The following is a 72,089-nucleotide window of genomic DNA, read 5'->3' as shown; positions in this document are numbered from 1 at the left end:
GAAGAAGCAAGGGTATGACAAGTTCTTGTTTTTCCAGATAAGCAAATTACAGCAAAGGTTTTGGGGGGGGTTGTTTTATAGTAGGACTTTGTTTAGAGACCAGATGTTCTGAGAATAGGATACTGCCATTTCCAAACAACCAGTGAGCTAATAGACATGAAAACTTTGCAAAGTATAAAGTCACTAGGGCTCACATGAAAGGCTCACAACAGGTTTCAAGATATGTATCCAAATGAGATATAATCAGAAATAGGAGTCAGCTCTGCAGTGATGAGTCTCAGGTTCAAAGTCGGAAAGTGGGATGGCCATGGGCAGTTGAAGGTCCCTGAGGTTGGGGCCCCTGACATGGGGAGAGGGAGCAGAGGCTCTTTAAACACTAGGATGCCATCAGCAAAGACATGGGAAGGCTTTTCCCTGGTGCACCTAGGGTCAGCTGGCCAGCAGTAAAGCGCTCCTGAGCTGGTCCCTCTCTGAGCAGTTTCATTTCCTCCAGAAGCTTCTTCCATCATCAGGCTGATGTCAAGATTTCCAATGGCATCTTTGGGTCTAAAACAAAACCCTTCAAATGGCTGTAATCAGTCTCCTGCAAAATATGGACGACTTTTGAGGTGGTTAATGGACTTCAGAGTGAAAAAGAGGGAATCATGGTGTGTGAGACCAAGAAGGGAGGTTTTTCCAGGTGAAGGACCTGGGACGCAGAGAGGATCAGAGATTCACCAAGGACCTATACTTTCTTTCTGGATGCTGAGGTGATTGTTGGTTTATGAATTGCTTTCTTCTGCTTTAGTTTCATTTTTATGCTCATTCAAAATACTTTTACCTCCAGTGGGTTTTGTGGGCTTCCCTGGCAGCTCAGATGGTAAAGAATCTACCTGCAATGCAGCAGACCCAGGTTTGATCCCTGGGTTGGGAAGATCCCCTGGAGAAGGGAATGGCTACCCACTCCAGTATTCTTGCCTGGAGAATCCCATGGACAGAGGAGCCTGGCAGGGCTATAGTCCATAGGGTTGCAAAGAGTCAGGCATGGCTGAACAACTGACAATTTCACTTCCAGTGGGTAGTACATATTTAAAACTTGTGGTCTCAAATGTTGGAATGAATAAGAATTAAGTTTTGGTTTTTGCCTTTTCTGCTACATATTAGTTCAAATAACCAAGTTTTCTTTAAAGGTAGATTTCTTTCTTCCTCTCCTTCCGCTTCCTCCTGCTCCTCCTCCTCCTCCTCTTCTCTTTACGATAACACATGTTAACTGTCTCAATAAGTGTTCATAGTTACAGCATCGTGGAGAGAAAAGTCACAGTGGCTGTGCTTTGGTTTCTGCTGAAAGGACTGCTGAATAAGGCTGGGTTTTTGTTCTCAAATGCATTTCATGCCGCATTCCATCTCGACAATACATTTGATTTATCAACTCTAAAAATAAGACATGCTTTAGAGAAAAGATGTGGGCTTGGTCAGGGTGAAAGTAATGAGATAAACAATCTCTTGCAATCACGAACATTCCAAAATCATTTTCCATGGTGACCATCAAGCCAAGAGCTACCAAAACCATTTTCTTTCATTTGCACTGTACATAACAATGCAAAACAAAAAAGAAAAGAAAAACCCTACTATTGAGTCAAGGATGTATTTGTTTGTTTTTTAACTCCAAGATCAACTTTCTAATCATCCATTTCTTCTAGAAACAATGGGCTGATCATATATTTAGAACAACACCTTGCTTCTTTCTCTTCCTTCTCGCCTCTTCTTGACTAGATTTAATTTTTATTCGCTAATTTTTAAAAGTTTTTGGCTACACTGTATGACTTGCAGAATCTTAGTTCCCCAGCCAGGGATCGAACATAGGCCCTCCACAGTGAAAGTGCCAAGTCCTAACCACTGGGCCACCAGGGAATTCCTTTGACTGGATTTTAAATTAACTTTTACTTTAAAATAATACATAAGCATGTTCATTAAAATTTTTAAGTTTTTAAGGCAAGTATCATATGATATTTCTTATTTGCGGAATCTAACAAAACACACAAATGAACTTATTTACAAAACTGAAATAGACCCACAGACATAGAAAATAAACTCATGGTTACTAAAGGGGAAAAGGCAATTAAAATAAATTAGGAGGTTGGTATTAACATACACACACTACTGTCTATAGAATAGATAACCAACAAGGGCCTACCATATAGCACAGGGAACTATACTCAGTATCTTATAATAATCTATAATGGAAGAGAGTATAAAATATATATATATTTATATGTATATGTATAACTGAATCACTTTGCTGTGTACCTGAAACTAATGCTACATCATAAGTTAACTATATTTCAATAAAAATTGTAAAATAAATGTTTACTTAAAGCTGAAAAAATGTAAAAAATTTTTAAAGTGGTTAAGATATAGATTATTATTTTGAATGTTAAAAATAGGAGCATGTCAAAGGGCAGAGAAAATTGTCTCTCCATCAAGTTCTCTTCTGACAAATATCATGACTCTCTTCATCTGTTGGTGCCAGTCGCCAAGTACCATGCCTGAAGTAACCAAAACCTGATGTTTTGGCAGAGTGATGGCTTTGAAGAACTGTGCCAACCCTTTTGAGAAACAGAAGTGCTGAGTGGAAGCCCCCACCAGACCTTCTGAATCATCAAAACCTTGTGTTGCAAGCTGACTGGAGTAGTTGGAGTAGTCATTCAACAAACATTTGCTGGGTGTCAACCCGCGTGTCAGGAGTTGAATTTGAAAGACAAAGGCGATGCGGTCCCTGTCTTACAGGAGTTTGCAGTCTCGGCCTCTTCCTCCGTGAAAGTGAACTGCGAGTTCCTAACCAGCAAGGCTGCTGCTGGAATTAAATGAGAGAGGTGTCAAGACTGGCAACCAGCACGTGATACTCAAAATGGGAAGCTATTTTTTGTTGTCATTATTCAGTCACTCTCTGGCCTCCAGATGACAGCCCAACACCCTAACATCTGGGGCTCAGAGTGGATTCCTGAATTCAGTGTGTATATACGTGTGTGTGAGTGTGTGTGTGGGTGCATGCATGTGGAGCATTGGGAAGAAAAAGACACGTCAGTCTCTTCCAGAGATTCTCAGTCTTGGCCCTATTGGCATTTTAGACTGGATGAACCTTTGCTTGGGCGTCTTGAGCATTGGGGGGTGGTTAGTGGCAACCCTATCCTCTACTGACTAGACTCCAATAGCATTGCCCCCCACCACTCAATAGTTCCCAGCAGAACTATTCCCAGACATTGCCAAGTGTCCTCTGGGAGGGGCAGAACCCATGCCAAAGTTGAGAACCACTGCTCTACCCAGTGGTCTTTAACCCCTCTTGTTGCCAGCCAAATACATCACAGAGAAGGGGATGATAATTAACCTGTGTCGATTACTGTTGCACTGAAGTTTTCCAACATGTGCTGACTCAGAGACCTGTTTCAAAGGACAGACCTTGTCAAGTTTATCTGCAGGCTTTCACTCACACTCTTAGCAGCACAATGCTCTTGACTTTTTGAGTCCAAAATGCTGCTCCGGAATATCTCACTCTCCAGGCTTCCTGACCCGGGCACACCTCTCTTTTCCTGCTTTCTTCTCTGCATTTGTGCACGTGACATTGTGACTCTCTCATCAAGCTCCCTTTCTCATTTTTCCCAAGCAGACACACTCTTGACCTTCCCCTGGTTCCTCAGGATGTCTCTGTTCTTACCCCCACCACGGCTGGAAGAGCCTCCCACATCCTTCCTGCCTGATCACCCCTGTCTCTTCCTTACAGATCCTTTTCCAGACCATACTCCATAGGGACAGCTTTCCTAACTCTCTGTCTAGCAATCTCTCTTCCCTCCAGCAACTTTCCCATGGATCATATCTATCCACCTGTCGATGAAACAGGCTCTGAAAAGAGCATCATTTGACATGCCTAATGGAATAACAGGTGATTTCACTAAAGAAGAGGAAACTTTCACTGCTGTCTGCCCTTTTCCCTGAGTTGTATCTGCTTGGGTAGTTGTGAATTTCATAGTTGTCTCTAACATGTATCTTGGTCAAACATCCACTTGTTCTAGGCCTACTGATATTTCAAAAATGAGAGTCTATATGCTAGATGCCTGGTTGTTTACAAAGTCCAGTTAATATCAGGCGTGAACCACAAAAAAAAAATTCAAACTCAAACTCCAGAGCAATTTGCTCTCAACCTGCTCCTTGGCAGTTTTACTCTCTTCTTTGCTCCAAATCAGTATTGTTTTCCAAACTCCTTTCTGTCTCCTGGAATTTGGTTCTCCAGTTTATGACAGTTTCTTATAGACTTCAATTCTTGCTAAAAAGTTATAAGTAATTTTTAATGAGAGAAAAAACTTAAAAGAAAGGGATAGGGAGGAAGTAAAGGCATGGAAGTGGGTGGGGGAAAGACAGCTTTGGGGTGAATAAGGTATATCTCATGCTGATGACTCACTCATATTAAAACATATTAAAGTTTTTAGGTTTATTAATACATTTCATTGTCCCAATAATATCCTCAAAGGCTACTTAGCATACTTTTGGGAAGAAGTTTGGGCACATCCTGTGCTTAATGAACCTAGTTACAAAAAAACTTTTCTCCATGTAATTGGATTGACTTTTTGACTTTTTCTTCTGTGTTAAGTATAGAACAGATTGATGAGCTTTCTTTTTTAAAAAAAATCCCTGGTGAGCAAATTTAGTGCCCTGGTTTTCTTTAGGTTACACCTGATGACTTTTTATTTTTTTCTCACTTTATTTATTGTTACTTGAAGGAAAATTATTGTGTTGATTTCTGCCATATGTCAACATGGATCAGTCATAGGTATACATATGTCCCCTCTTCCTTGAGCCTCCCTCCCACCGCATCCCACCCCTCTAGGTTGTCACAGAGTCCCAGTTTGAGCTCCCCAAGTCAAACAGCAAATTCACACTGACTGTTTTACATATGGTGGCGTGTATGTTTCCACGCTGCTCTCTCCTTTCGTCTCACCCTCTCCTTCCTGGCCCGTGCCCTGGGCCCACAAGTCTGTTCGCTACGTCTGTGTCTCTACTGCTGCCCTGTAAACAGATTCATCAGTACCATCTTTCTACTGATAACCTTTGAAATATTTGTTTATCTCTTTGGCTGTGCTGGGTCTTAGTGTGGCATGTGCGATCTATTAATAGTTCACTGACCAGGGATGGAACCTGGGCCACCAGCATTGGGAGCACAGAGTCTTAGCTCCTGACCACCAGGGAAGTCCCTATACCCAGTGACTTTTTTACGAGGCATTCAGTCGGTTCACCTATTTTCCCGATGACAATGGAATGAACAGTCATAGTTCTCTTCATGGAGTAGCTGGTTTTAGTCCTCTTAAAGCTGCACCCTAATTCTTCATATGTCCTCTATCACTAATCCCATTCGTTACTGAAAATTCTCCGTTTTTCACTAAAATTTGTCCATTTTACCTGCAGGGGTGCTTATTTTTGCCCACACCTATTTTTGTAGATAAAATTTAAAGGCTCTCACATGCTGGCTGCTGTCTTGAGAAAGTTTAGTTCTGTTCAAAGTAGTTCATCTTCCTGTCCTCATAACCTTCAAAAATTCTGGAGTAAAAACCGACCTGGAAACCATCTTTTAGAAACAGGGCAAAGATTTGAGCTGAGGACAGACTCAGTCTAACATTGTCCCTCTCCTGATGCCTGTCATCTGAATTGGGTTTAAATCCCAGCTTCACCACTTTCTAGCTAGAGGATCTGAAGCAAAGTCACTTAATGCCTTTTAAATCTTGATTTTCTCCCCTATGAAATGTATTGCATTGAATTTTCATAATGCTTAGATGAGTTAATAAAGGTTGTTGTTGTTTAGTTGCTATGTTGTCTGACTCTGCAACCCCATGGACTATAGCCTGCCAGGCTCCTCTGCACATGGAATTTCCCAGGCAAGAATACTAGAGTGGGTTGCCATTTCCTCCTCCGGGGGATCTTCCTGATCCAGGGACTGAAAACTCATGTCTCTTGCATTGGCAGGTGGATTCTTTACCACTCAGCCACCAAGGAAGCCTGTTAATGAAGGTAAAAGCACTTAAAACAGTGTCTAGCAAATAGGAAACACACAGGGGGCTTCCTCATGGCTCAGATGGTTAAGAATATACCTGCAATGCAGGAGATCTGGGTTCAATCCCAGGGTTGGGGAGATACCCTGGAGAAGGAAATGGCAACCCATTCCAGTATTCTTGCCTGGGAAATCCCATGGACAGAGAAGCTTGGTGGGCTATAATTCATGGGGTCACAAAGAGTCGGACCATTTGAGCAACTAACACACACATACACACAGCACATAGTCAGTACTCAATGAATGTGAGCTTGGTTCTTCTATGGGATTGCGGTCAGAGGATGGCATCTCTTAGGATAGGGTCAAGGTGAGAGATAGAGTCAACATGCTGATCCTCACTGCTCTCCCAAAAGTAGAAGATACCAACTGTGAATAGTTTTGTGAAGCAATAAACATCACTATTTTCTCTTTTCTTTGGCCACACCATGTGGCATGTGGGATCTTAGTTCCCTGACCAGGAATCGAACTTGCACCCTCTGCACTGGAAACCCAGAATCATAACCACTGGATTGCCAGTGAAGTCCCCAACACCACTTTTAAAAAGTGAATTACAAACAATACCATTAAAATATAGGCAAACAACTTGAAGGCACTTCTTCAAAGAAGATATACAATCAGCCCTTGAAAAACATGGGTGTGAACTGTGGAGTCTACTTACAGATGGATTAAAAAAAAATAATAAATGCCTACTATAGTACTACATAACCTGAGGTTGGTTGAATCTGCATATGCAAAATCTCAGGGTCAACTGTACAAACGGCCAACCTACACACACAAAGACATTCAAAATCATTAGTCATCAGGGAAGGGCAAATCACAAACACAGTGAGACATCACTTCACATTCACTAGGATGGCTATAACCAAACCAAAAACAAAGAAGCAAACGAAAACCAACACTGACAAAAAGGGGAAATAACAGGTATCAGTGAGGCTGTGAAGGAAGTGAGACATGGTGGGACTGTAAAATGGTGCAGCTCCTGTGAAAAATGTTTTGGCAATTCCTCAACAAGTTAGTGGAGAAGGCAATGGCACCCCACTCTAGTACTCTTGCCTGGAGAATCCCATGGACAGAGAAGCCTGATAGGCTGCAGTCCATGGGGTCTCTAAGAGTCAGACACAGCTGAGCGACTTCACTTTCCCTTTTCACTTTCATGCGTTGGAGAAGGAAATGGCAACCCATTCCCGTATTCTTGCCTGGAGAATCCCATGGACGGAGGAGCCTGGTGGGCTGCCGTCTATGGGGTTACACAGGTCGGCCATGACTGAAACGACTTAGCAGCAACAAGTTAGTGTAGAACTACCATATGATTCTATAATTCCACTCCGAACGTATATACCCAAAAGAATTGAAAATAGACATTCAAACAAATACACGTGTACATGTGTGTTCACAGCAGTGTTACTCACAATGGCCCAAACAGCCTAAGTGTCCATCAACAGATGAATAGGCAAACAAAATACAGTGTCTCCATACAATGGAATATTATTCAATCATTAGAAAAGAATGAACTATGCATACATACTTTTATACAACCTGGATGAACCATGAAAATACTATGATACAGGAAAGAAACTAGACCCCTAAAAGTCTCACATAGTATGATTCCATTTATCTGAAATACTCAGAATAGGTAAATCCACTGAGACAGAACGCAGGCTGGTAGTGGCCAGGAGCTAGAGGTAGGAAGATTTAGGAGTAACTGCTTAATAGGTACAGGGTTTCCTTTTGGGATTATGAACATGTTTTGGAACTAGATAGAAGTGATGGTCTCACAATATCATGACTGTACTAAATACCACTACAGTCTAGCTTTTACTATCCCCATTACAGCATCAAATATTCTGGTGGTAACTAAATGTTGTTCTTTTTCTTCATCATCTGTCCAGCTGCAGAAAACCAAATTGCACTGAGTCTTGTGTTGAGTTAGCCAATAATTCAGTTGGCTGAATTGTTTGTATTAAAGTGGTTGATTTTATGTTATGTGATTTTCACCTAAATTTTAAAAAACTGGAGTGAGTTACTCACTTGCCAGTCAGGGTGATTTTTATAGGGGATTTAATACTTCATTGAGATGGAAGATGTATTTTCTAATGTATTTTAGTCAACATTAGAAAAGTTTGCAGAAATATTTTCTTTAAAAAGTGAAAATCCAAAATAAAACTGGTAGTAAACTGTGGACTCTAAGTGACTTCGCTGTTCTCTCTGCCATGGCACAGCAGTGTATGTGGCCTCCCTTGCTGTGAGAGTGGTCATAGCATTGAAATCTTCCAACATGTTCTTAAGGTATGCATTGTAATAGACACATTGAGTGCTCTGATCCAGAAGGGAAACTAACTAGTGGGGAGGATTTGGTTGTACATTTGTGAGGATGGGGCTTTCCATTCATGTCCCACTCATTTCATGATGCCCTATTGGAATAGATCTGATTTCAGAACAATCAGTAGCATCAATAGATGAAAGGATGAAGGAGACGTGGCACCTGTATACAATGGACCATTAATTAGCCGTGAAAGGAAACCCAGTCGTGTCATCCACAGAGATGTGGATGGACTGAAAGTCTGTCAAACAGAATGAAGGAAGTCAGAAAGAGAAAAACAAATGTCGCATATTAACGTGTTTATATGGAATCTAGAAAAATGGTACAGACGAACCTATTTGCAGGCAGGAGTAGAGATGCACAAGCAGAGAACGGATGTGTGGATGTGAGGAGGGAAGGGGGCGGGTTGGGAGACTGGGATTAACACATATACGCGCTATCACACACAAAATAGCTAGTGGGAACCTGCCGTAGAGCACAGGGGGCTCAGCTTGGCGCCTCGTGATGACCTAAGTGGGTGGGATGGGGACGGAGTGGGAGGGAGGCCCAAGAGGGAGGGGATATATGTTTAAATATAGCTGATTCACTTTGTTGTACAGGAGAAACTAACACAACATTGTAAACCAACTATACCCCAATTTAAAAAAAAAAAAAGAACAATTGTCAGCTAATCCAAATGCCCCTTTTGACTGCCAACATAGAATCTATGAAAGTTCAGTAAGATCTGTGGGTTTAACCACATAAAGCTTCCCACTGTCCGCAGGCCACACCGTATTTTCCACTATGTCCCACCTCCAATTCATGTGTTGCTTCAGCTTAGCTGTCCTTGTTCACGTTGAGACTTGCACTTTCCTATCTCCTATCTTTGGTTATTGTCCAGATTTTATGACTGCACTAAAGCCCAAATACTCCAGTGGTGACTAAATGTTCTTTTCTTTATTATTTGTCCAGCTCAATGAAACCAAATTACACTGAGTCTGGCTTTGATGCTAGTTGACTGGCTCCTTTCCAGGTGATAATTATTGAAGAATTTGTCTTACTATTCGATATTAATTACTCTGTGTGGGCTTCAGTGGAAAAAATAGTCCAGAGATGGAATGTGACATTGGAAACAGGCCCAAATCCTGAATATTCTTCCCACCAGACCAGGGTGTGCTGAGCTTTTTAACCCTAGGAGGAATGATGGAACGCTCACAGCTGCCTTTAGAAGACTTAAGAACCTAAAGAAAAAAATGGGAAGAGCAAACAGAGAAGGACCAAAGACAGTGAATGGGTGTGGAGGGCACAGGAAGGCAATGACTCTTGGAACATCACATGAGCAATAAATGGTCACTTTACATGTATTTGCTGTTAGGAGGCATAATGGTTAACATGAACTTGGGGATCAGAACATTATGGGTTATAACTGAAGCCCTACTAGATACTTGCATAAAGGCAGACTATCTAACCCCTTAGATCCCTAGTTTTCTCATATGTAGGATGAGAATAAAATTGACAATAGTGTATTTAAAAAATTTTTTGGCTGCACCCCATAGTATGTGGGATCTTAGTTCCCTGACCATGGATTGAACTCATACCCCTTGAACTGAAAGGTGGAGACTTAACCACTGAACTGCTGGGGAAGTCCCTAGCATATCTTTATTATGAGGAATGTTTCAGCTAATGTATGCAGGATCTCACCATACGGTAGGTAATCAATAACTGATGCCTCTTACTATAATTGTAGCAGTTGCTGTTTATGCAGCCATTTACCTTTTTTCTCCCGCTTTGTGGATAACTTAATAGAAAAGGACCTTGCTGAGGTACTTAAGATGACCTCTTTATTTAATTTTGAGCTATTAATACTGAGCTAAGCAACTATTCTTTTCCACATATTATTTATTTTTGGTTGCACTGTGTCTTTGTTGCTACCCACTGGCTTTCTCTAGTTGTGGTGGGTGGGGGCTACTCTTCATTACAGTCCATGGGCTTATTGCAGTAGCTTCTCTTGTGAAGCATGGGCTTTAGGCCCCCTAACTTCAGAAGCTGCAGCACCGAGGCTCAGTAGCTGAGGTTCCTGGGCTCTAGAACGCAGGCTCAGTAGTTGTGGCACATGGGCTTAGTTGTTCTGCAGCATGTGAAATCTTCCTGGAAGAGGGATCAAACCTGTGTCCCCTGCATTGGCAGCTGGATTCTTATCCACTGGACCACCAGGGGAATGCTATGCAAGTATTCTTAAAACAAATGTTTGTTTTTGGTGTGCTGATTCTTTTTTGGTTTTGCACTAAACTTAGTCTGAGTTCTAAGATGCTTGTCTGGAAAAGAGGGAAGGGATGAAACCAAACCTTGGAGAATCACTGTGGAGCCAAGAGGCCACACAGGAGACTGGACAGCAGACAGGTGCCCCAGAAGGTGCCATGGAGGAGAAACAAGAGGTAACGGGATGGAGAAGTGGGAGGAATGTTGGAGCCTGAAAGACCTCCTGGGCAGTGGTCTTCAGGCTGGAACACGGTAAAAGAAAAAGTCGTTTTTTCCTCTGTGTGTTTCTTCCCCATGTGTCTTCTTTCTTGCTCACACGCAGCATTTCATTTCTGACACTTTGGTCACCAAATGTGTGGAGGGTTTTCTCCACAAGAAGAAGCAAGTCTTCATGACGCCAGGTGAGTGTCCCACTATTTAATCAATTCTGACACTATCTGTCCAGAGATGGCATCAGATTCCACAGGGCAAGGGTTCAGTCCTACAAGACTGTCTGTCCCACCCCCTACCACACACACACACACACACACACACACACACACACACACACACTTCAGATGCCAGTTGAAAGCCAAAGTTGTCCTCTGGGCTTCTGACCATCCAGCTGTAGATTGGAGGTTCTAACAATCCCCTCCTTGGGTTCAATTACTTTGCTAGAGCAGCTCACAGAATCCAGAAAAAGAGTTTACTTGACTCTTACCAGTTTATTATCAAAGAATATGATAAAGGATATAGGTGAACATACAGATGGAAGAGGTACATGTGGCAAGCTAGGAGGGAAGTGTGTGTGCAGCATCTGTGTTCTGTCTGGGTACCAGTCTCCCAGCTCTAAAACCTGTTCACCAACCCAGAAACTTCCTGGAACCTGTGCTTTGGGGATTTTATGGAGGCTTCATCGCAGAGGCATGATCAGTCATCAACTTTATCTGCAGCCCTTCTCCTTTCTCAAGAGAAGGGGGAGTGGAGCGGCACTCCTCTCACCCAGGAAATGACAAGGGTTTCAAGGGCTCTGTGCCAGGAACTGGGGGCAGAGACAAATGTACATTTTTCCATTATTTCATAAACACATTACCCTGGAATATACAAAATCTTTCCAAGAGGCTCACAGATATCTCTTTTAAAAATATTTATTTTGGCTGTGTGGGGTCTTAGTTGTGGCATGTGCGTTCTTTTAGTTGGCACTCAAACTCAGTTGCAGCATGTGGGACCCAGTTCCCTGACCAGGGATAAAGCCCAGGACACTTGCATTGGGAGTACGGAGTCTTAGGCGCTAGACCATTAGGGAAGTCCTGCAAATAGCTAAAGCTATCAAGTTCAGTCATCAGCTTCTTCATATGTCTTTGTCGAGCAAGGGACCTGTAGGCCAGAAGATGCTCAGGCTACCTCCACATTTATCAGTGTCCTTCATCCATTTTACAAAATAAAGATATCTATCTCTAACCTAGCAACACTGCACTGTCCTGGGTCTGACAACCTCTAGAATACCTCACAAAGGACCTTTTGATGTATCGTATTGGCAATCATGGACTTCCCAGGTGGATCAGTTGTCAAGAACCCATTTGCCAATGCAGGAGACACAGGTTCGATCCCTGGGTTAGGAATTTCTGCTGGAGAAAGAAATGGCAGCCACTCCAGTGTTCTTGCCTGGGAAATCCCATGGACAGAGGAGCCTGGTGGGCTACAGTCCATGGAGTTGCAAAAGAGTCAAACATGACCTAGCGACTAAAGAACAATGATTGGCAATGATGTGGAGAAAGTGAGTGATTCTAACAATCAAGGGACACACATTTTTCCAACTCAGATGGTTTCCAAATACTTACTTTCAACAAAAGTGAAAGATGACCTTTTTCAGTTGTAAGCTGATTACAGAAGACTCTAAAGGAGTTCAAAGAGTTGAGGGACTTTGCTATAACAAAGTATCTTTCATTTTCATATACTTATTTATATGAACATTTTCCCAGTTCTCACATAAAAACAAGAATAAAATGAATATAAGCCCATCTTATTCTAGCAATATGGCTACATGAATGAATTTTTTAAACCCCCAGCTAAGTCATTATTAAGTGATGTATTTAGGCTGCCTTAATTTAAGGCAACCCACTCTGGTTCTCCTTAGATCTTTCACACAGCTCAGCTGAGTTGATTAAAGGAAGAGTTTTTTCAGTGGAGGTTTTCAGTCTTTCAGAAGAGTTTTTTCAGTTTTTTCCATGTTATGTAAGTGGTCTCTTGAACAGTCAGAACTCAGTTAATTACAAACACGAAATAGTTCAATTTTCTTACCTAAGTTTTGCCTTTAAAAATACTCTGTCAAATCCCCTACGCTCACAGCTTTTGGGTCATCTTGGGCTTTTAAAAAGTTGGATCAAGTTCAGTCCAAAATGAAGCCTTATATCCAAATTGGCTTTGTTCTGTGCTACTCCACTGAAAGTTTCTCTTTCCCATTGAATAATTCATTAAGAAACATACCCTTCACAGCTTCTTCCATTCTCAGATGAGGCCATGGGTACGCTGATGCATTGGTTTTCAAAATGTTTGTTTATGCACTGCCCTCCACCAAAGGATGTTTTAAACTTGGGGTAAACCCTCATGAGGGTTTATCTGTAAACCCTTGTATATGTGTCTTAGTCACTCAGTTGTGTCTGACTCTGTGACCCCGTGGACTGTAGCCCACGAGGCTCCTCTGTCCATGGAATTCTCCAGGCAAAAACACTGGAGTGGGTTGCATTTCTTTCTCCATTAAACCCTCGTGGTTCAAGATAATTTGACTTCTAAAATTTTTTCTCAGTGATATAATTTGTTGTAACTGATACAATTTCTATTGTAGTATAAATATTGGTACTCAAACATACACTATTGTATTACTCTCTTAAATATATTCATTGAACTATGAGTACCATAGTTATTTTATAACCACTGTCACTCATCTGTAAAACATGGAAAAACCCTTCTCTCATCGTGGGAAAGTTTGCAATGTTCCTTTGCTTCCGTGAACTTGTATTTCCATTCCGCTTCTCCCATAGAATTTTATCTTATTATCTTGTTATGCTTGAAAGTTTAGGAACCACCCTATCACAATGTTTTATAATAAAAATATGTGTATAAACTTAAATCTCTAGGTCTCTTATGTCTCTAAGACTGTATGTGTTTAACTTTTATTCGACAGTGAGTTTTCAAATATTATAAGGATTGCTCAAAATGACATACACATGTTAAAATATTTAAATAAATAATGTTGTTAAACATAAAACATACAATTTTATTGGAAATATATTTTGTTTATTTTTTCTCCTACTCCCCTAGCCCTATATTGCCCCACCCCCATCACTGATGACCACTAGTGTTTTCTTCACATCTGGAGTCTGCTTTTTTTTGTTATATTCACTAATTTGCTGTAATTTTTTAGATTTCACATACAAGTGATATCGTACAGTATTTGTCTTTGTCTGACTGGTTTTACTCAGCATAATGCCCTCCAAATCCCTCCATGGTTGTTGTAAATGGCAAAATTCCATTCGTTTATATATCCCCAGGTGGCACTAGTGGTAAAGAATCCGCCTGCCAATGCAGGAGACATGAGACTCAGGTTTGATCCATGGGTCAGGAAGATCCCCTGGAGGAGGGGATGGCAACCCACTCCAGTATTCTTGCCTGGAGAATCCCATGGACAGAGGAGCTTGGCAAGCTACATTCCATGGGGGTCACAAAAAGTTGGACATGACTGAAGCAAATTAGCACCCATGCACACAAATATATATCATATCTTAATCCATTCATCTGATGAACACTTAGGTTGGTTTCATATCTTGGCTATTATAAATAATACTGCTATGAACATTAGGATTCATGTATCTTTTTGAATTAGCGGTTGTTTTATTTTTTTTCTTTTAGATTCCTGGGAGTGGAACAGCTGGGTCTTATGGTGGTTCTAATTTAGTTTTTTGAGAACCCTCTGTAAGATTTTCCATGGTGGCTGCATCAATTTACATTCCCACCAATAGTGTACAAGGGTTCCCTTTTCTCCATGTCCTCACCAATATTTATTAGTTGTATTCTTTTTGATAAGCCATTCTGACAGGTGTGAGGTGATTTCTCATTGTGGTTTTTGATTTATATTTCCTTGATGTGATGTTGAGCATCTTTTCATGTGCCTGTTGGCCATCTGCATTTCCTCTTTGGAAAAAAACATGAAACACACAATTTTATTGGAAATATGTTTTAGAGAGCTTCCAGCTTCTTTCCAGCACCATACTGACCATGATGATCTGCAGACAGTGAAGCAAATTCCAGGAAAAGAGCTTCTTTCTCTCTAAGAACAGAGCTGAGTGGTGGTGGGCATGAAAAATTGTGCCCAGTCATGTCCCAGGAGCTACCTTCTTCCATGGGTCACTGAACTTCTTTTAATTTCTGTTTTCCATCTTTATAAACTGAAGGTAATATAATACATGCCCTGTTTCCTGCTCAGGATTGTAGAAGTGTTCACCTAAGATAATGTAGAAATGCCTTGTATGCAAACAAAACACAATTGCTAATGACTGTTATTAATAAAGGAGAGAAATGCCCATCTCTGAAATGTTGGCCTCTGAGGCCTGGAATTTAAATTGCAGTTTTGATCATTATATTGCTCACTTAAGCTTGAACTGTTTGAAGCTTATCAGTATACAATATATTAAAATAAATTAATTTTTCTAAAGAAAATGACAAGAGTCCTTTAGCGATCTTTGAAATAATCTTAAAAATAAAATTAAAAGGATTCCTGTAAGCAGAAGAAAAAAAAAAATAGGACCAGGAAGCCTAGTGAGCTGCAGTCCACAGAGTCGCAAAGAGTGGGTCATAACGTAGCAACTGAACAGCAACAAAAAGCCAAAACGACTCAGGGTTCATGCTAGTGAGAAGTTGGCTCTGGGTTAGCCCCCAGCGAGGGCCTGGGACCCAGAAAAGCCAGCCACCCACTCCTCAATCAGGAATGAACTGTGAGTCACAGACTCAACACCCTGTGTGCACACAGCCCCGCAGCTTCTGGTTTTAAGGACCTTTCATCCTAGGCTCTTGGACGTGAGAGAAAGAGAGGGATCTCTAAAGAATAAACAGACAAGGAAATAAGCAAGTGAGGGGAAAAAAAGGAAAAGAAAAATACAGACAGGCAGCATGTTTGAAGTCTCCCATCTTGATTCCATCAGTGAAATCCCCCAGAGAACCTACAAAGTGAGCGGGCGGGCTGGGAGAGGAGGTGGAGGTGAGGTGGGGCCAGCACTCCGCTGACAGATCCCCCATCTCAGCTCCGCTTTGAAGTTGACCTGAACGATCCTTTCATCGGGTTCTCAATATCGCCATGGCTATAATTTAAACTTGAAACAGGAACAAAGTGTTTGTACTATTGAGTAAATCCTCTGCTCCAAGAGCAGCTTCTCCGGTACACATGGCTTCTCTCTGCTCTTCTCGGGGGTGCATTTTGCCTCCACGCTTCACACACACAGCTCGAGGAAGCTTCACTCTGTAGAGCAAGTGGACACATTCGTCACGACTAAGCGTGGCGTACAAACACTGAATGATTAATAATAATTTTCTGAAGTATTTCTTCCTCCTCCTTCCTTCCTTTCTTCCTTCCTCCCTTCCTTTTTTTCTTGCCTCTCTTCCTTTTTTTCGTAGAAAAAAATTGTTTTCAGTCTTTCGTTTTCTTTCCATACTAGCACAATTCTATTACAAATGTAATGCTCATTACAAAATATTAAGAAAAATACAAACAAGCAAACACAAAAAGATCAAAACAAAACCATAGACTACCTCATGCTAAAGTAATCTCAATTAACATCCTGGTGAAAACTCTTCCATACCATCCATCTCCCCGTGTCTCTCTGTGTGTGTCTCTATGTATGCGTGTGTGCTAAGTTGCTTCAGTCATGTCTGACTCATTGTGACCCCCACAGACTGTAGCCCGCCAGGCTCCTCTGTCTGTGGGTTTCTCCAGGCAAGAATATTAGAGTGGGTTGCCATGCCCTCCTCCAGGGGATCTTCCTGACTCAGGGATTGAACCTATGTCTGTTACATCTCCTACACTGATAGGGGGATTCTCCACTAATGCCAGCTGGGAAGCCCTTTTATGTGTGTATTCACCTATTAATAATTACTTGACTAGAAATGAAGTTTCTTGGGGCTGATAACTTTTCTTCCCCTCATTTTGAGCCTTTAAAAATATTTTTAAAATTTATTTGGCTGCCCTGGGTCTTCGTTGTTGCAGGATTTTTATTTGTGGTGTTCAGGATTGTAGTTGTGGCATGTGGGACCTTAACTCTTGGACCCCATAATACAGCATGATTCTCAGATTAAAGGATCTGAATAGATGTGGAAGTCAGAGCTTCCTAAACAGGGTTTGTCTGATCTCATCTATGTGGTGTAAATTAAAAGGGTGAAGTAAGGGAGCCCCCAGCAAGCCCATCATAAATAGCCTCCTCCCTAGCCCTCTCTGGTCCCTACACTTTCCAAGAGCCTGTCATTTTTGTGCTACAGGAATCCTGGGAAGATTCTCAAAGAGAAATATGCCTGCTCCTAGATAGTACACCAAACTCTTATCAAGCTTTTAGTAACCATCAGTTTCTGGGAGGAGAGGAAGGCTTTTTGATCAAGGTCTGGGTTGGGGTGGAAGAAGTGAGGAAGGAAAGAGAGTTAGGGGAGGGGAAGATTAGGGAAGAGGCTGAGTCTAGAGACCTCCTCCAGTGTGATGGATGTTCCAACAGCAAGGAAACACAGAAGCGCGCTCACGCACGCACGCACACACACACACACGGGCCATTGGAAGGAAGGATTAGTATAAAGATCCAATATTATTAAAACTATGGGGAAATAGCTCAGTTGGTAGAGAATCCACCTGCAATGCAGGAGACCCTGGATCGATTTCTGGGTCAGGAAGATCTGCTGGAGAAGAGATAGGTTACCCACTCCAGTATTCTTGGGCTTCCCTTATTGCTCAGCTGGTAAAGAATCTGCTTGCAATGTAGGAGAGCTGGGTTCGATCCCTGGGTTGGGGAGATCCCCTGGAGAAGGGAAAGGCTACCCACTTCAGTATTCTGGCCTGGAGAATTCCATGGACTGTTTAGTCCGTGGGGTCACAAAGAAGTCAAACATGACTGAGCGACTTTCACTTTCACTTTCATGAGGAAATGAAATGAAATATGGTAGGTCTTGAGCAGATGGAAATTCAAGAACAGAGGTCCCTCTGTTTCTTCTGCCTCTCTTGTTCCTCTACCCCTCAAGCAGTCTTCTAATCACTCACTTGACATTTGGCTCCAGATAGCCTCAGGCCCTAACATCATGACCATCCTAGTCTGGTACCCACTACCACTGACAGCTGTTTCTGTGTCTCTCAATTCAAATTCCACAAGGTGATGGCTCTGAAATCTGACCATTGAAATCATTTGAGGCTTTGTAAACACAGATTCCTGGAGGTCTGTCCCAGGCACTCAACCAGCATCTCTGAGGAGAGAATAGGAGACTCACTGCTCTGACTCTGTCAGAACTGCCGATGGTTGCCCTGGGGTCAGGTGTCCATCCAAGGACACTGAACTGTGGCCAGGGTGGGTGGGCTTCAGGATGAATGTGCGGCCATTTCAGGGTTGAGGTCAAGGAAAACAATAACACTTCTTTGTGACTCTGCTCCTTCCGATCCATCCTCTGCTTGCCGCTGGGAGTTTTTTTTTTTTTTTAATTTATCCATCAGGTCATGCTCACAACCCTTCAGTGGATTTCTTATCTTTTTAAGATAAGGATCAAAATCCTTAATATGGCTCACATAGACAGAGAGGTCAGGGTGGATAGAAACAAACAAAAACACACAGGAAACACTAACTGCCGAACTGCATATCTTGTGACCTAAATTCTGGCTTGGATTCTGCATAATCTTCCCTGGTGGCTCAGACGGTAAAGCATCTGCCCACAATGCGGGAGACCTGGGTTCGATTCCTGGGTCGGGAAGATTCCCTAGAGAAGGAAATGGCAATCCACTCCAGCACTCTTGCCTGGAAAATCCCATGAACGGAGGAGCCTGATAGGCTACAGTCCATGGGGTTGCAAAGAGTCAGACACGACTGAGCAACTTCACTTCACTTGTCAGTCCTATAACTTCTCTGGCCTTAGTTTTCTCACTGTAAGAGGGTGTGGTTGGATAAGATAATCTCTAACTTTCAACTTCAACATTTTGATATTTCTTGAGTCTGCACCACTGTTTAGGGGATAAGAAACCATTCTAGGGTTGGAGATAGGATTTGGTGGAGGGGGTAACATGGGTTGTGAATACTTTCACATCATATTAACTGGGGAGAAGTAACAGTGAGAAGCCAGTGGTAATAGCGGACTCTGTTTACAAGATACTGACCAAGTCAAAGACAAGAAACAAAACAAGCATATTCCTTCTGGCTTTGAGGACACAGTCAAATGACGAAGGTGAGAAATTGGGATTCTGAGACTGTTTTTGCAAAAGACTCACTCTAAAGCCTGCTTACAAGTGTGTCCAGGTTTTAGCTCCGACAGTACATGGTAAATGCTGAAACAATTTAGTTCCAAACAAACTGAAGAATTGGTACAGGAGGAAATGATGTGAAACTAACTACCAAGAGAAAATTAAAAGTCTCTAAGGATGACTGGTCACATTGCCACTCGTAATAGTCATCTGTAGAGTAGATGAAATAGTGTGTCAACAATTCATTGGTTGAATGACTATAATGACTCTTGTAAGCTGATGAAGAGGCTTGAGTTGCAATTTTTTAAGCAAGTTCAGAAGTACTTCATTCATTTCCACTGGTCAATGTCCGTGTCCCTGAGGTCAAAGATGGCATCCATCACTTTAACATACTTGGGCCAATAAATTCCAACAAACCCATAGCAGTAGATGGAGGCCAGTGGTTGGATGAAAGATGCTCAAAGACTCTTTCATTCAATATCCCACTTCCCAATCTTCCATCTACTTTTGAGATTGCCCCCGACGGTTCCCCAGTTTTGAGGAATGCCCTTTTCTTCTGGAGGACAGCCTTTCTCTCTCATCATCCAACCTACTGTGAAGTTTTACCTTCGTCATGAATGCTGTCCTTGAGACTTCCATGGTAGTCCAGCGGCTACCAGGCACTCCCAGTGTAGGGGGCCTGGGTTCAATTTCTGCTCAGAGAACTAGATCTCACATACTACAGTGACTAAAATTTCCCGTGCTGCAACTAAAATCCCGTGTGCTGCAGCTAAGACCTGGAACATCCAAATAAATAGACATTCTTTTATAAAACAAAAGGATGATGTCCTTCACTAGAGAGGTTGGGGATGATGCCTTCTGATTCTTAATGTTTAATTGGTGGCGCAAGTGGTGAAGCACTTTCCTGCCAATGCAGGGGACGTAAGAGATGCAGGTTCGAGCCCTAGGCTGGGAAGATTCCCCTGGAAGAGAGCATGGCCACCCACTCCAGTGTTCTTGCCTGGAGAATCCCATAGACAGAGGAGCCTGGTGGGCTACAGTCCATGGTGTTGCAAAGAGCTGAACATGACTGCAGGGACTGATCACGCACGCATATCCCATCTTCTGTGCTGCCACAGCATCTTGTAAAGACTATGCTTATAAAGCTTAGAGTATGTTATGCCCATCTGCTCCTCTCGACTGTATGTTTCCTTAGAGCAGACCTCGTAACCACCTGTGTTTGTATTTCCCACACCTCCCACAGTGCGTGCTTCGTGCTAAGTCACTTCAGTCGTGTCCGACTCTTGGCGACCCCTTCAGGCTGCTCTGTCCACAGGATTTTCCAAGCAAAGATGCTGGAGTGGGTTGCCATTTCTTCCTCCAGGGTATCTTCCTAACCCAGGGATCAAACCCCACCTCTTACATCTCCTGCACTGGTGGACAGGTTCTTTTCCACTAATGCCACCTGGGAAACCCTACCACACTGGCCAGGGCGCAAATACTTAGAGAAGGAGAATTGTATCAACGGTGGAGCCAGTAGGGGGCGGTGGAGAGGAGGAGTTACCATCTCAAACGGACTTTTATACCAACTTGTTTCATAACAGTTAAAATGCTACACACTGACAATGAAAGTAGAGCAGAATACAATATCGTCTGAACACAAGCAATTCAAACAGAAACACTCTGTGTGGGAAATATTTATTTTGAATATTGGTGCTCGGAAAAGAGAACAAACTGGTTTAAATAAATGAGAATGAGGAAGTTAGGAGGTTCTGGAGAGAGATCCTGAGTGTTCTAGGGAGTCGCTCATATCTCCCCTCAGGTCAGGTTTCAAAGCACATGGCCTTCTTTTCCCTAGACATGCCCATTCTTTTTTATATAAACATATTCTTACGTTTTAATGCTTAATGCATTTTATTTATTTGCTTTTATTTATTTATCTATTTTAGGCCTCACCCCGAGCTGTGTTCTCCAACCTGGGATCTAACCTGTGTCCCCTGCACTAGGAATGCAGAGTCTTAACCACTCGACTGGCCCAATCTTATGTGTTTCCACTGTATAAGATAATTTTCAGATTGACCAGGCAGGTAGAAGGAAGAACACAGGAGAAAATGAGAGTTTAAAAAAATGCCTGAAGGGATCTGAGCAAGTTGGAAGGAAATAGGAAGCTGCTATGGGTTGAATTATGTCCCTTTCCCTACCCCCAAATTCATGCACTGAAGTCCTAGTCCCCAGAACCTCAGCACGTGCCCTTATTTGGAAATAAGGTCATTGCAGACATAATTAATTAAGTTGAAGTCACGAGGGGGGGCCCCGAGCCAATATGACTGGCGTCCTTATGAAAAGCAGAAATTTGGACACAGAGACCCACCAACAAGAAGAACATCACGTGACTATGGAGACGACCATCCACAAGCCAAGGAGAGAGGCCTGGCACAGATCTTTCCCTCACAACCTCAGAAGGAACCAACCCACTGACACCTTGATTTCTGACTTCTGGCCCCCAGAACTGTGAGAGATCATAGATGATAAATTTCTGTTGTTTAAGCCACCCAGTTTGTGGTATTTTGTTACGGGAAGCCCTAGAAAATTAATCTATGGATGAAAGAGAATGTATGTATACACATAAAAGAATGATTTCTTGGGAGGGAATGAACAGAATGGTGAACTGTGAAATACAGAGGCAGAGGACTGCTGAAAGCCAGGTCTGATAAAGAAAAGGAAACATTTCCTGGGGCTAGCCAGCAGATGGCGCTGTTGATCGGAGCAGCTCGCAGGGGTGGGAAGAGAAACCCTGTCTACTATTTGTTGGACTTTTGCAAGTGGAGTAGCCCAGACTCGTAATTGCTGGACGTACAGATTGCTGCCAAGCTGTGTCCAGCATCTTCTGTGATTCTTGGAAGGCTGTGAACAAGGAATTGTGGGAAATATTTCTGATGGCTATAATTTAGACGGGCTGCACAGAATGGTATGTGTGCATGGTATTTAAACTTTTGCTGCATCTGACAAAAATGCAAACTCCTAGAGGCTTGAGACAGTGGCTGCGCTATTCTCTTTGCACAGAGTCTAACACAAAATTAGAAGATGATTGTTCGTGGTGCTAATAATTTTATCCTTTTGAGTTTACTAAAAAGATCATTTTTTCCTTAAAAAATTACATTTTTAAGTCAATAGTATTTACATCTCCTTAAATCTCTGAGGCATGCTCTCCAGTTTACTTCTTAGAATATTAACAGCTAACATTTTAATATAAAAGTTATATATATGAGGACTTCCCTGGTGGCTCAGTGGTTAAGATTCTGGGCTTCCAGTGCATCCCTGGTCGGGGAACTAAGATCCCATATGCTGTGTGGCATAACAAAAATGATGATAAATAGATAAAAGTTATTTATATGAAGAAACCCACAGTGACCAAGTACTAACAATAAGTGCTCACCGAGCTCTTTCACCCAAGAGCTCTGTTATCAAGGTAGACCTTATGGTTCCTGAGACTCATGGAGTTTAAGTACACGTAGGGAGTAGCAAAACAAAAGACTCAGTTCTTCCAACTCCAAATTCAATATTCTGTTGATCTTTAATTAAATAGGAATTTTAGGAACTGCTGGAAATACAAATCAAAACCACAATGGGATATGACGCTTGTCAGAATGGTTGTTATCAAGAAGAAAGAAGTGTGGGTGAGCATGAGGAGGAAAGATGCCCTTGTCCACTGTTGGTGGGGATGTAACTTGGTGCCGCCACTATGGAAAGCAGTATGGAGGTTTCTTAAATTAAGACTAGAACAGCCATATAGTTCAGCAATTCCACTTCTGGGTATTTATCCAGAGGAAATGGAAAGATTAACTAGAAAAGATATCTGTAGTTTCATGTTCATTGCAGTGTTATTTACAATAACCAAGACAGGGAGTCTTCCTAGGTGTCCATCAATGGATGAATGAATAAAGAATCATGCATTCATGCTAAGTCACTTTAGTTGTGTCTCACTCTTTGTGATCCTATGGACCAGGGCCTGCCAGGCTCCTCTGTCAGTGGGTTTCTCCAGGCAAGAATACTGAAGTGGATTGCCATGCCCTCCTCCAGGGGGTCTTCCCGACCCAGAAATCGAACATGTGTCTCTTATGTCTCCTGCATTGGCAGGTGTGTTCTTTACCACTGGGGCCACCTGGGAAGCCCAGATAAAGAATATGTAGTATATATGATATATACAGTGGAATACTACTCAGACATGAAAAAGAGGAAATGCCTGCCATTTGCAACAGCTTGGGTGGACCCTGAGGGCATTATGCTAAGTGAAATAAATCAGAGAAAGACAAATACTATATAATCTCAGCTACATGTAGCTTCCATGATGGATCAGATGGTAAAGGATTCACCTGCCATGCAGGAGACCTGGGCTCGATGCCCGGGTCGGAAAGATCCCTTGGAGAAGGAAGGGGCAACCCACTCCAGTATTCTCGCATGGAAATTCCCATGGGCTGAAGAGCCTGGTGGGCAGTTCATGGTGTCACAAAGAGTTGGACACGACTGAGTGACAAAGCACTCACAGACTTCCCTATAGTCCAGCAGTTAAGAATCTGTCTTCCAATGCGGGAGACACAGGTTCTATCCCTGGATGGGAACTAAGATCCCACAAGCCTCAGGGCAACTAAGCCCATGCACTCTGGAGTCCATGCTGTAATGCAATGAAGGAAGATCCTTTATGCTGCAACCAAGACCTGATGCAGTCAAATAGATAATTTTTTTTTTTTTTTTTAAGAAACTGAGCTCATCACTACAGATGATGGTTGCCAAAGGTGGAGGGTGGGAGGTGGGCAAAATGAGTAAAGGTGGGCAAAAGGTATAAACTTCCAGATATAAAATAAATAAGCCATATAAATAAGGCATAGAATGTACTGAATGGTGACTATAATTAGTAATACCATTTGTACATTTGAAACTTGCTAAGGGAGTAAATCTTAAAAGATCTCATCACAGGAAAAAAAAATTATAACTAAAAAAAAAAGAGAGAATTTAAGGAACTGATAATTGAAAATAATACCATAGGGTTCAATGTCTTCAGTTATCTCATAGTCTAAGTATGCACCCTCTGTCAAGATATTTATCATAAAGAACCTATGAAATTGTAATAGAAATCCAGTGTTGATTATATAATTAGTTCTCTGAGTGGAAGAAAAAGTAGACTCTTGAAATTGCACAAAACAGGTTTGAACGTCTCAAGTTTGGGCAAGTTCTTTAACACCATCAATCTTCAGTTTCTTTAACTGTCAAAAATAAGTAGTAATACTTCCCTCATAAGAGTCAATAAACTAAAATACAATTAAAATGGCACCCCACTCCAGTACTCTTGCCTGGAAAATCCCATGGACGGGGGAGCCTGGTAGGCTGCAGTCCGTGGGGTCGCGAACAGTCGGACACGACTGAGTGACTTCACTTTCACTTTTCACTTTCATGCATTGGAGAAGGAAATGGCACCCCACTCCAGTGTTCTTGCCTGGAGGATCCCCGGGACGGGGGAGCCTGGTGGGCTGCCGTCTATGGGGTCACACAGAGTCGGACACGACTGAAGTGACTTAGCAATGTGGCGTGGTGGGCTTCCCAGGTGGCGCTAGTGATAAAGAACCTGCCTGCCAATGCAGGAGCCATATGAGAAGTGAGTGTGATCCCTGGGTCTGGAAGACTCCCTGGAGGAGGAAATGGCAACCCACTTCAGTATTCTTGCCTGAAGAATCCCATGGACAGAGGAGCCTAGCGGGCTACAGTCCACAGGGTCCCAAAGAGTGGGAAATGACCGAAGTGACTTAGCACACATGTACATGTAGTTTTTGGAACCAAGTAGGCCTTAATAAATGGTAGTTCCTTTATTTTCTGTAAAGAAGTGAGTGTCTGGAGGATTAGCGTGCAAAGAACACGTTTTCTCTGTAGCAGATTTCTAGGATCGAGGTCAAAGTCATAATATGCAGCATGGACTGCCTCACACCCACACAGGGCTCCAGACATGCCAATGACCACACTGCTTTCCCACTTGCCTCTTAAAATAAGCAGAGTAGGAACATTCCTCTCCCTTGAATGGGGCACATTTCTCTCTGGCTTATCGGGCAGGAACTTCTGGGGACTTTGTGCTTTTGCTGACTTAGTGGGAGTTGTACACGTAGAAAGAAAAAACAATCTACTATAAAAATCCCCGCTGTGGCTCAGAGAAGGTAATTTTACCGTAAAAGGAGTAAATTACTTGACTTCTTTAATGTTATCCAGATGATTTTCTCCTTTTCATTTTTTAAGCTTTGCTTATAATTCCACATTATTTCCTCGCAGCTCGGGCCCAACTTGGGCACAAGCCAGAGCTTCAACCCTTGCCCTAAACAAGTAGTGCCGAGCAGAAGTTCTCTGGCTGTGCCTTTTAGATTTCAGAATTCCATTTTACATGAACCTGTTTCATGTGGAGGAATGCTATGTAGCTTCCAAAATGTTTAAGGCATATTAATTCATAAATTGTAGAGCTGGAGGTACTGAGTAGGAGTCAGACAGACATTTTCTGTAAATTCTCAGGCAGTAAATATTTCCGGGCTTCCCAGGGGGTGCTAGCAGTAAAGAACCCGCCTGCCAATGCAAGAGATGGAAGGGATCTGGGTTCGATCCCTGGGTGGGGAAGATCCCCTGGAGAAGGAAACAGCTACCCGCTCCAGTATTCTTGCCTGTGAGATCCATTTGATTTTCACATGATACCAAAACATCTCTACAAACATTTTTCCCTGAGTTCACAAGCTGTACAAAAATCGACATAATTTGTCTCGCCCTGAACTAGACGATTATAGTTCACAGAATCAGTGTTGGATCCATGGAAGATTTTAGAGTTTCTAAAAGCCTTTCATTTGATAGCTGAGATTCTGGAACACAGAGAAGTAGTTTCCTCAAAGTCATATGTTAGAGATTTATGGGCCAAAATTCCCATTATGGGCCATAATTCCCATCTCCTGATTCCTAAATCAGATTTTTTTTTTTTTTTGACTCTACCCTGTGGCATGTGGGATCTTAGCTGCCCAGCCAGGGATCGAACCCATGTTGCTTGCATTGGAAAGCAGAGTCTTAACCTTTGGACATCTGGAAAAGACCCTAAATCAGATTTTTTAAAGTATTTTTTAACTTTTATTTCATTTTTAAAATATTTTGACTGCACTGTGAAGCATGCAGGATCTTAGTTCCCTGACCAAGGATTGACCCCATGCCCCCTGCAGTGGAAGCTGGGAGTCTTAACCACTGGACCACCACAGAAGTCCCTAGATCAGATTTTTCAAAACCGTGTCATTCTACAATAATCTCCATGACTCATACACACTCATGCAAGCATCTGCAAAGAATCCATAATTAATCTGTGGACATAAGTGTCTGTTTCCAAATAAGCCCTTCTGATTTCAACTTGGAGAATCTTGGACTCTGCAAAAGGACTTCTTCAACTGTGTCACTTGCAGTCTAGTATTAGGGGTAAGGAAAGCCTACGAGACCTCTCTGTCATGACTTATATCTCTACTTAAGTTGAATGTTAGTATTTTTGAGCTGAAAGAGTCATTGAAGATTTTCTTGGCTCACACCTTCAAATTATTTAATAGAAATCAAGGTCCGAAGAGCCTAAATGAACTGGCCAAGGTCATTCAGTGACAAGATTTAGAAGTCAGGTCTTTGGATTTCCAGTGAAGAGCTGTTGCAATTGTACCTTACAGTCTGACAGCTTGTGAATATGAAATTGTTTATGAAAAGCAATTTTATTGTTTATAATTAAAGCATGTCTTGTGTTAAAGTCCAGAGAATATGTATAATAATCATTGATTACCAAATTGTTCTTATATATCAGAAACTAAACTAGGCATTATATAATCCTTTCCTTCTTTACCTCTTTATTTCATTTTGCAGATCAGGAAGCTGAGGCTTAAAGTGTTTACAAGAGGTCTCTTCAAGAAAATTAGAGATACCAAGGGAACATTTCATGCAAAGATGGGCTCAATAAAGGACAGAAATGGTATGGACCTAACAGAAGCAGAAGATATTAAGAAGTGGCAAGAATACACAGAAGAACTGTACAAAAAAGATCTTCACAACCCAGATCATCACGATGGTGTGATCACTCACCTAGAGCCAGACATCCTGGAATGTGAAGTCAAGTGGGCCTTAGAAAGCATCACTACGAACAAAGCTAGTGGAGGTGATGGAATTCCAGTTGAGCTATTTCAAATTCTAAAAGATGATGCTGTGAAAGTGCTGCACTCAATATGCCAACAAATTTGGAAAACTCAGCAGTGGCCACAGGACTGGGAAAGGTCAGTTTTCATTCCAATTCCAAAGAAAGGCAATGCCAAAGAATGCTCAAACTACCACACAATTTTACTCATCTCACACAGTAGTAAAGTGATGCTCAAAATTCTCCAAGCCAGGCTTCAGCAATACGTGAACCATGAACTTCCAGATGTTCAAGCTTGTTTTAGAACAGGCAGAGGAACCAGAGATCAAATTGCCAACATCCGCTGGATCATGGAAAAAGCAAGAGAGTTCCAGAATAACATCTACTTCTGCTTTATTGACTATGCCAAAGCCTTTGACTGTGTGGATCACAATAAACTGTGGAAAATTCTTCAAGAGATGGGAATACCAGACCACCTGACCTGCCTCTTGAGAAACCTATATGCAGGTCAGGAAGCAACAGTTAGAACTGGACATGGAACAACAGACTGGGTCCAAATAGGAAAAAGAGTATGTCAAGGCTGTGTATTGTCACCCTGCTTATTTAACTTCTATGCAGAGTACATCATGAGAAACGCTGGGCTGGAAGAAGCACAAGCTGGAATCAAGATTGCTGGGAGAAATATCAATAACCTCAGATATGCAGATGATACCACCCTTATGGCAGAAAGTGAAGAGGAACTGAAAAGCCTCTTGATGAAAGTGAAAGAGAAGAGTGAAAAAGTTGGCTTAAAGCTCAACATTCGGAAAATGAAGATCATGGTATCTGGTCCCATCACTTCATGGGAAATAGATGGGGAAACAGTGTCAGACTTTATATTGGGGGGCTCCAAAATCACTGCAGATGGTGATTGCAGCCATGAAATTAAAAGACGCTTACTCCTTGGAAGGAAAGTTATGACCAACCTAGATAGCATATTCAAAAGCAGAGACATTACTTTGCTGACTAAGGTCCATCTAGTCAAGGCTATGGTTTTTCCAGTAGTCATGTATGGATGTGAGAGTTGGACTGTGAAGAAAGCTGAGTGCCAAAAAATTGATGCTTTTGAACTGTGGTGTTGGAGAAGACTCTTGAGAGTCCCTTGGACTGCAAGGAGATCCAACCAGTCCATCCTAAAGGAGATCAGTCCTGGGTGTTCATTGGAAGGACTGATGCTGAAGCTGAAACTCCAGTACTTTGGCCACCTCATGCAAAGAGTTGACTCATTGGAAAAGACCTTGATGCTGGGAGGGATTGGGGGCAGGAGGAGAAGGGGATGATAGAGGGTAAGATGGCTGGATGGCATCACCGACTCGATGGACATGAGTTTGAGAAAACTCTGGGAGTTGGTGATGGACAGGGAGGCCTGGCGTGCTGTGATTCATGGGGTCGCAAAGAGCTGGACGTGACTGAGCGACTGAACTGAACTGAACTGAACTGATTCCATATTATGTAGCCAGCATAATCTTCTCTGGTGGCTCAGACGGTAAAGCGTCTGCCCACAATGCGGGAGACCCGAGTTCGATTCCTGGGTCGGGAAGATCCCCTGGAGAAGGAAATGGCAATCCACTCCAGCACTCTTGCCTGGAAAATCCCATGAACGGAGGAGCCTGATAGGCTACAGTCCATGGGGTCGCAAAGAGTTGGACACGACTGAGCGACTTCACTTCAAGTGACAGAACCACAGTTCAAATTCACTTTTCTCTCTAAAACCTGAACTCTTCACTTTCCAGGTCACCTCTGTTGGGTGCTCTTGTTTTAAGCCACAATTTCTTGTTTTAAGAAATTGCAACAAACTGGTATAAATTATAAGGGGTATTTATTGGGGAAGGGAATTGCAAGATGAAAATGTGACTTCAAATGTCACTCAGTCAGAGCCCTATAAGCTCCGGCTTTGTCTTCCCTTGCTTGCTGGCTAAGATCTCAGGTGGCTTCACATATGTCACTTCTGTCCTCAGGCAAAGGTGAAACTAGATCATCTATGGGCCAAACAAGCATCCCGATCCTGAGGCTCTGATCACACAATCCCATGACCGGTTCATAGGCTGAGGATGGAGTTAACCTCAGAAGTCATCACTAGCACTCCAGGTGAGGTTAAGCCACCCAAAATGAATTGCTGTCACATAAGAGAGGGAAGAGGTACTCCCTCTGGAAGGGAAAATCTGGGGGCTGTTAAAAAAGAAGTGAAGAGTGAATATTTTATAGGCAACCAGTGAATTTACCACCTTCATAGCCACTCTACGTCTATTTAGTCAATAAGGTCAAAGATACAAAATTGGCAGCATAAACCTTGATAATGGTAACCTTGACTGCTTTCTGTAAGGCAGTAGGGGAGGAACGGCTCAAGGTCCATGAAGCACACCAATCTTTAGCAAGCATCTTTGGATTCTTGCCTGCACTTTAGGCATTATTGAACAAATAGGTATCAGCTGACTAAGTCATACCTCCCAGGTATGTGAGGTTTTCCTGGGGACTAAGTCTGCACTTTGCAGAGAGACAGAAAGGAAATAACAGTGACCCAATTCAACCTCCCCTTGCCTGCCCAGCTCCCCTGTCAGTCATCTCAGACACTTCCATCACCTCTTTTTAGGATAGCCCTCATCACAACATGCTGTGATGAACTGTTATAAGTCTACTGTTTCCATGAGACCTCAGTCTCCTTAGGGAAGGACCATTTTTTAGCTCTCTTTGTCCATCAGCCCGGAGTAACATCTCACCCACAGGAAGGGAGTGACTGCACAGATAGAATGACTGCAGTGCTGGCCACGAAGGAAGGCCCGACTTGAGCCCTGGAGTGCTGGGGAGGTCACTTAGCTCCTCTGAGCCTGCTGTGCTGTGTGTGCGCTCAGTCCTGTCTATTTGGAAACCCATGGACTGTAGACCTCTAGTCCATGGAATTTCCAGGCAAGAACACTCTAGTGGGTTGCCATTTCCTACTCCCAGGGATCTTCCCGATCCAGGGATCAATCCCGTGTCTCCTGTGTCTCCTGCCTTGGCAGGCAGATTCTTTTCTACTGTTCCACCTGGGAAGCCTCCCCTCTGAGTCTCCTCTCCAACAAAATGAGAAAATTACCAATACCTGCCCTGTGGGGTTTCCTGCAAAGCACATTATAAAATGTAAAGTGATGAAAGTGCTGTTTCTTTAGATTTTTCATTAATTCTCAGATGCATATTTTCATGTTTTACCAACTCTGAAACTGAGATCCATTCTTGCTGTGTACTGAATGCGTATGTTTCCCCTGTATTCATATGTTGAAATCTATGGATTTCCCTGGTGGTCCAGTGGCTAAGACTCTGTGCTCCCAATGCATGAGGCTTGGGTTCCATCCTTGGTCAGGGAAAATAACTAAAAGTTCACATGCTGCAACTAAAAATCCTGCATGCCACAGAAAAAATCGAAGACCCAAGTGCCACAGCTAAGACTTGGGGTAGTCAGATAAATAAACAAATAAAAATTAAAGTATTTTTAAAAAAAGAAAATAAATCTAATGCCCAAAGCAATGGTATTAGGAAGCAGGGCCTTTGGGAGCTTATAGGTCCTTGGGAGGGAGATGAGTGCCCTCATGGAAGAGACCCCAGAGATCCTAGTCCTTTGCCATGTGAGGTTACAGCTAGAAGGCACTAGCTATGAACTAAAAAGCAGGCTTGCACCGTACAGTGATCTTGGGCCCACAGACAAGTGAGGGATAAATTGTTGTGGTTTATAAGCCACCTGAAAAGAAAGTGAAAGTGAAAGTCACTCAGTTGTGTCTGACTCTTTGCAACCCCATGAACTATAGAGTTCATGGAATTCTCCAGGCCAGAATACTGGAGTGGGTAGCCTTTCCCTTCTGCAGGGGATCTTCCTAACCCAGGGATCGAACCCAGGTCTCCCAGATTGCAGGTGGATTTTTTTTTACCAGCTGAGCCACAAGGGAAGCCCAAGAATACTGGAGTGGGTAGCCTATCCCTTTTCCAGGGGATCTTCCCAACCCAGGAATCAAACCAGGGTCTCCTGCATTGCAGGCGGATTCTTTATGAAGTGAGCTATCAAGGGCCACAGCAGTCGATGGTAAGCCACCTAGTTGACGGTATTTTGTTATGGCAGCTTGAATATACTGAGACAATACTTTAATCCATAAATAAGTATGCACCATACTTTAATCAACAGTGTTTTGTCTTATATATCATAGTAGTATAACATAAAATAGTGGTGAATCTTACAATTAACTATGTCTGACTGTCAATAAAATATGGGTTTTCCTGCTGACTCAGATTGTAAGGAATCTGCCTGCAGTGCAGGAGACCAGGTTTGATCCCTGGGTCAGGAAGTTCCCCTGGAGAAGGAAATGGCACCCCACTCCAGTATTCTTACCTGGGAAGTCCCATGCTCAGAGGAGCCTGGTGAGCTACAGTCCATGGGGTCACAAAAGTCAGAGACAACTGAGCAACTAACACCTTCACTTTCAGATATCCATGCAGTATGTTGCCTCTGACAAATGGCCCCAAACCTGCCTAAGAATCATCTATTCTATTTCATGTGGAATCTAAAAAAAAAAAAAAAGGACTTCCCTGGTGACGGTGTGTAGAAATCCTCCTACCAATACAGGGGACATGGGTTTGATCCCTGGTCCAGGAAGATTCCATGTGCTGCAGAGCAACTAAGCCCCTGAGTCACGATTACTGAGCTTGTGCTCTAGAGCCCAAGAGCCGCAATGACTGAAGCCCCTGGGCCTAGAGCTTGCGCTCCCCAGCAAGAGAAGCCACTGCAATGAGCCCACACATCATAAGGAAGAGTAGCCCCCACTCACTACAACTAGAGAAAGCCCACACACAGCAACGAAGACCGTTACGACCAAAAATAAATAATTTAAAAGAGCAAATAAATAAACATAACTAAATAGAAACAGAGACATAGATTACAGAGAACAAACAGGTGGTTGCTAGAGGCAAGAAAATAAATATAAATTATATCAGTTATAAAATAAATGAGGTATGTATGTGAAATGTACAGTGTGGAGAAGACAGTCAATAATTGTGTGATAGCATTGCAGGTGACAGATGACAACTAGACTTATGATGGTGACGATTTTGAGATGTATAGAAATACTGAACCATTATGTTGAATACCAGGAACTAACATAGTGCCTCAGTCAGTTATACTTCAAAAAATATATAAAAAACAGATGAAACTATTTGCAAAGCAGGAATAGAGACACAGATTCAGAGAACAAACGTGTGGACACCAAGAGGGGATAAGTGGGGTTGGGATAAACTGGGAGATTGGGATTGACATCCATACACTGCTTTGCATAAAATGGGCTTCCCTGGTGGCTCAGACGATGAAGAATCATTTGCAGTGCGGGAGACCTGTAATAGGTAACTAATGAGAGCCTACTGTACAGTATAGGGAAAAACAAATTCATAGAAAAAGAGATCAGATTTGTGGTTACTGGAGGCAGGGGATGAGGTGGGGTGGGAAATTGACAGGCAAATGCTACAAACTTCCAGTTATAAGATAAATAAGTACTCGGGATGTAATGTACAGTGTGATAAAGGCAATTAACCCTGCTCTTCATTATATATTAAAGAGAGTAAACACCTTGAGTCCTCATCACAAGGAAAATTTTTTGTTCTATTTTGTACATGTTGCATCTACAAGAGATAACGGATGCTCACGAAACCTATTGTGATAATCATGTGATGATGTGTGTGGTCAAATCGTTACGTTGTACACCTTAAACTTATCCACGGCTCTATCTCAATCGTTGTTTAGTGGCTAAGTTGTGTTCAACTCCTTTTTGACCCAATGGACTGTAGTCCACCATACTCATCTGTCTGTGGAATTTCCCAAGCAAGAATACTGGAGTGGGTTGCCATTTCTTCCTCCAGAGGATCTTCCCGACTCAGGGATTAAACCTCTATCTCCTGCACTGGCAGGCAGATTCTTTACCACTGCACTACCAGGAAAGCCCAGTATGTCAATTATATCTCAGTAAAACTGGAAGGAAGGAACAAAGAATCAATTCTTCTATTATCAACCTCAAGAGATTGCCTCCACAGCCCTCAGAACATCCTGGATGCCTTTTATGACTCCCTGTCCATCCATCTGACATACATCCAAACCTTTCTGGAAATTTTTCGTATTTTCATTTCCACACGTTTAGTGCAGCACTCAATCTTACTTGTCCCTATGTTCCATTACCCTCTCACCATCGCCACTACCAAGCTATAAGTGATGGGAGGAGCTCTGCAACATTTTGGAAATATTTAGTTCGGGGCTAGTTTTGCTGCTAATTAGCTAGATGTCTAATCCCTGTCATCTGTGGTACAGGGATGCCAACATTTTCCTCACAGTTGTGCAAGGTTGAATGAGATCATATATGTGGACGTCCTTTAAGATGACTGCCTTCTGAAATCCAGTGAACAGAAAGGCCTCCCTCCCTCTCTGTAATTTTACCAGTCTTGGGCAACGTCCAAAAACAACACTTTGGAAGAGAATGTCTTTTAAGGTGAGTTTCACGAATTGCTATACTCGCCACACATTCACTGGGATGATTTCTGTTCTCCTGAGATCCACAGGGCATGGAAAACAAAGTGACTGATTGTTGCATCCGACTGCACCCAGCTTCCAGTAAGAATGTGAACTCCACAGCTTCAAATGTCAGTGTCCCCTCAACTCTGCCTTCCGGCAAGAACTGCTTCCCTTGCAGGGGCTGGCTGGAGAATCTTATCTTGATGGTTTCAAGGCAGTACAAGATATAACATGAAACTGTGAGTTTTCTTTCAATGTCACCTACCACAGACAAGCTCCTTTTTATGTTTGGTAATAGGAAGTAATCATTTACATCCAGCTCTATGGACAGAGGAGCCTGGTGGGCTGTTGTCCATGGGGCCGCAAAGAGTTGGCTGAATGCACGCATACACAGTACTCGACTGACCAGTGGTTGGTTGAATCTGTGGATGCAGAATCCATGGATACTGGGGTGGGGATGACTGTACTATGCCATTGTAACTAACACCTTGCACACCTGTGGATTTTGATATCTGCGGGAGAGAAGAGAGGGGGCGGTGTCAGTCATGGAACCAATTCCCTCACCACTGGCAGACAGAGGGATGGCTATATTTGCAGTTTCCTCTTTTTAACTTTGTGCTTCCCCTTACTTTGTGTGTTAGTTTCTCAGTCGTGTCCAACTCTTTGCAACCCCACTAACTGTAGCCCACCAGGCTTCTCTGTCTATGGAATTGTCCAGACAAGAATACTAGAGTGGATTGCCATTCCCCTTCTCCAGAGGATCTTCCTGACCCAGGGATGGAACACTGGTCTCCTGCATTGCAGGCAGATTCTTTACTGTGTGAAGAAGTCCTTCCCCCTACTTTGCACACAATTAAAACGGGAGTTTGTCTCTTACTTGGTTTTAGGCTTTAAATGACGAAGTGGGAGCTGGGTCGGCATTAGGACGGGATCTAATTGATATTTAATGACCACTTTGTTCTCAATTTACCCACATCACCTCATTTCTATAGACAACACACAGCAATCTTAAAAGTTAGTATTCTTTATTTGAGATGAGAACACTGGAGGCGAACTGTCCAAGATCATAGAGTCAGAACTGGACCCAACTTTTTTGAACAGACTCCCAACTTCCTGTTTTTGATTTTAGATTTTAGGTTTTGTCTGGGTATAAGTAGAAAAGGATAATAAAAAGTATTTGAGGAAGCACTGGGCATTGTATTTTTAATTCTCTTAAACCAGAAGCCATCTTCTTCTACTTTCTGTATCTGAAAATGAACTTGTCAGTGGAGCATTTATGTTTTCCTGGAACAAGTCCAGATTCTCAAGACGTTACAGAACAAGTCTCTAGCTAAAGGCATTCCATAAAGCAGACAGCCTTAGGGAAGACGTGGGAGATAAATTACATGAATGAGTTAGTATGAAGATGCTAATAAAACGTACACACACAGGTAAAAGCAAAGGGTATAATTTGCTGACAAAGTTATTTAATATCAACTACCAAGAACTAAAAATATTAAAAAGTAAATCTTTTTAAATTAAATTGCAAAAAGAGAGACTTACCTAAAGAGGAAAATAAGATTATTTCCAAGCCTGAGATTTACTAGTATAAACAATCACAAAGAAAAGATTTCTTTTTTATTTTAGAGTGTGTTTTCTTTGGACAGTGGGGAAAAATTGCTTTGTACCCTTGTCAAACTTCATCTGTGATTTCAGTTTATAAGATACAATTCTTATAAAAGATTCAATCTTTTTCATGTCACAGCTTTTTTGCTTAATTTTTTATGTGTGATTATTGTATTGTTTATTTTCGCAGCCAAGTTTTTTTTTCCCTTTTGTTACTTTTCTAGTCTCTGAAGAGTAATGGGAATTCTTTGAGAAGTCTTCATATGAGAAAGGAAAAAATTATTCTGAAATTAATTAGATTTCTCAGATACAACTTTATGGTCTCAGTTTCTTACAAAAACCATGAATAGTTTAAATGTTTAAAAACATAAAAGAAAATGAAACTTCCAGAACTTTTTGGTTAACAAAAGGAGTACAGAAAATATATTTGGAGAAAAAGGTGGAAGAAAACGTCTATACGAAGTTAGGATGGCACTTGATTAAAGCGGAAATTAATTCTACAATACCATCAAGCAGAATTTCTTTGGGGAAATCTGCTTTAACAGAAAGCCAGGCACCGTTGGTCGTCTATGTGTCATTGATTGATTCTTCGGTGAAACAAAGTGGCATTTTCCTGGGGCAGGAAAAACCCGTTAGAAAATGCTGCAGAAAGAAAGGACGTTTCTTCAGTCCTTTCTCTCGATTCAGTGGCCTGGGGAGGTTGTGGAGGGGAACTGGGTGTCCTGGGAAAAGTACATCGTGGCTTTCTGGGCTAAGTCTGGGCGAGCCGTGCGACTGAGCCCGGTTCGTGCCCATCGAGTGCGATACGGCTCCTGGCTTCGGAGTCAAGCTGCCGACTGGCTAACCTGTCCCCAGACGTCAGGAAGCAGAGTTTGGAGCCTGGAGATGTGGCCGCCCTGGCGGAGCGGCTGGCGGGCACGGTCGCTCCCTGAGATCCTAGAGCACCTGCTTTTCCGTTGCCTCCCGGCCGTCCCCGCGGGCTGGGCCATGGGCCTCGTGGGCAGGGGGCCGGGGTCCCGAGCGTGGATCGCGGGCACCCGGGGCGGAGGCGCCCTCCCCGCCGGTCCCCGCCCGGCTCCCGACGGGCGCGCCGCCAGGGCCGGGGAGGGGCGGGGGCCGGCGCGGGGCAGGGCCGGGCCGGGCGGCTGCGGGGCCGGCGCTCTCGGAGGAACCCCGGCACTTGCCCCGAAGGTGTGCAGAGCGCGCGCCATGAGGACACTGTGGATGGCGCTGTGCGTGCTGGCGCGGCTGTGGCCCGGGGCCCTGGCCGGCTGCGCGGACGCCGGGCGCTGCTGCCCCGGCCGGGACCCCGCCTGCTTCGCCAGCGGCTGGAGGCAGGACCGGGTCTACGGGACGTGCTTCTGCGACCAAGCCTGCCGCGTTACCGGGGACTGCTGCTTCGACTATGCCAGGGCGTGCCCAGGTGGGTGGCGGGCTCGAGGGTGGGCAGCTGGCAGTTCGCCCGCAGCAGAGGGACGCAGGTCCCACACCGGGGACCGCAATCCCGGAGCCAGGCTTTCCTGGGCTGTCCACCCAACTCTATGCTAGGGTCCTCCAGTCCCTTGCATCCAGGTCCACCCAGCTCTCTTTGTCCTAGGGTTCTCAGCCCCTTCTCTCTAGGAGCTCCCCAGACTCTCCATCCTAGGGTCCCCCTGCCCCCTGTATCCAGGGATCTCCAGTCTTCTGGACATACAGTTCCAAAGCACCCCTTCCCACCAGGGCCTGGCCATAGGGACTAGAGCTCGTGTTCCGGAAGGGCGCAGGCCATCTCTGCCTAGTGAAGCCCTCCACTTGGGAGCTCCAGGCCTGGTCCGGCCACCTCCTGCCTGGAGACATGGTGCTGACAGGTGCCAGGGAAAGGCCCCAGGCCAGGTTCCACAGGGGTGCTTTCTGTTAACCCTTAGCTTTCAATCAAGAGGGGTGAGGGGAGGAACATGGCACCAAGGCCTGGCTCTGGGAGGGTGCTTTCTTCTGGAGGAGGAGTTCCTGAAGGACCACAGTTGTCCTCACCTGCACTCTGGCCTGTTGCACAGCCCCTTCCTCCTAAGAGGTGTTTCATATATTCTTTAAATTCAGTTGTATCCATATAACATGAGTCAGGGTTTTATCTCAGGGTTCCTAGTATGTTTCATTCTTGCTGGTTTTCCTTTAGGTTCAGTCTTTTTGATCTTTAAACCTCACACAGTTTAGGCTCCTGGTATATGTGTGATAAATGCCAACTTAATTAAAAGGTAAAGGAAGACGTGGTGAGAATAGTCCTGGAGAACAAGGCATACTTGAGAAGAAGCCAGGTCTGGAAAGAAAAGTAGCCCTGCTCCCTGGTAATCACAATACCCCCAAAGCCACGCATGCATTAGGGCTTGACCTCAAGGATCCTGGTGTTGTGGGATCCTCAGCATGTTCCTGGAAAAGGAACCTGCAGGGCTGCTGTTCCCCAGGTACCCGGATGCCTGGTAGAGAGTAGCACCCTTTCTGCCTCTTTTTAGGCAGGGAGAGGCCACGGGCCCATGGCAGGATGGTCACCCAGGCCTGCTTCTTCAAGAGCGCAGTTGAAAAAACATGAAGATTTTTTTTTTTTTTAATCTTGATTGAAAGCTAATGATACATCTGAGAATACTGACTTTTTTCTTTTTTTGGATAAGCTGCTTTCCTGCTTCTGCACCAAAGCCAGGGCACTTTACTACCCAAGTAAGGTGAAGAGTCAATTACTTAGGAAATGCAGTAGCCTCTGGCCAGGTGCCCCTGCTCCTCACAGCATCCCTCCCAAACTCCTGTTTGTCTCGGTTTCCTGGATCACTCGAGCGAAGCTTGCCCACTATGGCAGTCTCTCTCTCCAAAACTTTTTTTCTCTCTTGAGCATTCTACCTACATTTTAAAGGGAAATACAGAATTCCTGCAGTTCAGATAATGGGACCCAGTCTGTGGTAAGCACAGTGATACAGAAACCATGAAGACACAGTTTCTGTCGTCCTGAAAGTTCAGAGTCCAGCAGGGAAACATACAAAACCATCTGCCACATGCTCAGTGGCAAAACAGTGGATCAGGGAGGCCAGAGAGGAAAAGCTCAGGAGACCAGAGGAATTCAAGGACGGCTCCTCAGAGGAAGTGATGGGCAAGCCTAGTCACAGAGAATGAGCGAGAAGCCTCTAGAAGGGGAACGGGAGTTCTAGGAGGAAAGCCTCCCTGGCTGTTCAGTGTTACCCGTGGGCAGCAGCCTTTCGTGCCAGTGCCAGGCCAGGCCCTGACAGTCACCTGGTGAACAGGACAGACAGTGAACACAGCTAGATAGGTGAGTGTCAGGAGGAGAACTGGCCTTTTCATGAGCCCTAACAATGCTGTGAGGAATTCCAGAATCCTCCAAATCTCTATTTGGTCAAAAATGAATCCCTCCTTTTTAGTCCAGGAAGTAGAAATACTAAAACAAAGACCTGTCTTTTCAAAGTGAGGATTTTGGGAGAAGGTGATAGCAGAAGAGAGAAGACTTCACCATCTCCCAGAGAACTCAGAAAAAAAATCCTGGGCTCTTTGTGCTTAGGGAGAGCTGGGGTGGCGGACAAAGAAACCCAAACCAGAAAAGGGAATGGGGCCTGATAGGATTTTTAAAGAAGTATTTTCAGGAACCTTAAATGCCCTTCCCAAGGGAGTTAACAGAGGCTCTCCCAAGCCTAGGCAGAAACAGACTTGGGATGGGAAAGGCTCCTCCGTGATAGATTCTCTGCATCTGGAGTTCTGGGGACAAGGCAACAAGAAAATAGAGACAACCAGGGACTTCCCTGGTGGTCCACTGGCTAAGACTCCTCCCTCCCAGTGCTGGGGGCCTGGGTTTCATTCCTAGTTTGGGAACTAGATCTCGGAGAATGCCGCAAATACAACCTGACACGGCCAAATAAATAAATAAATAAAACTATTTTTTTAAAACAAGAAAGATAATAGAGACAGTTGGAAGGCAGCCACTCTGTGAGCCTGAGCCTTCCCAGGCCTCAGAGCTGAGGGAGAGTGAGGGGCAAGATGGAGCTGAGTTGCTTGGTCTCCTCAGCCCTGGACCAGCATCACAACCATGCTATGTGTTTGGGGAAAAAGTGAGGTGGGCTTGTATTGGTGTTTCCCAGCTGTAGGAGCTGGGGCTTTCAGAGGGCTTTCCCATCACAAAGTTAACACTAGTGGGGAGCAGAATGAGGTCAGAACCCATGACTGCCTGCTTTCAAGCTGCTATCAGCCCCATCTGTCTGCGCCAACTCATAGCTATGATTTACTCTTGGATAAATCAAGGTGCAGCAGCTCAAAGCTCCCGGTGACTCGGTGTACACAGAACCACTCTGCCTCTGAGAATCTTGTTTGCTTCTTACCTAAGGATACATTACCTGCCAATGCTGCCGGAAGCAGTTTTGACTGAAATGACATTACATGGGAATGAAAAGGTAACTGTGTCAACGGAACTTACCTCTAGCCCTTCTGATTTTTTCATCTTGATAAATGCATTATTGTTATTATTTTTTGATGTGGCTAAGAGATGAAGTACTGGAAAATTTTTTCTAAATAGAAAGTTATTTTTTTATTCAGTAAAAATAAGTTGACTCTAAAGACTGACTAAACTTTCAGGATTTCCCTGGCAGCACAGAGGTTAAGCCTCTATGTTACCAATGCAGGAGGTGCAGGTTTGATCCCTGGGCAGGGGACTAAGATCCCACATGCCCCACAGCACAACCAAGAAAAAAAAAATCACAAACCCAGAATGACTAAGCTTTCCAACAAAAAATAAGTTCTGAAACTAATCATCTCAGAAAATCTCATTAGGATGATGGCATGGGTTTCAACACCAATAATGTATGTTCATAACCACTCCGCATCCCCAAATGATAGGAAATTCACCATTGGCTGAGCCTGATCAGATCTGGGAAAAGGCCAAGGAGGGGGCAGATCCAAGTTACCCTGCCCTGAAAGAACTTCCTGGAAGATTTGCTTATCAGGCTCCTAACGCCCAGGCTCCAGCTCATCAGCTGTGTTCACAGAGTCTGCCTTCTAGACCTTAGAAGCAGTAAGTTGCACTAGATCTTGGATGAGCAACTTAAGAAAGAGTAATCATAAACTCAAGTGAAGCAGGACAAAGAAACGAGTAGCCTATATGGGCCAGTCTCTTCTGCCAGATTGATGGGGAATCTAGGAAACCAACTAGGGCTTCCCAGGTGGCGCTAGTGGTAAAGAACCTGCCTGCCAATGTGAGGAGACGTAAGAGACCAGGTTCAATTCCTGGGTCTGGAAGATCCCCTGGAGGAGAAAATGGCAACCCACTGGTATTCTTGCCTGGAGAATCCCATGGACAGAGGAACCTAGCGGGCTACAGTCTGTGGGGTCACAGGGAGTCAGATACAACTAAAATGGCTTAGCACACAGCACTAGGAAATCAAGTGGGCAAAATCTGCTGACATCTTAACTGGAGGGAGCAGGGACACCATGCTGGAAAATACAGGCTCCCAAACTCACCCTCTAAAAAGGATGGCACAGTCCACGATGATTTAGAAAGTCAAGACTTCACTGGAGCCGTCATGGCCTGAGAGACAGTGTGCGGCTTCCCCTGCCTTTGTCCCTGCGGAAATAATGAGCAGGGACTGGCGCCAGAATTTGACATGATTTGGCTGCAGCCCTGGGTGTGCAGTCCAGGAGGGGAAAGTCATCCATGCTTACCCAGCACTTACTCTGTGCCAGGCCCTCCTCTCTAAGGAGCCTCACAGCTCTCAATTTACTTAGGTCTCACAACCCACCAAGGGATTCTCCATTTTGACCTCATTCTACGAATGAGCTAAACAAGCGCAGAAAGGTCAAGCAGTTTGTCCAAAGTCACACAGCTAAAAAGTGATGAAGTGAGATTTGAACCCAGGGGTTCTGGATCCAGAGCCCACAGGTTTAAACGTTAGGTTTTCACTGCCCCAGGGAAATGAGGCTTTATGAGAAGCTGTGGACTTGGCAGAGCAGGCGCCATATAAACACTGGTAGAATGAGTCTTTTTTTCTCCATCAACTGTGTGCCTCTTGAGGGCAAGAAAATGTGTCCTGCTCCTCTGTGCAATCCCCTAAGAGTTATTGCAAGGCTTCCCAGGTGGCACTAGAGGTAAAGAACTTGACTGCCAATGCAGGAGACATAAGAGACAGCAGGTTCAATCCCTGGGTAGGGACGATCCCCTAGAGTAGAGCATGGCAACCCACTCCAGTATTCTTGCCTGGAGAATCCCATGGACAGAAGAGCCTGGCGGGTTACACTCCACAGGGTCACAAAGAGTCAGACACGACTGAAGCAACTGAACATGCACACACTCAAGAGCTATTGCAGTGTTGCTAACAAACAATTGTCCAAAAGAAATGGGACCACTCAGTGCCTCTGAGGCATATCCACATGTCCTTTTTAAAAATGATAGTTTCTTTCCTTATCACAAAATATATGTTTGTTGCAGAAAGTGTGGGAATGCACAAAAGGAGAAAAGAACTCACCTTAGAAACTTACTACCTAGAAAAGTATCATTATCTTTTTTATTTTTATCCCCTTCCCCCCCATCCTAGGTTTGCACGGTGTTTACAATCCTGTTTCTCTAAGGTGACAGTTCATTTCACTGTCCTGCTAGCATTTCATAAACTTGTCCAGTTAATATCTCAAAAGAAAAAAAAACCTATCAGGGACCAATAACATGGTTTCTGCAAGAGGAAACAAATACTTGATCATTTTATTTATGCTTTTTGAGGAGCTCCATAGGCACTTGGGCAATTTTTATGGTCTTGTTTGACTTTCAGAGAAGTTGTGACAAGTTTCCTGGGAAAGGGGCACGTATGCATAAGGAGAGAGAAAAAGGCAGATGATGTAAATTTAAAATTGTGTCACCCAGGGGCTTCTCTAGCAGTCAGTGGTTAAGACTTCCTCTTCCAGTGCAGGGGGTGTGGGTTCAGTCCCTAGTCAGGTAGCTAAGATTCCCACATGCTTTGCAGCCAAAAAACTGAAACATGAAACGGAAGTACTATTGTAACAAATTCAATAAAGACTTTAGAAGTGGTCCACATAAAAGAAAAAGATCCTTAAAAAAATAAATAAAATTGTTTCACCCTGAGGAGTGTGTGTGTGTGTGTGTGTGTGTGTGTGTGTGTGTGTGTAAGGGACTGTTTTATTTTTCCTTCTATAGACTTTTTTTTTTTTCCAGTTTTTTGCTGTGCTGTGCAGCTTATGGGATTTTAGTTCTCCATCCAGGGATCAAACCCAGATCCTCGGCAGTGAGAGTGTGGAGTCCTAACCACAACTACCAGGGAATTCCCTTCCATAGACTGTCGAGAAACAGAAGCCAAGCATCAATGCTGCTGCTGTACATAAAGTGCAAAAAGAATATTTCCTTAGAAATGGTTAGGGCTAAGAACTGATTGGAACTTAACAAAGTAAGGGAGAAAGTGCTTGATCGTGGGTGGCCTTCACCTTTTAGGTGGCAAAGAGCCAGGCAGGCAGGGCCAGATTACAGAGAGGAAAGTTTGAGTGTCTGATTAACCAAGGAGACGCTATAGGAAGATAACCAGGCCTTACATTAAGAAGAAATAATCCAGACTGTATTCACGAAATGAAGGAGCTTGCCTTTCAGCTGAGTTTGCTGCTGCTGTGTGTGTGTGTGTGTGTGTGTGTGTGTGTATTTGGCATTACCAAAGAAAAGCATTAAAAAAAATTTTTTAGATTACCCTTTGATACCTACAGGACTTCCCTGGTGGCTCAGATGGTAAAGAATCTGTCTGCAGCACAGCAGACCTGTATTCAATTGCTTGGTGGGGAAGATCCCCTGCAGAAGGGAATGGCAGCCCACTCCAGTATTCTTGCCTGGAGAAACCTATGGACAGAGGAGCCTGGCAGGCTACAATCCATGGGGTCGCAAAGAGTTGGACATGGCTGAGTGACTAACACTTGATACCTAAGGTTGAAAATAGTGTGTGTAATTTTGGTTTCCACCTCTCTCTGGACTGGGAATGGGCCTGGGGAAAGTTGAGTGGGAAATCTGAGAGGGAAAGTGTCTATAGAAAGATGGGCCCAAAAGCTGCAGGGCAAGGGTCTACTGGAACAGTAAGTCCACGAGTGGTTCAGACAAGATACACACAGGGGTTTTTCCACCATGTTCTGAAATTCTCGAGTGAGGGAAATCAGGCTCAAATAAAAGGAAGTACCACCTCACTCCACAGATATTAATGCTGAGAGAGCTTGTCACTTTCAAGATGTGGTAATGCCAGGAGATATAAATGGATTAAGAAGGACTTGATGGACTGTGGTTGCTGGGAGAAGCTGGACTCTACGTAACCTTAAGGAGCAGAGAAGAAGTGCTCCTTCCAGGGGGCACTCTTTGGGGCCACCATTGCCAGGAGATCCCAGGCAACTCTGGCCCAGGTTAGGAATTTCTTCTGTGTTTGGCTCTGGGAGTTTTGACTTTGTTCTACCGGCTTTCCTTCATGCCCTGGAGCCTCCGTCAGTCCTTTGCCTTCTTATTGGGTTGGGCAAAAAGTTCATTACAGAAAAACTCAAACGAACTTTTAACCCAACCCAATACTTATGATGTGAGCAGGCCAGAGTCTGTTTCAATGTAGAATTTAATTTAGGAAGGAGGAGGACCTGGTCTAATGCCATTTCATTCATCCATCCAACAATTTATGGAGCACCTGCCATCTGCCAAGTGCTAGGGATGAAATACAAAATGAACAATAAACAAAATAAATACATATGTATTCTGAATTGTGAGCTTCCCTGGTGGCTCAGAAGGTAGAGTCTGCCTGTAATGCGGGAGACCCAGGTTCAATCCCTGGGTCAGGAAGATCCCCAGAAGAGAAGAGAGAAGAGAAGAGAATGGCAACCTACTCCAGTATTCTTGCCTGGAAAAGTCCCATGGACTGAGGAGCCTGGCAAGCTACAGTCTATGAGGTTGCAAAGAGTTGGACACAACTGAGCGACTTCATTTGGTTGGTATTCTGAATTATGGAGATGCTAGAAGGCAGGAATCACTGAGGTCTGAGAGGAAATAATTTTGTGGGGTGTGTATATGTGTGTGTGTGATAAGCCGGTCAGGAAAGGTCTCCCTGGAAAGGAAATAGTTCAGCTGGGACCTCAAAGATGAGCCAAACCCAGCCATGCCCAGTGTGGGAGGAACATTCCAGCAGAGGGAACACACAGCCAAAGGTCCTGAAAAAGCATGAGTGGGAGTGGCCAGGGGCAAAGGGGCCACTGTGAGCAGAGCTTGGAAAGAGGTGGTGGGGAGTGGGGGCTGGCTCCCAGTGGAAGTGACAGGCAGGCACAGGCAGGTCACCCAGGACTTGGTGGGCCACTCAGGGAATTTGAATTCTATTCCAAATTCAATGGCAAAACCTTGGAAGGAGTTTTAAAAGCCATTGAGATAGATAATAGTGGTACATCTTTTAAAGTAATTTTACTTGGATCCCACTTGCGTTTAGTCACCAAGTGTTGCCCGACTCTTTGAGACCCCCTGGACTGTAGCCCGCCTGGCTCTTTTGTCCATGGGATTTTCCAGGCAAGAACACTGGAGTCAGTTCCCATTTCCTTCTCCAGGGAATCTTTCTGATCCAGAGATCAAACCCGCATCTCTTGAATCACCTGCATTGGCAGGCAGATTCTTTACCACTGAGCCACCCAGGAATCCCAATTTTACTTCGATATGACTGGCTATTCCCCCTAGAACATGGGGAAATATCCCCTACTCTTGTGTGAAGATTCATTACTGAACTGTTTAACTTACTTTTTTTGCTTTTGGCTGTTCTCCCTGTGGCTATGGTGGGGACGTCTGATAACCAGAAGGCTCCAGAGGAAGGGGCACGAGCTGGACTATGTAGGGGGAAAGGCTTGACGGTTCCTTGCATTCCGGATCTGTCTACTTGCCACTCCCCAGTGACCCCAGAGCCAGAGGCATTCACTGCACCCAAAGTAGAAGCTTAGACATCCACTTCCTACCTCTGTTCTCTTCCATGTCTGATTCTGTCTCTGTTTCCCAGTCCCTTATACTTCCTGGGATCACCTCCCAAATAAATTGCTCTCAGTCAGATCCATGTTTCAGGGTCCACTTCTGGGGAGACTCAACCTGAATGTTATTTGGAGTTGAACAAAGGAAAATAAAAAAGGCTTGCAGTGCCTCTAGGCACCCATTAAATCTAGGCTTCTTTCCTCTAAAAAGGTTAGGATGGTTCCATTAAATTCAAACAAAGACCCGTGGAAGCTGCAGTGAGCTTGGAGTCAGGAGCTCTTTCTGCTAGCTAGGTGAGAGTCTGCCAGCCCCCAGTGACAGCCAGGGAAATGTGAAGGATGAGAAAGTCATATGAAGAAATACTGTTTTGTTATGCTGTATACAGATGTGAGTTAGGTGAGCTTTGGTGGGAAGGGAACAAGAACACTAATGGAAGAGTTCAAAAGGAAATCTGTGTCAAGCAGCTGAGATATATGACTTGTGGTAATAAATCTGTCAGAAGTTTCTGTTCTCCCAACCTCCGTGACCAAAGATTACTTGTGATCTCTGACAAATTGCAATCCAAAGAATCAAAAGTTCACAAGTTAATCAAGATGAGAATCTTTTGTGCAGAACAGGAATAAATACTTCAGACTCATCTTCCAACTCAAAATATTTTGTGGAACACCTGTCTACTGGTGAAACTCTACATGAACTTTTTTCACTTGTCTGACAATGAAGACCCCAAGATGTTCTTGTTCGGGGCCCAGAACTTTCTGATCCTCTTTATGAGGCTGTTAAAATCATAGATTGGTCTTCTCAGGTAGCGCTAGTGGTAAAGAACCCTGCCTGCCAATGCAAGAGACTTAAGAAACGTGGGTCCAATGCCTGGGTTGGGAACATGCCCTGGAAAAGGGCATGGCAACCCACTCCAGTATTCCTGCCTGGAGAATCCCATGGACAGAGGATCCTGGCGGTAGGGTCACAAAGAGTTGGACATGACGGAAGCCACTTAGCACACACATACAAAGTCATAGATTAGGAGGACAGGGCATAGCATTTTGCCAAGGACAAATATTAACCAATAGGAACAACAATTGATTCAATGACTCTGTGATTTGAGGACTTTACCTATGATTCAAAGCAAATAAAATAAAGATTTATGAGACAAGACATAAATGTTGAAGAAATACTGGGAGACTAAATTCATCCTCCCATGTCAACTTTTACCCTATGGATAATGTATTGTCGTTCAGTCGCACAATAGTGTCCTACTCTGCGAGCCCATGGACTGCAGCACACCAGGCTTCCCTGTTTTTCACCATCTCCCAGACCTTTGCTCAAACTCATGTCCATTGAGTTGGTGATGGATAGGATATAACCAAGGCCATATAACTAAGTTTTGGTTTAAAGCCATGGCAAAATTGTACTTTATAGTGCCTCCAATTGTTTAATTTTTGAAACAAGTGTATATTTTTAAAGTGTATTACTAAGTGTAGTTCAAGCATAGGACTAACTAAACTCAGGGATGAAGAGATTTGGGGAAGAAAAAGAGTTATTAAGGGAATTAAGGACAGGAGGCGTCCTTCTCAACCAGCTCCCAACCTGAAATCTCCTTAAATGCCTTCTGGTTCTATGGGCCAATTGAATCACAAGGCTGTGAAAATAAACAGGGAAGGTTAACAAGAGATAATGAGCAGGAAGTGACCTGTTATTGATTTTCCAAAGGATGTGTGCATGGCAGATATTGGAAATGAACTCTGGTGTGGCTCATTCTTGCTTCCTTAGGTTGTTGACATGGGATACCTATAAGGTTTTTGTCTGTTTTGTTTTTAGGTTCACAGGATTTTGTTTTATTTATTTCTTTGCCACATTGCAAGGCATATATGATCTTAGTTCCCTGATCAGATCCGGAGCCCCTGCAGCGGAAGCAGAGTCTTAACCACTGGGCCACCAGGGAAGTCCTACCTATAGGTTTTTAGATGATTAATAAAAACAGTTTTAGAGCAGTTTGACACTCTTTAGTTACTGACCGAACTTTATGTTGTATGTTACCCTTTTCATGTCATGGGCAATGCTACCGAATGATGTAGCTTCCAGACACCAGGAACCCTAAACTAGAGTGTGCTGAGAGGCAAAATGCGTTTTCAAGTACAAATTGTCAGAAGTCCCATCTGATTTCAAAGAAGTTTGGGTGTCTTCTTGGTGAAGACTTTGAAAACTTGAACGTATGAGGGTGATTGGGAAAAGTGGGTCACATTTTGTGGGAAAGGAATTTTGGCATCCAGTTCAGGGTACATCTTCTGTTTGTTTTTCTCTTTTCTTATATCCAATTTCAAGTCTTCAAGTAATTCAATTTGAAAACTCAGTACAGTCCTTTTAAAAGACTCATTAGGATTTTAAATGAAAAAGTTAAATATGCAACCACATTGATTTTTACAGTCACAGGCAGAGAATTGAGAACCAAATTCATCCCCTGACTCTGCCCCCATGCCTGACCATGGGTATTCTTACCCTCTGCGGACCCTGGTTCCTGATCTGTAAATGTCACCTCATACAGTGTGTGAGTCCCTGAGCCACGGAAGGAGAGAATAGAGCACCAGGGGAAACCTACTAGATAGGGGTCATTGGTGTGCCTCCCTATGCCATGTCTTGAGGAGAAAATTTCTTATCAGAAAATGAAATTTTCTGATAAGAATTGACCTGGGTAAGTGATGGGATGGTGGGAGAAGTGATTGGTGGGAGAAGCACCTGTTGTTTTTTTTCTGGCTTCACTGGGTATTTGTTGCTGCACATTGGCCTTTTCTAGTCTCAGGGAGCAGGGGCTATCTCTGGTGCGGGGTCTTCTCGTTCTGATGGCTTCTGTTGTTACTGAGCAGGGTTCTAGGGCCACTAGGCTTCAGCAGTTGCCAGCTAGGGCTTAGCTGCTCTGCAGTATGTGGAATTTTCCCAGACCAGGGATGGAACCTGTGGCCCCTCCATTGACAGACAGATTCTTAACCACCAGCCCGCCAGGGAGGTCCCACCTTTTCTGTTTTAGAGTTTATTTCCTTTATGTTTTCTACAATGAATGTGTATTACTGCTGTTGTTTAGTCGCTACGTTGTGTCCAACATTTTGCGACCCGGTGGACTGCAGCGCACCAGACTTCCCTGTCCTCCAACAATGAGTGTGTATCACTGTTGCCCTGAAAATATTCTGGAGAGAGGAGGATAAAGTTACAATCAAAGGAAAACAAGGGCAAAGAGCTGATCTAACACTGGACTGTAAGAGGAAGTACCCCAGAGGCATCAGGCTCTTACTCGGGTGGGTCCTGGCTCAGACCCACCTTCATGGTCTGGGAACATCTGCCCGCCTCTAAGGGATACCCATTTATCAGTTCACCATCAGGGCGGGTGGCGTCAATGTCAACGTTGTGCGCCTGGCAAGATGTGCACAGCCTGAACTTGACTGTATGTCTTGGCGGGAACGGCCTGGCAGGCGCTGGCTGTGCTCAGGTGTGCGTCCCCGTCGTGCTGTTTTTCAGCTCGCCCGTGCATCGTTGGGGAGTGGAGCCCCTGGAGCGGTTGTGCTGGCCAGTGTCGGCCCATGGCGCGCGTGCGGAGGCGCTCTGTGCAGCAGGAGCCTCAGAACGGCGGCGCGCCCTGCCCGGCCCTGGAGGAGAGAGCCGGCTGCCTGGAGTACGCGACGCCGCAGGGCCAGGACTGCGGGCACGCCTTCGGTACTGCGCTTTCCTTAATTGCTGTCCGTGGGTGGTGAGCATCCAATTCAGGCACTGCAGGGAGCGGGGTGGGCCAGGCTGCGCAGAGGAGATAGGAAGCTCAGGATGTGTTAGATAATGTCTTTATCATCAGATGCATTAAAGCCCTCTCCAACACCCGACCCAGCCCTTCCCATTTATAGCTTGTAGGTGGGCCCCTCCCGCGCTGCAGGTGCCAGCTGTAAGGGACTTGCACTGTGGTGTTTAGCAAACTTTGTCAAGCTGACCACAAAGGACTTAAGGTAGGATGAGGCTATTTCACACAGGATAAGATGCGTTCAGTAAGGATAACTGGATTTCAGCTTTCACCGCCATCCCTGTTTAATCAGGGACACTCGCATACCTGTGAAAATAATAGAAAAAATTAGAAATTCCTGTTGTTGTTTAGTTGCTCAGTTGCATCTGACTCTTTGTGACCACATGGACTGTAGCCTTTCAGGCTCCCCTGTCCATGGGGTTCTCCAGGCAAGAATACTGGAGTGGGTTGCCATGCCCTCCCCCAGGGGATCTTCCCGAGCCAGGGATGGAACTTGTGTCTCTTGTATTGCCCTCGGATTCTTTACCACTGAGCCACCTGGGAAGCTCAACAAATTCCTAAAGCATGATAAAATGATTCTCTTAAAAAACCTGTTTCTCCTCCCAGACCAACTGGATTGGGGCTGATGTGATGAGATTTTTGATTTGGGAAGATTGTTTTGGTTGTGGGCTGGCCCAGGAGACCCAGAGTCAGCTCCTTCATGAGTCGGGAGCCATAGGAAGCTCACAAAGAAACAAAAAGGCCAAAACTGGTGTGTTGATAGGGGTTAAATCTGATAGAGCAAAACACTGACTTCGCAGGGTAGCAGAGATCATGTTTTTTTCATACGAACCTGGAAAATTCCATGTCAACGTGATCCTCCCTGAGTTGTTTTGCTCCTTTGTTCTTTTCACACACACGTGTTTATTGAGCATCTCCTGGATGCCAGGCACTGGGTGCCAATTACAGTGGGGAGAAAAGTTGCTGTGGAATCTGCTGTCAGGTAGATCACAGTCTAGCGGGAGGGGAAGATGATTAGCAGATCATCCTAGGAAACTAGTCCCAGAGAATTACCACTGCAATGGTAATTCAATGGTAAATCCAACAGGGTATGGAACAAGGGCTTGTCTATTGGGTCAGTGGGTAAAGAATCTGCCTGTAATGCAGGAGACACAGGACATGCGGGTTCGATCCCTGTATCAGTAAGCTACCCTGGAGGAGGAAAATGGCAACCCACTCCAGTATTCTTGCTTGGAGAATCCCATGGACAGAGGAGCCTGGCAGGCTACAGTCACAAAGGTTCGGATGCAACTGAGTGACTAAGCACTGCAAGCATAGGATATCATGTATGGAACAAAGGAGAGGTGTAGTGAGTTGTGAGTGTGTGTTGTAAATACCGTCTGAGCCAACAAGGGGGTCCCATGTGTGTTGTAAATAGATTCCTTGGTGGAGGAGGGGATCCACAGAGGCTAGGAGGGGAGGGACTTCCCTGAGGATATGATGAGGCTGAAAAATGCAGAACCATCCAGGTAGAGGGAACAGCGTGGTGAGCCAGACACTCAGGTGTAGGGGGGTTGAGGATCTGGGGACTGGTCTAGGAAAAACTCATGACCGCAAGAGGCAGTAACACACGATGACCTTACAGGTCGTGTGAGAGAGGATGATCAAAGGTTGCACTATGGCGACCACCATCCAGAGGGGGAACAGAAGAGTCTGCCAGGAGTTCGTGTATTCAGTTGATGTCAACTAAGCAGCATGGTTTGGAGTCCCTGTGTGAAAGGGCTTCATAGGGCAGGTGTCATGGTGGCTTGGGGTCTTGCAACCATAAAGATTTACCTAATCAATGGCCAGCAGACGTTGGGTATGTTTCACAGGATCTGCAAAATAAGTAGGATCTAAATGGCTAAAAATCTGCTTGTTTGGCTATTTTAAAAACAATCAAATGTATAAAAATTTTAGTTTAGTGCCAGTAGGGTTTTGTCTCATTTTGTTCATTTTTGGCTGTGCTCAGGCTTTCCCTAGTTGCAGAGAGTTGGGGCTACTCTCTAGTTGTGGAGCGCGGGCCCTAGGGTGCAGGCTCAGTTGTTGTGGCACACAGGCTTAGTTGCTCTGCAGCATGTGGAATCTTCCCAGACCGGGGATCAAACCCATGTTCCCTACACTGGCAGCTGGATCCATTAGAAAGAACAGTGGCATCACTTAGTTACAGGGATGGGCTGCTAGAATGTATTCCAGCTGCACAGGCTGACCCTTCAGTGTGGCACTAGGGTGCTCAGCACCCTTCCCAGGCCTGGGTCTCTTCATAGCAGGATGGTAATGCATATCCTTCCATCCTTTTGTTTGTCTTCAGTTTCCTTCATCAGTGTCTTACAGTTCTCAGAGTACAAGTCTTTCTCTTCCTTGGTTCAGTTTATTCTTAGGCATTATATTCTTTTTGAGGCAATTGTAAATGAGATTGTTATGTTGATTCCTCTTTCTCATAGTTTGTTACTAGCCACAGTGTATTTTTGTGTATTGAATTTTGGGTTGTACTGGGTCTCCACTGCTGTGGGCTTTTTTCCTAGTTACCTCAAGCAGGGGCTGCTCTAGTTGTGATCTGTGGGCTTCTCGTTGTGGTAGCTTCTCTTGCTGCCAAGCATGGGCTTGTGGGCTCGTGGGCTTCAGTAGCTGCATCACGTGGGCTCAGTAGTTGTGGCTCCCAGGCTCTGGAACACAGGCTCAACAGCTGTGGCACACAGGCTTAGTTGCCCCACGCCATGTGGGATGTTCTCAGATCAGGGGAACCTGTGTCTTCTGCGTTGGCAGGCAGATTCTCTACCACTGAGCTACAAGGGAAGTCCCTGTGTATTGATTTTATATCTTAAAACTTTACTGAATTCATTAGTTTGAACAGTTTTGTTTTTTTTTTGGTGGAGTCTTCAAGGTTCTCTATGTATTAATAGTATCATGTCATTTGCAAATAGTATCAGTTTTATTACTTCCTTTTTGACTTGAATTTATTTAAAAAAATTTTTTTGACTCATTGCTGGGACTATGACTTCCAATACTTTGTTGAATAAAAGTGGCAAGAGTGGACATCCTTGTTTTATTCTTCTCTTAGAAGAAAAGTTTTCAGCTTTTCACCACTGAGTGTGTTTGTGGGCTTGTCATATATGGCCTTTATATGTTGAGGTACATTCCTACTGTATCCAGTTTGTTGATATCAACATCATAAATGGATTTTGAATTTTGTCAAATGTTTTTGCACATCTATTGAGATGATCATATGATTTTTATCCTTCATTTTGTGAATGTCTCACGCTGGTTGATTTGCAGAATCAATGAAACCATCCTTGCATCACTGGAATAAATCCCGCTTGATCATGGTGTATGATCCTTTTACTGTATAACTGAATTCAGTTTGTTACTGTTTTGCTGATGATTTTTGCATCTATGTTCATCAAGGATATTGGCCTGTAATTTTCTTTTTTTGTAGTGTACTTGTCAGGTTTTGGTATCAGGGTAATGCAGGCTTCATAAAATTTGTTTGTAAAATTTTCCTCCTCTTTGATTTTTACAAAACATTTGAGAAGGATTTAGAAACGTTTGGGCTTCCCTGGTGGCTCAGAGGTTAAAGCGTCTGCCTGCAATGCAGGAGACCTGGGTTCGATCCCTGGGTTGGGAAGTTCCCCTGGAAAAGGAAATGGCAACCCACTCCAGTACTCTTGCCTGGAGAATCCCAAGGACGGAGGAGCCTGGTGAGCCCCAGTTCATGGGGTCGTAAAGAGTCGGACACGACTGAGCCACTTCACTTCACTTCACTTCTTTTGAGAAGGATATTAAATATTTTTGTTATGTTTTGTAGAATTTTCCAGTAAAGCCATCTAGGCCTGGGCTTTTGTTTTTTGGGAGGTTTTGTTTTTTCATTACTGTTTCAATTTCCCTATTAGTGGTCAGTCTATTCAGATTTTCTGTTTCTTCATAATTCAGTCTTGTATGAATTTATTTGTCTAATTTGTTGATATATAGTTATCTGTAATAGTGTCTTATGATCCTTTATATTTCTGTGGTATTAGTTGTAACTTCTCCTTTTTCATTTCTAATTTAACCTGTTGGAATCGCCTCTTTCTTTCTTGGTGAGTCTAGCTAAAGTTTGTCTATTTGGTCTGTCTTTTCAGAAAACCAGCCCTTCATCTCATGGGTTTATTCTACTAATTTTTTAGTCTCTGTTTATTTTCACTCTGATCTTTATTATTTCAGGAAGCAGTGAAATAATATTTTAATCCTCTTGGAACAAGGACTTGATAAACTGTGAAACAGCCTACCAAAATGCAGAAAACACTAAAATTAAGAGATTCACTCACAGGAAAACACCTTTTAGAGAAAAACACGCTTGGTATTGTATTATTGTTGTTCAGTTGCTGAGTTGTGTCTGACTCTTTTTGATCCCATGAACTGCAACACTCTAGGTTTCCCTGTCCTTCACAGTCTCCTGGAGCTTGCTTAAACTCAAGTCCATCAGGTTGGTGATGCCATCCAACCATCTCATCCTCTGTCACCTCCTTCTCCTGCCCTCAATCTTGCCTAGCGTCAGGGTCTCTTTCAATGAGTCTGTTCTTTGCATCAAGTGGTCAAAATACTAAAGCTTCAGTATCGGTCCTTTCAGGGAACATTCAGGCTTGATTTCCTTTAGGATTGTATTAGCTTTTGTCAGTACCTCAGAAAGCTGGAGGCAGCACATTACCACAAACTTAGTGACTTAAACAACACAAATGTATCATCACACAGTTTTATAGTCAGAAGTCAGACATAGGTCTTGCTGAACTTAAACCAAAGTTGTCAACAGGGCTGAATTCCTTTCTGATGGCTCTGAGGGAGAATCGGTTTCTTTGCATTTTCCATCATATCAGAGGCTTCCTTTTCTCATGGTCCCCTTCCTCCACCTTCCCAGCCAGACCATAGCATCTTTTTGTGCCTCTCTTCAGTCATAATATCTTCCTCTAACTCTTCGAAGGACCATTGAGTTTACATTCAACCCATCTGGATAATCCAGAATAATCTCCCTATTTTAAGTTCAATCGAGTAACATCTTTAATTTCTCTTTGCCATGTAACATAACATATTCATAACTTCTGGGGATTTGGACATGGACATCTTGAGGGAGGCATTATTTCGCCTGTGATGGACAGGGAGGCCTGGCATGCTGTGGTTCATGGGGTCTCAAAGAGTCGGACATGACTGAGGGACTGAACTGAACTGAACTGATGGATATAGGACAATGTCATCTCTCTGGGTTTACACATGAGGACATTGGAGCTCAGTGAGGTGACAGCATGACAGGTGATCTCATTGCCCTAAATTTTATGAGTTCCCCCCCTTAATAGTGTTTTGCTTCTAAGCATTATCATTCAGTTCAGTTCATTTCAGTCACTCAGTCGTGTCCGACTCTGTTATGATTATTATTATATTGAAAATTAATATTGATATTGGTTGGATTTCCTTGCAGTCCAAGGGACTCTCTCTGTTGGAGAGTCTTCTCCAGCACCGCAGTTCAAAAGCATCAATTCTTTGGCGCTCAGCCTTCTTTATGGTCCAACTCTCACATCCGTACACGACTACTGGAAAAATCATAGCTTTGACTATATGGACCTCTGTCTACAAAGTGATGCCTCTGCTTTTGAATAGTAGGTCTTAAAAAACAGACTTGATTCTGTACTGGGGCGCCTGCTTGGTCATTTACTGTTTGTTTTCCCTTAACTTCCATGAGCCTGTTTTCTGATGAGAAAACCTCTGTCTAGACAGAGCTTTGGTGAAGATCGGTGGTGTAGACTATGAAAGCACTTTGCAAATATACAAGGTGCCTTCCTGCCCCAGGCCCTCCCCAACCCCTGAGCCATACCTCACGCCCATCCCCCAGCCTGAGGGGCCTTAGAGTGTCAGGGCTAACTTTTCCCCCCTTTCCTATCTCCGCTCTCACTTCACAAGGGGATGAAAATGGAAAATGAAACCAAATTTAAGCAATTTATCAGTAATATGCTGCCATATTGAAACATTAATATTAATAAACTAGTGAAACTTTGTCATCTGTGTTGTAATAGTCAGACTGCCACACTTTTGAGCCTTGAACATGTTTCTTATGCTCTCTGGACCACAGTTTCCTCATCTGTGAAATGGGGAAATAACTGGACCTATCTCAAAGGGTGGTTGTGAAAATTAAATGACTAAAGAGATAGGAATACCAGACCTGCCTCTTGAGAAATCTGTATGCAGGTCAGGAAGCAACAGAACTGGACATGGAACAACAGACTGGTTCCAAATTGGGAAAGGAGTACATCAAGGCTGTATATTATTACCCTGCTTATTTAACTTATATGCAGAATACATCATGAGAAACACTGGGCTGGATGAAACACAAGCTGGAATCAAGATCGCCAGGACAAATATCAATAGCCTCAGATAGGCAGATGACACCACCCTTATGGTAGAAAGCGAAGCAGAACTAAAGAGCTCCTTGATGAAAATGAAAGAGGAGAGAGAAAAAGTTGGCTTAAAACTTAACATTCAGAAAACTAAGATCATGGCATCTGGTCCCATCACTTCATGGCAAATAGATGGGGAAACAGTGGCAGACTTTATTTTGGGGGGCTCCAAAATCACTGCAGATGGTGACTGCAGCCATGAAATTAAAAGATGCTTACTCCTTGGAAGAAAAGTTATGACCAACTTAGACAGCATATTAAAAAGCAGAGACATTACTTTGCCAACAAAGATTCATCTAGTCAAAGCTATGGTTTTTCCAGTAGTCATTTCTGGATGTGAGATTTGGGCTATAAAGAAAGCTGAGCACCGAAAAATTGATGCTTTTGAACTGTGGTGCTGGAGAAGACTCTCCAACAGAGAGAGTCCCTTGGACTGCAAGGAAATCCAACCAATCAATCCTAAAGGAAATCAGTCCTGAATATTCATTGGCAATACTGATGCTGAAGCTGAAGCTCCAATATTTTGGCCACCAGATGCGAAGAACTGACTCACTGGAAAAGACCCTGATGCTGGGAAAGACTGAAGATGAGAGGAGAAGGGGATGACAGAGGATGAGATGGTTGGATGGCATCACCGACTCAATGGACATGAGTTTGAGTCGACTCTAGGAGTTGGTGACGGACAGGGAGGCCTGGCGTGCTGCAGTCCATAGAGTCGCAAAGAATTGGACATGACTGAGCGACTGGACTGAACTGAATGCGTGAAAAACACTTACTCAGGAGTGCATCACTGGTAGCTGTTTTATTATCGCAGAACTTTTTCTTCGGATTTCATATGAGAAACTGTAGTCCTACACTTACCCTCTACTTCCTAACCAAGTGTTTTTTCCCTTGAGCTATAAATTAAGTGCATTGCCTTTGAACTTTTATAATAACATGCCCAATACAACTTAGGAGCTCAGGTAATGTTTTGAGCTAAAGAAACATATTCTGAAAATGTTATAGTTTGACTGGAAGGATGCTACAAGGATTTAGCAGTAAGTATATTCCTTACTTAGTAAATAAGTCCATATGTGTGTCAAAAGAACAGAAATGAAAACAGTACATGAGAAAATGAAAACCCTTTCGATGTTTGTTTCTTATAATTAGGTCTAACAGAAACAGAAGGATCCTGACGTACATGCATTCACTTGTCCTTTTTGATTCCGCCCGTGAATTTTGGAAGTTCCAAAGCTACAGTCACATTTAGAAAGAATGACATGTTCCCTTCGGAAAACAAACATGCTATCACAGCAAGAGACACTCAGCTGGGTGTCTAGAGCTTACACAAGATGTGGGTAATGTTCAGACAAGAGATTAGGTGCCCAGCCACATGGGACAAGAATGTGCCTCCAACTCTTAGGAGCAAGTGGCTATGCTTATGTTTCCATGTAATAGAAAAAATGACATCTCATTCAGAAAATCTAAAGAATTCAGGCTGCCACCTCGTGGCCGGAAGGAACTTAGCAAGATGAACATACAGGATTGAAGCATCTATTTTGCTGCTGGTTCCCCCATGCCCTTGTGCTCTTGTTGATGACTTGGGCATCTCACAAGCCAATCTCAGTTGGTATCTCCTCTTCCCGAAATGGTCCAATTTCTGAAATAAGAGGTCAGAAGGATAGTAGAACTTTCTCAGCTGCAAGACTCAGTATAGGAACAGAAGACCTCAGGGAAATAGGACCCGTGGACCTCATGGCAGTTTTATGACTTCATTTATTCATTCATTCATTCATCGACCCATTCATTCCTTGAACACGTATTTGTTGAGCATGTGAATATATGAGGGCTACCATGATGATCAAGGCAAAACCCTGTCTTCCTTGAATTGACAGCAGGATGGAATCAAGAGATCATCCCCAGGGGCTACACAGAGCAACAGATGCCCCCACCCCAGACTTAGAGATGAAATAGGAGAAAGACAAAATAAGAGGGAAGAGGTGGAAGGAAAGGGTTTCTGGCTGTTTTTTTTCCTCTCCGATCCAGAGTATCAGAAGTGAGGGTGTTGGGGTGGGGTGGGGTGAGGGGAAGAGCCCCTTCAAGACCTTCATTCTCTGAAGTTGGAGCGGGGACAGCACCGTGCTGGCCAGCACCCAATGGCCACACCCTGGGCTGTGTGGTTGGTGGCGAAGCTTCCAGGCTGCGGTTATCAGAAAACCTGGGAGGAGTCACTCTTCCCTCCTTTCCTGTGCCTGGTTTTCCCTGTCTCATTTACTCTCTGGTTGGCTTTTTCTCTTTTTCTTCTTCTACTCCACTTTCTCTCTCGTCTTCTTCCTCTCACCTTTGTTCCTTTTCTCTCTCTTTATTCTACTTTTCACTTTTCTTCTCCGTTTCTCTTCTTTTCATTAAAAAAACAAATCTCCCTTTCTCTATTACCTTGCTTTTTCCCTTGGTCCCCCCTGCCCCACCCATCTTTTTATTATTCCCTCTGCTTCCTGCCCCCGTGCCTCCCCTCACCTCCTGGCCCCCACCCCCCGGTTTCCTTTGCACATGCTGAGATCACTGCAGACAAGCGTGCCCCTCCCTGCCCAACTGTGCTGCATGAGGCTTTACGCAATTTGGTTCTGGGGTCTCTGGCTTCACCTTCTTCACTCCTTGGTGGTGTCCCATAGATTTAGGGGTGGAGGGATTTTTTTTTTTTAACACCCAAAACATTTTGTATTGGGGTATAGCCTATAAACAATGTTGTTATAGTTTCAGGTGGACAATAAAGGGACTCAGCCATACATATACACGAATCCCCCAAACTCCCCCTCTCATCCAGGTTGGCACATAACATTGAGCAGAGTTCCCTGTGCTCTATGCTAGGTCCTTGTTCGTTATCCATTTTCAGTATAGCCGTGTGTCCATGACCTTCCCTAAGTCCTTAACTATCTAGGACTGGAGGGCTTTGGATGGGTTTGAAACCAAGTTTGGGAACAGTTGCTCTGGAGACTTCAATCTGCACGTGTGAAGGTCATTCTTCTTTTCCAGTCCCTGCCTTTATAACTACCTCTGCATTCAACAAGGAGCGAACAAGACAGGCGGCCTCCCCACACTGGACCACGAACACAGAGGATGCTGGGTAATTTGGTATTATTTGTTTTTCACATGTTTTTTTCTGGTCGGATGGTCAAGTCAGCTCACGAAGGTAACTTGTTGGGGTGGAATTTCTTCTGTTATTGTTCATGTACTTTGAACAAATAAAATGTGACTCTTGATCCCAGAGCTGGGAAATACTTGCCCCTTCCCTGTTTTTTTTTTTGTGTGTGTGTGCGTGGAAGGGGCTAGAAATATTTTGTCTCTGATCCCTAAGAAGAAACATGCTGTATAGAAATGAGATGGTGTATTTTGTCATTCACACTAAGGATGCTCAGCTTGTAGTCTTTATGGAACCGTGGACTCCAGCACCACCTCTGTTTGTGAATTTGAACATGATCCCCATCTGAGGTCTGAGCCTTTCTATCAAGATCTAATGGGCTCAGAAGGAACCTCCACGCTCATTAGAAGCCCACTTTTCTGCTGTTAGAATAGGGACACCAGACGGCTGCATGTTCAAATCCCATGCCACCTCTTACTGAGCTCAATTTTTCCTTCTTATAAAATGAGAATATTGATTCCTACCATGTGGGGTTGCTGTGAGAATTTAATGAGCAAATATCCTTGAAAAAATGTCAGGGTTAAGCTGTCTAAAGCTGACTGAAGCTGCATCATAGACTTCCTACCTTAGTACCTTAAGGTAGCAAATAAACTTTACCTACCATTGTTAAAGATCTTCTTTGAAACAGTTTCTCTAAACACTTTCCATCTAACTTATTACAGTTCATAATTATATGGATTAAAAAACAAGAGTCCATTTTAGTATAGTGAGAACCTAAAATGCCATGTTGTTTTGTTTCCCTGAAGAATTGTAAAATTGTGTTGCTTTTAAGTACAAAACTCTGAAATATTCATCCATGTCTGAATGCACTCTGGGGCCTTCAGGGTCTAGTCACATAATATAATGTTAGAGTTTTCCACAGCTCTAGTCTGTTACAGAAAAGCGTGTCTCAGCTTCCCATGTCCTTTCATCTGTGATGTCCGGTATAACTTTGATGCTTGACTCTGAGTCAAAACTCATCTCATTGCCCCAGATTATGTAGGTGAGCTGGGAGAGCAGGTATAGGGAAGGTCCCAGGAATGTTGGTGAGGCAGAAAAACACAGGTGCTAGTCTGGACATCCGGGACCAGCCTTCCTGGGGCTCACATGTTCGCAGACTCAAGCAAGTTCTTGTTCAATTTCTGTAATTCATTAAAATCTCTGCAAAGTTATCAAGGGCAATTTTCCTACTGAAATGTGTTTTGAGACATAATTTCATGGTCAAGCTAGATAGGATCCGAGATAAAATTTGTGCAGTATGCTGTTGACCAAATAATTCAACCATGGATTGCAAAACAGCAAAAAGGTTCAGGTGTCAGATGTCAAGAGTTCAGTGAGTGAGAAGCTTGATCAGGCCTTCTGTGACCTGTGACAAGGCAACACCCTACCTTCCCCGGGCTGTCAGGAGTCCTCAGGGGGTTCCTACAACATCAGGGCACTTCTTGTTGTTGTTCTTGTTGACCAAAAAGTTCGTTTGGATATTTTCATAAAGTGGTATGGGAACATGCGAACGAACTTTTTGGCCAGCCCAATCATTACAATTACAGCAACTGAAATTCCTCCTTTTTTCTTTTTTTTTTTCCGTTCTAGATACTGTATGGAGTTCAAGACAGAGTCATTGACTCATCACTGTGCCATGGAAAACCGCCCCCTGACCCGATGGATGCAGTATCTCCGAGAGGGCTACACAGTGTGCGTGGATTGTCAACCTCCAGCTATGAACTCTGTGAGCCTTCGTTGTTCTGGTGATGGCTTGGACTCTGACGGGTAAGGGAGAGAGACTGGTTGGAGGATTTCTCTTGGCCCTCATTTGGGGAGATATGTCCTTTTCATGTCATGCACAGCAGACCAATATTCGATTTGGGGAATCACAACAGTGGGGAGAAACTTTCATTTGGCCATTCCAGAGTCCAGGACCCAGTTCACACTCTAGGACTTAGAGGCTCTGTACCAGAGAGGTGTGGGTGAATTTGGATATTTGGGTTCAGACCAAGGTCTCAAGGGATCATCAGAGACCTGCCCCCAAAGCAGCCACAGACGCTATGCAAACAGATGAGCTTATCTTTGTTCTAGTAATACTCTATTAATGGACACTAAAACTTCTAAAATTAAATTTTATAGAATTTTTATGTATCATGAAATAATCTATGAATTGCTTTCAGTTCTTTAAAAACATAAAAATCATTATTTTTATTACTGTTTTTTAAAAGTCGAGGTAGAGTTTATATCAGGTTCAGGTGTGAAAGTGAAGTGAGGTGAAAGTCGGACCGTAGTGTCCAACTCTTTGCGACCCCATAGATTTATACAGTCCACGGAATTCTCCAGGCCAGAATACTAAGGTAGCCTTTTCCTTCTCCAGGGGAACTTCCCAACCCAGGGATTGAACCCAGGTCTCCTGAATTGCAGGCAGATTCTTTACCAGCTGAGCCACAGGTTCAGGTGTACAACATAGCAATTCAAAAATTATATAGCTTATACTCCATTTATGGTTATTATAAAATGTTGGCTGTATTCTCTGTGCTGTATTCTTGCAGCTTGTTTATTGTATACAGAGTAGTTTGTGCCTCTTAACCCCCCACCCCCAGCTGTCTCTTGCCCTTCCCTCTCTCCACTGGTAACCACTAGTTTGTTCTCTGTATCTGTGAGTCTGTTTCTTTGTTATTTTCGCTAGTTTAATTTGCAGAATCCACATACAAACGATAATACACAGTATTTGTCTTTCTCTATCTGACTTATTTCACCAGGTCCACCCATGTTATTGCAACTGGCAGGATTTCATTTCTTTTATGTCTAAGTTGTAATATGTATGCCACATATTCTTTATTCATTCAACCATTAGTAAACACTTATATGCTTCCATGTCTTGGCTATTGTAAGTAATGCTGCTATGAACATTGGGGTGCCTGTATGTTTTTGAATTACTGTTTTCATTTTTTTTTTGGATATATGTATATATACGGGAGTATAATTTCTGGATCATATGTAGTAATCCTTCTTACCCTGTAGACTACACAAGGGGTGGGTGGGCTGGATTCAGCCCATGGGTCACAGTTTGCTGAACCCTGTCCAGATGATTCATACCCACGGCAAAATTTCAGAACCACTGCTCAGTGAGGCACAGTCATGACTGAGGTAGTATTGGAGGGCCTAGCTTTGCATGACATAAACCCTTTTGATGTTCTAAGCACTCAATTTTAATATGGGGGGTTGGGATTTCCTCACACAACATGAAGCAATTCATGGGATACCAGGTTTGACATCCAACAATTTAACTTAATTCTGACACTATCAGTCCTACAAGACTGCTCCCTCCTGCCGCCCCCTTCAAATACCAGTTTCCAGCTTAGTCTGTGTTACCTGTTCACCTGTGCTTCTGACTGACTGGCTATACATCAGAGATTCCATGATCACTTCCTCAGGTCTGATTAATTTGCTAGTGGCTCTCAGAACTCAGAGACACATTGCCTGACTAGATGACTGTGCATGTGTGCGTGCTATGTCACTTCAGTTGGGTCTGACTCTTTGAAACCCTGTGGACTGTAACCAACCAGGCTCTTCTGTCCATGCGGTGCTCCAGGCAAGAATACTGCTGAAGTGGGTTGCCATGCCCTCCTCCAGGGTCTCTTCCCGACCGAGGGATCGAACTCGTGTCTCTTATGTCTCCTGCACTGGCACGCCAGTTCTTTACCACTAATGCCACCTGGGAAGCCTGACTAGATGACCAGTTTATTGTAAAAGGATATAATTCAGTAACAGCCCAATGCGAGACAGGGAAGAAGTATGGGAAGGGGTGTCATTCTCCCCACCTCTCCATGTGTCCACTCACCTAGACACCCTCTAAACCCTGTCCTTTTGGCTTTCCTGGATGTCTCACTGTGGAGGCGTCATTGATTAAGTCATTGGCTACTGACTGATTCAACTTCCAGCCCCTCTCCCATTCCTGGATGTTGGGGTTGAGGGTGTGGAGCCATGAATTCCAACCTGCTAACCACCTGGTTAATTCTCTTGGCAACCAACTCCCAACTTCAGGTGCTTCCAAAAATCTGCCTACTCACATAAAAAGACACCTTTATCACTCTCAACATTTAAGAAATTCCAATGGCTTTGGGAACTGTCAGTTAGAAACCGTCCAAAAACCAAACACACAGGAGAAATATAGTTTAGTCGCCTGGATGGCCAAATATGTTTCTTGTAAATCATAATATTGCATAAATTACAGAAATCTAGATTGTCCAAAGGAATTGAGCCTTGAAAACATTTTACCTTCCTAAAAACCCATTCCGGTCCTGTACTCATCTACCAGTTAAATCCAGTAACATTATTCATAAGTAAGAGACGGGTAGAATTGGTGACAGTATGGTTTATGGCTTTTAAAAATGTCAGATGGAATTGGTAAAAATATAGATTAGAAAGAAAAATGTGGACCTTTCTAATTAATCATTATTCCCAGAGCATATTTTAATATTTAATAACTTGAATTTATGTTTATTAGTCTCTTGTGTCCAACAGCCTCTATATCAAGTATGCACACGAAGAGTAAAATGGGTAAAAAATTCACATGCAACAGAAACTTAATATTTTCCTGAATACCTCATCCATATTTTGACTTTAAAATAAATATTATAATTTAATACATACCTATAAGGCACCTTCAACCCTGGCTGAAGTTCCAGTGACTTAAAAAATAATAATTTCAATAATAGGGCTTTTTTCTTTTCACTGCTCACATTTTTTCATTATGGGATCAAAGAGTTTCGGAGAGGATTACGAGGAATCATTTGGTTGAGTCCCCTCTAATTTAAATGTACACAAAACAGTACCCAGCAATCCCACTACTGGGCATATACCCAGAGGAAACCACAGTTCAGAAAAACACATCACTCCAACATTCACTGCAGCACTATTTAAACAGTCAGGACATGGAAACAACCCAAATGACCATCAACAGAGGAATGGACAGGGAAGCGTTACATGCACACAGTGGAATATTATTCAGCCAGAAAAAGGAATGAAATTTGGTCATTTGTAGAGAAGTGGGTGGACCTAGGGACTGACTGTCATACAGAGTGAAGTCAGAAAGAGAAAAACAAACATCATGTGTTAATGCATATATGTCGGATCTAGAAAAATGGCATAGATGATCTTATTTGTAAAACAGAAACAGAGACACAGACGTAGGGAACAAACATCTGGACGCCAGTGTGGGGGACCCTGGGAGATGGGATGAATTGGGGAGATTGGGATCGACATGTATACACTATTGATACTATGTATAAAATAGGTAACTAATGAGAACCTATTGTATAGCTCAGGGAAACCTACTCAGTGCTCAGTGGTGACCTAAATGGGAAGGAAATCCAAAAAAGAGCCAATATATGCATACGTGTAGCTGATTCACTTTGCTGTACAGTAGAGACTAACAACTCCGTAATGCAACTATACTCCAATCAGTTCACTTCAGTTCAGTCGCTCAGTCATGTCCGACTCTTTGCGACCCCATGAATTGCAACATGCCAGGCCTCCCTGTCCATCCAATAAAAATACACTAAAAAAACGTACACAAAACAGAAAGTCATTTTCCTTTATGCAACACTTCATATACTCAGAGCAACTGAGAGACACGCATGCAGTGACCTCAAACTACAGTTCTCAATGTCCAGGGTGGGGGGAGGTCCTCAAATAAGGATTACTTGGTAACTTGTTTTGACAGAACCCGAAGAAAAGAAACAGTTGTGTTGTGATCATGTTTGTTTTATAATTTCAATTTGTAATGTACTTCAAAACTTCAAGTGTTAACCTCTTTAAAAAAAAACACTTTATAATTCTGTAGATTAGAATCATCTTTGGTTTGCTTTAGTGTAACTCACATTTTCAAAATATCATTTCAGAAATCAGACCCTCCATTGGCAAGCAATTGGCAATCCTCGATGTCAAGGAACTTGGAAAAAAGTTCGGCGGGTAGAACAGTGCTCTTGTCCAGCTGTTCACAGTTTCATTTTTATATAGACCTTGATATAAATATTTCGAAATGTGTTTGTAAACATGTTTAATACTAGCAAGTCATGTTCAATGCTGCATAATCCTTTGAAAACTCTTTGGCCTTAAGTTCCTAAATGTATGTCGTTGCCACATCCTGAAGCAGAGAAAGGAAATTGAGGGGCCAGTTCTTAAGAAACGCAGTACCTTTATTTTTATTTTTTACTATGTTGAGGACCCATTCTAAAGTCTCCTGTGGTTTTCTGACCTTGGCCTGTCACTTGGAGTCTCCTCATTGAACATGTAGCCCTCTGGACACAGAGTAAATCTGTTTGCACTAAAATGACTACGTTTAGTTGGTCCACTTACTGGTAAGTTGTCATTTAAGGGTACTCATGCTTTGAATCATGGGTTCTTTCTTTCTATTCTGTAATCTCTTAAAAACTTCTTGCCTTTAAAAATGTCTACAGATATATGTACACTCATGCGTGCATTTCTAATATATTATTCCACAAATTCTGCAATAATAATTTCAAGCAAATTTGTCACAAGTAATTTTTCACCAGACAAGTTGTTTGAGATTTAGTAAGCAAAACCAACAGCTCTACTAAATATACCTTTTTTTTTAAAAATAGAAGAAATTTTCTTCTGTTAACTGAAAAGCATCAATCAAATGTTCATTCTAGGTCAGTACAATTCCTTTAAATGTTTTAATTTCCATGAAGTGAAATTTTGGCAACAATAAGTGAAATAATTGCTTTAATTATGAACATTCTACCATCATTAGCATTGAAAATTATTTCCAAGGCATAAAGCCTGAAATTGACTACAATAATTTTGGAGTCCAACCTCAAGTTTAATTGAGGTAAAATTACCATATTTTCCCCCCCTATAGCACATGTTTTCTTTTGTTTGGAGTAGAAGGTAGAGGTATAGATTATGGAAGGCATAGATTTATTACAAATGCTATGATCTCCATCCCCACCCCACCTCTACAAACACAGAAGTATTAGTTTCCTTATCGTATGATTGGAAAATCAATGAACCAGAGACAAAAGGCCTTGTTGAAGAATCTGGACTGACAGAGCCAAATCTTAGCTTCTCATTCAGAATTTAGCCTCGATGAAGAGCCTAATGTTGCCAAAGACTGTTCTGTAAAAGCAAAGCTTTTTTTATTTCTGAAGCAAATTTTAAATTCAGAATATTTTCTTCAGAGAACTGAATCTGGAGATTTAAACTACAGGTAAACCTCGGAGATATTTGAGTTTGGTTCTAGACCACCACAATGAAGTGAGCCACAAGATAGTTTTGGTTTCCCCGGGAATAAAATAGTTACATTTACACCATATGTTTGCAGTCTATTGGGTGTAATAGCATTACGTCTAAAAAAAAGTATATAATTTAATTAAAAAATATTTTATTGCCCAAAACTACTAACCATCATCTGAGTCTTTAGTGAGTAGTAACATCAAAGATCACTGATTATAGCTCACCTGAACAGGTATAATAATAATGCTGAAGAAGTTTGAAATATGCTGAGAATCACCAAAATGTAACATAGACACACAAGGTGAGCAAATGCTATTGGAAAAATGGCACCAATAGATTTACTCAATCTAGGGTTGCCACAAACCTTCAATTTGTAAAAAAAAAAAAAAAGTAATATCTGCAAAGCACTATAAAATGAGGTGTGCCTGTATATGAAATTCCTTTGATTTCATATGTATAAAATATTATTTACTAACAAGTGATTTACTAAAATACCTATTTCTTGGCACTTATCATGTAATGATATAATGACAATAGCAAGTTTAATAGGGATGGAAAAGTCCCCAATATTTAATGCTGAGAGTAGCACTATTTCTGAGAATGTATTTGTTTAAATCTCAGGATTGTTTTGTGGTAAATTAAATTCTTCACAAATTAACCATAAAAATTTGAGTCTCATCAGAGTTAGAAACTTCAACTATCAGCTCAGTATTAACATTTCAAGATCATTTCTAACATTTGTAAAACAAAACTTTTGAAGGCATACTTGGGTAACTTTCAATGTTACTTAAAATTTTATACCAGTAAATAAACTTTCTGTTCACATTTTGAAAAGCTCTTTACTTGTTTGGCTAGAAAATACCCAAGTTTTCTGGACAAGTCAGAGAATAAACAAAAAAATCTCACAAAAGCCAAAAGAAAACATTTTAGAATTGATAGGCATATGTATGATGACTAACAGCAATAAGGCTATGATGCATTTATGGTTCCAATATGTTATAACATTCAGCCTATTTGAGTTGTATAAAATCAATTTTTCAAATTACATATTTAGCTTTCACTACATGACCATTAATTACTTTCCTATTGAAGCATATTTTTGTTATTTCTATTCTTCTGAAGAATTTCAAGGGCTGGAAGACAAAACTACTAAATAACGATCTTGAAAAACTTGCTATTACTTCTAGCAAAGCCCATGGAAACAGTACAAAACTGAAACAAACCGAAACATGTGGTCTGAATGATGAATGAAGAACCCCAAATTTTTTATTTTCAGAGATAAAGATCAAGGAATTTAAGACTTCTTTGCTATTCCTTTTTAATGAGTACGTTAGAGAGGGGGTCCTTTCCAATGACACTCTACAATGATCTACAGGCTGTAGCACTACTTAATAGGTTGCTTTTCAAAAGTGCATGAGAAAAGTAATTTGAACAAAAGTTGATATACCCACTCAGGATAGAAGGGGAAAGGAATTAAAGATGGTGATTATTCAGTAGAGAAGACCTGGGGGAGGGGAAATGAGAAGAGAAAAGAAAAGAGTAGAAAAAGGAGCAAGGTAAACTATTATCTCATTGTTCTTTTTTTAGGGTCTTGGAATTTAAAAAAGTTCTTTCTTTCTGTCTGTGCTGGGCTTTTGTTCCTGTGCCAGCTTTCTCAGGTTGCAGTGTGCAGGTTTCTAATTGCAGTGGCTTCTCCTGTGGAGCACGGGCTCTGGAGTGTGGGGGCTTCAGCAGTAGCTGTCTGCAGGCTCAGTAGTTGTGGCACACGGACTTAGTTGCCCTGCAGCCTGTGGGATCTTAGTTCCCAGACCAGGGATCAAACTCATATCCCCTGGATTGGCAGGCCTATTCTTAACCACTGGACCACCAGGGAGTTCCCTTTCTTGGGACGTTTTTATCTGAGAATGTTGAAATTATGGATAAATAGCAATAGCAATAACTTAAATTGTTTAGTTCTACTCTTGTATAAAAATTGCAATTACCATTTCTTCAAGGAATGCACCAAAATGATGTAAAAAAAACTAGTTCTGCCCTCTAAGACTATTTTGGTGAAGGTTTGTACAAATAAGTGTAAGATGGTTTAGAAAACCTGAATATTCTGATGAATATATTGAAAGAGAAGTGAAATTTCTAGGTCAAGGTGACAGATGGATAAACATGTTTATCTTCTTCCTCAACTCCCATTGAGATTATAGGATTCATGGAAGAGTCTGTAACACAGAGTCTATAACACAGATGAGAAGGCAGGGATGGAATCAGCTCATAGATTTTGAAGAAACTTTTTGAAGATTGAAAGCACATAGGATTCTATGGATGGATAAACCAGAATAGAGGGACCATACCCTTTAAAACACGTAGAAAAGAAGATGGAAGTAGGGCCATTCTTCTTGGAGTGTGGCAGTCCTACCAAGCACAAACAAAATGGATTTTAAAACTCCCCACCCCTAGAGACAAACTTGTGAAATTTAAAATCAAGGATAAAGAAAAGACTATAAAATCTTTCAAAGAAAGAAAAGCAGATTACCTACAAAGGAATAAGAATTCCCACGAGAAACAGCAGTCTTCTTGAAAGGTTGTTGTTGAATCACGACGCCAGGATTCTTGGCCCCCGGAGGAGAAGAATTCAATCCGGGGCCAGAGACGAGGCTTGATCTCTCAGAGGTTTTGTGTAATAAAGTTTTATTAAAGTATAAAGGAGATAGAGAAAGCTTCTGACATAGGCATCAGAAGGGGGCAGAAAGAGTGCCCCCCTGCTGGTCTTTAGCTGGATGTTATATAGCCGCTATGAGTCTGTTAATGAAAGAAAGGAATGTCTCAAACTTAGAATGGCAGCAGGCCCCTCACCCATAAGATGTATTTTGGGATAATCTTGGCTCCAAATGGTTCATCTTGGGCCATAAAAGGATTAACTTGAATCTTGAAGAAGGGGAGAGCACCACACAAATAGTGTCGTTTACATAGATTAGAGGAACAATATGGAAGTATTACATACTGGTTTATCAAGTAGGTTCTGAGCCCAAAAGGCGGAACCGACTTGAAGACAGAGTTTGGGGTAAATGCATAGTACATTAGCATAGCTTAAGATAAACATTTCCATAAGAAAAAGGCATTGGTTAACTTCAGGTGAAACCAGGTGTCATGGCAACACAGAATTTTAAGAGAAACCCCCTTTTAAATTTGTATAGAGAAGGAAAAAAATATCGCTAGTTTGTTTCCTCCTGCCGCTTTAGGGAGATAAAAATGTCTGACACTTGCATTTGGAGACCCCTGGCCTTCCTGCCTGTTACCCTCTCATTCTCATCATCAGTGGATACTTAAGTCTAATAGAATAAAGCCGCCAAGTTCTGAAGGACAATAATTTTGAAACTAGAATTTCCGTATCAGTCAAGGCAGTGATTAAAGTGTGAAGGCAAAGATTCAGCCTTTCAGAGGTGTAGAGATTTAGAAGCCTTGTGAAATTGTCCTCAACAGGGTATTTTTTACTTTCTGACTTTAAGCCTTCTTCAGCGATCAATGCAAATAGAGGAAAACAACAGACTGGGAAAGACTAGAGATCTCTTCAAGAAAATTAGAGATACCAAGGGAACATTTCATGCAAAGATGGGCTCGATAAAGGACAGAAATGGTATGGACCTAACAGAAGCAGAAGATATTAAGAAGAGTTGGCAAGAATACATGGAAGAACTGTACAAAAAAAGATCTTCACAACCCAGATAGTCATGATGATGTGATTACTAATTTAGAACCAGACATCTTGGAATGTGAAGTCAAGTGGGCCTTAGAAAGCATCACTACGAACAAAGCTAGTGGAGGTGACGGAATTCCAATTGAGCTGTTTCAAATCCTGAAAGATGATGCTGTGAAAGTGCTGCACTCAATATGCCAGCAAATTTGGAAAATTCACCAGTGGCCACAGGACTGGAAAAGGTCAGTTTTCATTCCAATTCCAAAGAAAGGCAATGCCAAAGAATGCTCAAACTACTGCACAATTGCACTCATCTCAAGTAATGCTCAAAATTCTCCAAGCCAGACTTCAGCAATACGTGAACTGTGAACTCCCTGACATTCAAGCTGGTTTTAGAAAAGGCAGAGGAACAAGAGATCAAATTGCCAACATCCGCTGGATCATGGAAAAAGCAAGAGAGTTCCAGAAAAACATCTATTTCTGCTTTATTGACTATGCCAAAGCCTTTGACTGTGTGGATCACAATAAACTGTGGAAAATTCTGAAAGAGATGGGAATACCAGACCACCTGACCTGCCTCTTGAGAAATCTGTGTGCAGGTCAGGAAGCAACAGTTAGAACTGGACATGGAACAACAGACTGGTTCCAAATAGGAAAAGGACTACATCAAAGCTGTATATTGTCACCCTGCTTATTTAACTTCTATGCAGAGTACATCATGAGAAACGCTGGACTGGAAGAAACACAAGCTGGAATCAAGATTGCTGGGAGAAATATCAATCAATCACCTCAGATATGCAGATGACCCCACCCTTATGGCAGAAAGTGAAGAGGAACTGAAAAGGGGGAGCGAAAAAGTTGGCTTAAAGCTCAACATTCAGAAAACGAAGATCATGGCATCTGGTCCCATCACTTCATGGGAAATAGATGGGGAAACAGTGGAAACAGTGTCAGACTTTATTTTTTGGGGCTCCAAAATCACTGCAGATGGTGATTGCAGCCATGAAATTAAAAGACACTTACTCTTTGGAAGAAAAGTTATGACCAACCTAGATAGCATATTCACAAGCAGAGACATTACTTTGCTGACTAAAGTCCATCTAGTCAAGGCTATGGTTTTTCCTGTGGTCATGTATGGATGTGAGAGTTGGACTGTGAAGAAGGCTGAGCGCCAAAGAATTGATGCTTTTGAACTGTGGTGTTGGAGAAGACTCTTGAGAGTCCCTTGGACTGCAAGGAGAGCCAACCAGTCCATTCTGAAGGAGATCAACCCTGGGATTTCTTTGGAAGGAATGATGCTAAAGCTGAAACTCCAGTACTTTGGCCACCTCATGAGAAGAGTTGACTCATTGGAAAAAACTCTGATGCTGGGAGGGATTGGGGGCAGGAGGAGAAGGGGATGACCGAGGATGAGACGGCTGGATGGCATCACGGACTCAATGGACGTGAGTCTGAGTGAACTCTGGGAGATGGTGATGAACTGGGAGGCCCTGTGATTCATGGGGTCGCAAAGAGTCGGACACAACTGAGCAACTGACCTGAACTGAACTGATTTTGTATTGGAGTATAGCTGATTGGCAAACGATGTTGTGATAGTTTCAGGTGAACAGTGAAGGGACTCAGCCAAACATGTACGTGTATCCATTCTCCCCCAAACTCCCCTCCCGTTCAGGCTGCCACATGTCATTAAGCAGACTTCCCTGTGGTCTACAGTGGGTCCTTGTTAGTTATCCATTTTAAATACAGCAGTGTGTACATGTCGATCCCAAACACTAGGATACTTTTCTCAATTAAACATGGCAGGTTGACAGTATCTTTACCTCCTTTACCTCCAGATTCCCGATAAAATTACAGTTAGAGGATTTTTTTTAAAAGACAGAGTATACTGATAAGCAGATTGAGAGGGAAGAATCTGAAAAGAGGTGGCTGTAAAATTTCAGGACCAGTAAAGCAGAAGAAAGGAGAGTCAGATGCCTAGAAGAGAGAATTTCAGTAAGCAAGGTCCTCTCCAGTATCCCAGGAATGTAGTCTTAGCCGCTAGACCACCAGGGAGGTCCTGTGGGACCCATTTTACAGTGTCATTTCCCTTGCCACCCTCTTTTCTTCAGCAAGGAGGGCTGCCCAAATGCACAGCCCATGCCCAGACCGAGATGGAGTATAATTAAACAGGGATGCTGAAAGACTGTCTTCTTAGAGGAAGACTGAACTGGAAACAAATCCCAAACTCTCCCCTTCTCCCCAAGGAATTGTGGGAACACTGCTTTAAGAGGTCTAAGAGGTTGTCACCAGTCAGCTGTCCTGTGAATCTGCAGCCCAAATTCTCATCACCAGGCTGGGCTTTAGAAATCTCACACTGCTAATTCAGTTTCAAAGTGGTTCTAACCGACTAAAAAAGAGAATTAAGAGAAGTTCCCAGATTTGGAATTAACT

At 43.0% G+C, this 72,089-nt stretch overlaps 1 protein-coding gene across 1 annotated transcript; it reads left to right on the top strand.

Moving 5' to 3' along the window:
• The first annotated feature begins 36,596 nt into the window (after positions 1 to 36,596).
• Positions 36,597 to 64,943, top strand: SBSPON (somatomedin B and thrombospondin type 1 domain containing). Its single transcript, XM_052651540.1, has 5 exons — positions 36,597 to 36,810; positions 48,865 to 49,059; positions 58,585 to 58,675; positions 60,320 to 60,496; positions 64,618 to 64,943. Exons 1-5 carry the CDS (start codon positions 36,597 to 36,599, stop codon positions 64,733 to 64,735), a joined length of 795 nt encoding a protein of 264 aa, XP_052507500.1. The 3' UTR covers positions 64,736 to 64,943.
• The last annotated feature ends 7,146 nt before the right edge of the window (positions 64,944 to 72,089 follow it).

This window comes from Budorcas taxicolor, chromosome 14, assembly GCF_023091745.1.
Source record: "Budorcas taxicolor isolate Tak-1 chromosome 14, Takin1.1, whole genome shotgun sequence".
In the NCBI taxonomy this organism is placed as follows: Eukaryota; Metazoa; Chordata; class Mammalia; order Artiodactyla; family Bovidae; genus Budorcas; species Budorcas taxicolor.
Note: the sequence above shows the minus strand (reverse complement) of the source record. Positions and strands in the feature narration are given on the sequence as shown.

Excerpts from the sequence above, each read along its gene's own strand:
- SBSPON (XM_052651540.1), top strand. The coding sequence starts at position 36,597 with ATGAGGACACTGTGGATGGCGCTGTGCGTGCTGGCGCGGCTGTGGCCC. Across the intron at positions 36,811-48,864 it reads CTATGCCAGGGCGTGCCCAG|CTCGCCCGTGCATCGTTGGG; the intron begins GTGGGTGGCGGG and ends GCTGTTTTTCAG. Across the intron at positions 49,060-58,584 it reads GGACTGCGGGCACGCCTTCG|TCCCTGCCTTTATAACTACC; the intron begins GTACTGCGCTTT and ends CTTCTTTTCCAG.